General features: G+C 33.3%; 4 protein-coding genes across 19 annotated transcripts; 3 read left to right on the forward strand and 1 right to left on the reverse strand.

Annotated features, from left to right (window-relative positions):
• Positions 1-10,649: 10,649 nt before the first annotated feature.
• LOC117916966 (phosphatidylinositol 4-kinase gamma 5-like) lies at positions 10,650-14,082 on the forward strand. The gene is made up of 2 exons (XM_034833207.1): positions 10,650-10,845; positions 11,494-14,082. Exon 2 carries the CDS (start codon positions 11,774-11,776, stop codon positions 13,694-13,696), a length of 1,923 nt encoding a protein of 640 aa, XP_034689098.1. The 5' UTR covers positions 10,650-10,845; positions 11,494-11,773; the 3' UTR covers positions 13,697-14,082.
• A 14,094-nt stretch (positions 14,083-28,176) lies between these two features.
• On the reverse strand, positions 28,177-30,276 carry LOC117922346 (DNA-3-methyladenine glycosylase 1). The gene is made up of 5 exons (XM_034840472.1): positions 29,897-30,276; positions 29,338-29,395; positions 29,169-29,252; positions 28,933-29,074; positions 28,177-28,837 (listed from the first exon to the last, which is right to left on the reverse strand). Exons 1-5 carry the CDS (start codon positions 30,258-30,260, stop codon positions 28,529-28,531), a joined length of 957 nt encoding a protein of 318 aa, XP_034696363.1. The 5' UTR covers positions 30,261-30,276; the 3' UTR covers positions 28,177-28,528.
• Positions 30,277-45,961: 15,685 nt separating this feature from the next.
• On the forward strand, positions 45,962-60,834 carry LOC117916045 (putative pentatricopeptide repeat-containing protein At1g13630). 16 transcript variants are annotated; one of them, XM_034831977.1, is made up of 10 exons: positions 46,409-46,484; positions 46,583-46,674; positions 46,811-46,890; positions 47,081-49,217; positions 51,261-51,903; positions 52,301-52,426; positions 53,518-53,650; positions 55,813-55,963; positions 56,116-56,188; positions 59,855-60,834. In XM_034831977.1, exons 3-4 carry the CDS (start codon positions 46,833-46,835, stop codon positions 49,132-49,134), a joined length of 2,112 nt encoding a protein of 703 aa, XP_034687868.1. In that variant the 5' UTR covers positions 46,409-46,484; positions 46,583-46,674; positions 46,811-46,832; the 3' UTR covers positions 49,135-49,217; positions 51,261-51,903; positions 52,301-52,426; positions 53,518-53,650; positions 55,813-55,963; positions 56,116-56,188; positions 59,855-60,834. The 16 variants fall into 16 exon arrangements, with proteins under 16 accessions (XP_034687778.1, XP_034687801.1, XP_034687769.1 ...); XM_034831971.1 differs by having other exon boundaries at positions 46,826-46,890; XM_034831887.1 differs by lacking the exon at positions 46,811-46,890 and adding an exon at positions 50,153-50,363 and having other exon boundaries at positions 45,962-46,674.
• A 945-nt stretch (positions 60,835-61,779) lies between these two features.
• Positions 61,780-64,177, forward strand: LOC117924032 (GDSL esterase/lipase 7-like). Its single transcript, XM_034842584.1, has 5 exons — positions 61,780-62,208; positions 62,298-62,428; positions 62,809-63,057; positions 63,208-63,460; positions 63,546-64,177. Exons 1-5 carry the CDS (start codon positions 61,917-61,919, stop codon positions 63,761-63,763), a joined length of 1,143 nt encoding a protein of 380 aa, XP_034698475.1. The 5' UTR covers positions 61,780-61,916; the 3' UTR covers positions 63,764-64,177.
• The last annotated feature ends 7,912 nt before the right edge of the window (positions 64,178-72,089 follow it).

The following is a 72,089-nucleotide window of genomic DNA, read 5'->3' on the forward strand; positions in this document are numbered from 1 at the left end:
AGACAACAGGAAAGACGACTGGAGAGTTGCAAAGGTGCCAGCTCATCTAAGGACATCATGACCCAGGTCGCGGTTTTCTTTCTCATGCTGGGCCCTCAAGAGATTTTCTCAAGGTCAAATCATTGAAAGGCCTCCCCTTGGCCCACTGTTGGCTGGTTCATTTGATCCACTCAGTGAGTTGATAGTAAGAGCACCCTTGCATGTTTCCAATTTGTATGGTTTACATGGCCACCCTTGACCCACTCAAAGTGCCACACATTTTCACTTACTTATGTATCTATTTGTTTATTCTTATTATCTCTTCGTATTTTGATACCCAAGCTTAATTTTCCAAAATTTCGACTTCAGAATTTAATTTTCAATTTCAAAATTCCACTATTCACGTTTATTTATTTAATCATTATTTTCGTTATTATTATTAATCTAGTTATTTATTTATTTATTTCAAGAAATTCCATCCTTACACAATTTTTCAAAATTCCGATTTCCGCATTTAATTTCCAATTTCAAAAATTCTAATATTCACATTCATTTATTTAATTATTATTTTCGTTTATTATTATTATTCTATTTTTATTTTTTATTTCTATTTTTTTTTAAAAAAAATCATCCTTAAACAATTCTTTAAAATTCCAACTTCCAAATTTAATTTTCGATTTCAAAAATTCCACTATTCGCGTTCATTTATTTAATTATTATTTTCGTTATTATTATTATTATTCCATTTATTTATTTATTTTAAAATTCCATCTTTAAACAATTTTTCAAAATTCCAACTTCCGAATTTAAATTTCCAATTTCAAAAATCCCAATATTCACGTTCATTTATTTAATTATTATTTTCGTTTTATTATTATTCTTTTATTTATTTATTTTAAAATTCCATCTTTAAACAATTTTTCAAAATTCCGACTTCCGAATTTAAATTTCCAATTTCAAAAATCCCAATATTCACGTTCGTTTATTTAATTATTATTTTCGTTTTTATTATTATTCTTTTTATTTATTTATTTTAAATTCCATCTTTAGACAATTTTTCAAAATTCCGACTTCTGAATTTAAATTTCCAATTTCCAAAATTTCAATTTTTACATTTGTTTATTATTATTATTATTATTATTATTATTATTTATTCATCTATTTATTTTGAAATCTAATTTCCAAAAACTCTCATTTATAATTTAATTCTTCAAAATTCAATTCTTGAAATAATTTTATAAGACTCTAATTTTGAACTTAACTTTCCAAAAAAAAATTCCAAAATTCTGAATTTAATTTTTAAAATCCCAATTCTTAAATTTAATTTTCAGAATTCCAATTTCTTTCAAATAATTTTCTAATTTAATTTTTTTAACTTTAATTTTCAAACAATTTTCCAAAATTCCAATTTTCAAACTTATTCTTTTAGAAATTTCCATTCTCAAATAATTTTCCAAAATCCCAATTTTCGCATTTAATTTTAAAAATCTCATACCCAAATAATTTTTTTCCAAGCTCCAATTTTCATGACTCCTGGTTTCAAATTATTTTTCTAAAGTTCCAATTTTCTAATTTGGTTCTTAAAACTTCAATTTTCAATTTAGTTTCAAAACTTGATTTTCAAAAATTTGTCTTTAAGATGGTTTTAAATCTCTCAAATTCTTTATTTAATTTGTTTATTTACCTAATTTAATTATTTTATTTATTCATCTTTCACATAATTATTCATTTATTTATTTTATTATTTTACTTATTTTATTTGTTTATTTATTTATTTGTCATTATTATTATTATTGTTATTATTACTGTTATTTTCTTCTTTCTTTATTTTCCTTTTCTTCATCAGAATCCTGATTCACCAAAATCTAATTTTTTTTTTAATGGACGTGTTGCCATTTTTCATTCAGGCATGCATCTTGTGATTTTCTTCGGTTTTTAAGTATTCTCCTCGTTTTTCACTGTTTTTAATAAGCACGAAAACAATTTTCATAATTTCAAGACAATGAAATTTGTGAGATTAATTCATACAAGATCAATTGGGTTTTAGTGGGACCCGACATATGTGGTTTTCTCATTGATTGATCGATTACTATGCTTGATTGGCTTACCTCACCCTATGACATGCATAAGATTATTCTATATTTGTCCGCTAACCTTGTCTCTTATGATAGCGCTTAGCTTGTGACTAAGGTACGTTTCGCACTTGATTGTATTCATCAATTTATTTGTTATCATGCGTGTCTTACTTTCACACATTTGATCATTGTTCAGTATCTATGTTTAATCAATCAATTGTCATACTTGCTTCATTTTATTAGTAGAGACCCATCTTTTGGGACTTAGAGGAATGTTATGGTCTTTACTATACCTTCTCAATAAGTAACCTGGCTCTCGAGCCCAATTTGGTTTTTTTAGACCACTTTTTTCGAAACAAGGAGTTATACTTAGAGTTTTTTTTCTTATTTTGTTTACCCTTTAAAAATAAAACAAAATTAAGTGGTGACTTCAAGTCATTTCCTAATCAATAAGTCATTTTTTTTCCAAATAAAAAGTGAGCTCGTCATCGAGTGAAAACGCATTGAGCTAAAATATGGGGTCCACACCTAGGGTAGATTATATGTACTTATACATTTATACGATCCGGGGCTTGGGAATAAAGGATTCCAGGTTCCCAGCAAGTCTCATATTTTGCACTACAATATGGTGGGGTCCCTTAACAATGCCATGACAGTTATTGAGTGGTAGTGCATGGCTCCTATTAGCTGGACACAGGACAGGTGATCCCTGCATTCCCATACCAATAAATCTCGTAAATTTTATACTATATCTATATATAAAATTAGAATAGGTTTGGGAGTGATTTTTGTTGGGTAAAAAATATTTTTCAATGTTTGTAAGTATTCTTTTATAAATAAAAAATAGGTGGTTAGGTGAAGTTTTAAAAGCACTTCTAGAAATTAAAAATTCTAAATAGATGTTTGTTTACATAAACATTTTTTTTTTTTTTTTTTTTTGTATTTATGTCCAAGTGCACCCATCATCAGGAGAAATGCTTAAAAAAAAAGTGCTATCAAATAAAACAATTTGATATACTTATTGTTTAAAAATATAATCGAAGAGTGAAAAATAAATATTGTGGGGGAATGAAGCAGGCCGAAGCGCAAGGGCGGGCGGCGGGAGAGGGGACACCGCCTCAAGACGATAATAAAACCGTGTGCTAAACCACCGCCCATGGGAACGCCTTCACATCCGGACATTTAATACGTTCAATGTTCCTCTGGATAATCTCTCCTCGTTGTCACGTGAGCCTTTTTGTCTCCCCAAGTTGTCTATGACGTTAACTTCTCATTGAATCCTCCAGTGAATCTAATTTGTCTGTTTCCATGAAATGACCAGCTACCACCCCCGCTTCCTTCCATCTTATCTTATCTTATACTGTTTTCAACCATTTCATAATTTTCTATTTTATACTATTTATTGTAAAATTGTAAAATAGAGTCTCACTTTTAAAATAAAAATATTAAGAATTAATTTTAAATAATGTAACAATTTATATAATGAAATGTTAGTTTTGAGATCGAAATAAAATAAATTATTTAAATATTTGATAATTACATATATTTACAAAAATTTAATAAAATTTTCATTGTTATGAATCTTAAAAAGTAATGAATAATATAATTGGACCGCATGATTGAAAAGGGGATTCCAAGTTGCATTATACTAAAGAAGCAATCATAGATGATGGCTGTCAAATGATATTGTGAGTGCAATTCAACCATAAAATTAGTCAAACAATACCATCTAGATGAACGGATAAAAATGGATGAAAGTATCATAACTTTGTAAAATTAAGGGTTTGTTTGGTGATGGTTTTTTAAAATTTGTTTTTAAAATAAAAAATAAAAATTAATTTTTAAATTTTTTTTTAAAAATTAGAGTGTTTAGTAAGATGTTTTAAAAAATAGTTTATTTTGATGAAAGAATAAACTCCGTCAAATAGGCTCTAATCTTTCTTATTTTTTAACTTGCAAACTAATTAATTTTTTATATAAATATCCTTTAATATTTTTATTATTTACATGTGTATTTTAAAAGAAAATATTATTTTTGTAAGAAAAAAAAAAGAGTATTCTTGTCCAAAAAAAGTTTTTTTTTGTGAAAAAAAGAAATGAAAGGTTAGATTTATAATTTCATATTTTTTTTCTCTTTAATCTATCATCCCTACCATTTATTTATGTCTAGCTACACTTGAACAAGATTTTCCACGTGTAAAATATCTTTTTGGAATTTAATTTAAGGGAAGACCTTTTTAAAATTGGTTTTAAGAAAATTATCTTTTAAATATATTTTCAAAAAATATTAAAAGTGATTTTATAATTTTTTTTTTCCAAAATATTTGTATTTTTTAAAATTAAAATATTTTTAAAAACGTCGTAAAATAGACTTTTAAGACTCATTTGGTAACTATTTTAAAAAATAATTTTTTAATTTTTTTAAAAATATTTTATGAAATAAAATTAGGTTAGAAATTTAAAATATTTTTAACCTATTTTAAACATTTTTTTTAAATAATTAGAAAAAAAATAATTAAAACAGTTATCTAAAAAATTCTATTTTTTATTCTTAAAAATTAAAATAAAAAAAAACTATTTTTTTTAATAATATATATATATATATATATATATATATATATATATATATTGACTGTAGTCAAAAGCAGCTGCCAAACACATTCTTAATGGTTTTTGGAAAGCAGGGGCACCCAAGTACGGACTAGAGAGCCCTCGAGTTACGGCTGGGGTTGGTTACGTGGCGTTCCGTGTTTGTGAGGCAGAACGGCGGCCGAGGAATCAAAGACGTGGAGGATAATACCAAGAACCAACACATAAAATTAAAATAAATAATAAATAATAAATAATAATTCAAACGCGTCAGCGTCACGTGCGGTCTTGGGATTTAGTTGACTGAGTGATTCTGAAGGGTGTATATTATATGAGTTTTTAAATGGGTCGTGTCAGCTCCCCCATCTTTTGATTCTTTTTCTACCTCTCCCTATCTTTTTACTACATTTATTAATTTATTATACCAAAGGAATATTAGGGAATACCAAATTAAACAAGGGTAAATCTTGGCACTTATCATATGAGTGACTGTATTACCAAAATGCCCCTCCCATAGTCATATTATTTAATAAAAATAATTTAGTGAAAAATGAAACAAAAGTTTAAATTATATAATCTTTAAATTAAAGAGTTCAAATAAATTAAATCAATTTAAATTAACATAAAAAAATAATTCATTCATTTTAATTTTATTTTTTATTTTTATTTTCCTATACTTGTCTTCTTGTATTTTCCCCTCAAAATCTTTGAAATAATTATTTATATAATATTACGTAGCACCATTTTTTTTAATTATAGTAGTTAGTGTATATCCACGTGTTGCAAGAGTGTGTAATGAGAAGGTGAGTGAACGAGGTAGGTAAAATATGTACCTTTATTTTGTTTTATCATTAGTTACGTTAGTGTCTAGCACATAAAAAAGACATTTCATTGCACTAAATTAAAGAAATGATAATTTGATAAATATCTAATGAAATAAGGATAAAAAATAGGCATAATGACTTTTATCATATATAATTAGGGATACAATACGGGGTATGGCGGCGGGTTTGGAACAAATTGCCCTTATTTCAATCCGTCTCGTTTATTTAAAATAATTTTCATTCCTCCATTAAAAAAAAAAAAATTAAAGGAGATGACAGCATAAGAATTTCCCATATCAGCTCCAACATGTTCGTTTAACTTATTTTTGAAAATTTTTAAATTAAAAAAAATTATTTTAACTATTTTAATTACATTAAAATAAATATATTTTATAAATAATTAAATTATTATAATTTTATAACTTATTTTATTGAAAATTATTTTCTCATTTTATTATTATCTATATATTAAAAATAAGAAAATAAAAATAAATTAAGTTAATTTTTAAAAATAATTTTACATATAATCATGATAGGAAGGGATAAGACAATATTTGAATCTATCCCAGGTTTTAAAAAAGATCTCAAATTTATTCTTAACCTGTTTATTTAAATTTCAAATTTGTCCTATTAGAAGTGAGACAAGACATGACGGATAAAAAAAAAAAACTCGTCTCATTGTCATTCTTATACATCCTAACATGCCCCATAAGAGAAGTTTTTCAAATCATTTTGAGAGTCACAAAACTTACTAGTTAAAAAAAAAAAAAAATTGACATCACTATCATCCCTGCGTTGAATCATACTTAGCATAGCATGTATATCGTATCTTTAAAAAATACAAATTATTATATGAATAGATTCTTAAACAAATATTTGGAATGCGTTTGAGGGTGATTTTAAAAAACGTATCTAGTATTTTTAACACTTAAATGATAAAAAATTTAAAATATTAAAAAGATTAAAAATGTTTTCTAAAATTATTGTAAACCGTAGAACGGCTCCTCATAAGTGGCTCTTTAAAAAAATAAAATCTTTATATAATCACTTTTTTATAGAAGTGCTTTTGGATAAAGGGAGACAAGCTAAAAGTGTTTTCATTGAGATCACCTTTGGTGTGGCATGGTTCTCTAATGCAGACATTATTATCTTAATAAATAAATTGAAGTGAATGAACAGAATTACAATAACATTCTGCCACCTCAGGATTTGCGAATCATAAGAAGTATAGTTTGCTTGTTGCGAGGAATGGATGACAGCCGAAGTTAACCTTTTGTCTTCTTTGTTTGATACCCCCACTTGTAGTGTAAACAGATTCACTGGACAAAGGGATGACTAAAGACTCTAATCGAAAAATAAAAGTTGACATAAAGCCAAATCTATCCAGCAATTTGCATGATGTCGATGTTTATGTTAATCATTATTAAAAACAAAGTATTTTCACTTATTCTAAGAAAATATCTTAGGTAACGTTTGCTACTTGCTTTCGAAAACAGTTTCTATCATTCAGATTAAAAAAATAGAAAAACATGTTTGATAATTACAAGATAAAAAATATTTTTATTTTTAAAAATAAAAAGTAAATATATAAATATAAAGAATGATTAAAAATAAAGTATCACATATAAAAGTTATTTATTTTTAAAATATATTTAAAAATATAGATAACAGAGCACGCATCATGTGTCATGACATAAGTCATGGCAAGGTTATGACATAGTCATGATACAAATCCAATGTCATTGCATGGGCAATGACATGCATCATGTGTCTTGATACAGTATGTGACATTATGACATTGGTGATGGTATGCATTATGACATAGGTGGTGAGATGCATTACATGTCTTGACGCAAATTGTGATATCATAGCATAGGTGATTGCATGCATCATGGTAGAGGCGGTGACACATATCATGTGTTTGGACATAGGTTGTGGTACACATAGTATGTTTTGATACGAGTCATGCCACGTATCATAGCACGAGCGTTGATACGCTTCACGTGTCGAGGCACAAATCATGGCACATATTATATATCATGACATGGACGATGATATGCGTCACTTGTTTTGGTACGAGTTGCCACACCATTGGTTGTGACACTCATCATGGAACGAATGGTGGCATGCGTCATATGTCATAACACCAGTTGTAACATTATAATTTCAGGTTCATAAATAGATATTTGTTTTATAAAATACTAGAAAATAGTTTTCAATCATAATCATTTTAAAAAATAGTTATCAAATAAAGCCTTATATTCTATTTTTAAAAATATATTTTAGTTATTTTCCCTTGTGTTTGAATGATTATTTTTAAAAATAATAGAATAAATATAAAAAATAATTAAAAAATAAAGCATTACATATAAATTTTATTTAAAAAAATAAAAAACAAGTCAAATAATATTTCAAATATTTAAACAGACTTTTATTCTACAAAATATAAGAACACCATTTTTAAAATTTATAGAATATCACTTGTTTACATATCTATCAAGTTAATGATTAAGCTCCCACTCCAATGACAGTTAACTCTAGTTGTCAATTCTCTTGCCTTAAGGAAGAAGAATGGCCAAGCTTTACAACCAAAAAATCCTAGTCTATGGGATCCATCGTATCTCTTTTTAAATTTAAAGCTCAACACAATCTCATCAAAGAGGCCTATGTTTTGAGTCAAAGTTGTGTGTAATCATCTCCTGCACGTCCCTTTCCCGGCTTATTAGGTTTGAAAAAGGAAAAACACCAGCTAGGAAAAGCAGAAAGCCCAAACCAACTTTGAAATAATATTTTTTATACATAACCCACCATCATTAACCATTTCTAGTTTGACTGTTTTATCAATATTCTCAATAATTTCATTCGCCCAAAAACACTCATATATTTGTAACTAAGGCTACGTTTGCTTTTCGACAAAAATTAAAAAAAAAAAATAGAGAGAAAAAGTAGAAGGAGAAAAGAATGAGAAAATAAATAAATAAATAGATTTAAAATAAATCAATGTAAAATTTATTTAACCTTTTTTTATTTTTTATGTAAAGATTAAATAATTTAAAAACATATAAACTTTTTTATTAATTTGAATTATATTTATTATTATTATTATTATTATTATTATTATTATTATTATTTGCATTTTACATGTTAAAATAAAAAATAAGAAAATAATTTTTCTTAATATTTTTTCTTTCTTTTCTTGATACATCTCTCGAGAACCAACAATGACGTAAGCAATTATTGAAATTTTGAAAGAAAATATAAGAAAAAATATAAGGAAAAGAAATATACGATGAAAAAGTAGAAGAAAAGAAAAAAAAATGCATAAAATGAATTTATTTTTATTATTTAATATAAAATTTAAATAATTTAAAAATATGTAAGTTTTAAACTAATTTTAATATTTATTTTTTTAATATTTTTTTTCTTTATTATTTTCTAGAATCAAACATAACCTAAAAATGGATAAAAACTTTATTTTTATTTATTAAAATTTTTAAAAATATTCAAATTATTTTTCTATTTAGTTAAAATATTTTTAAAATATAGTATATATCTAAACATAAAGTAGAATTGCATAACAATAATAACCATTTCAATTCCTTTTAGCATTGGTAATTTAAAGTGTTTCCTGAAGTAGATGTTCATGGGAGTTGTTGAACCAAGGAGTGAAGTAGTGGGCCATGTGCACCCTTCTTGTGGTTTGACCTCCATTTCAATTTTCTTTATAATTTCCCTTTTAAAAAACACCTGCAGATCTACAAGTATCTTCTTAACTAATGTCTATCTTGATTTTGTTCTGAAAATGAGGGTAAACAAATTGAACATCCAAGTTTCTTGTAATACCCATTTTGCCACTCTTATACAAGAAAATTTATTTTGTATATCACTGATTTTAGGAGGTTTATGAACTGTTTGATAGTTGTTTTCTTAGAACAATTTTTTAAAATTGTTTTCTTATTTTTGTAAAATAAAAGTTGGTTTGAAAAAAAAAATGTTTTTAACTTGTTTTTAATATTTTAAAAAATAATTTTTATATCTAATATTTTATTTTTAATTATAATTATTTCTTAAAATAATTATCAAAAAACAAATAAAAATAACAAAAAACGAGTAAAAGATATTTTTTGAACACATCCTATTTTATATTTATATTTTTAAAAATAAAAAATAGAAAATAATTTCGTTTTATTTATTATAAAACGTATTTTTCATTTATTCTGAAGAAGAAAACATAGTTTTAAAAATAGTTTTCAAACATACCCTTAAAAACTTTTCTTAATGCTTCGGAACCCATTTAATAAGATTGTAAAATTCATTTAATTTTTTTTAAATATCATTAAAGTTCTATCAAAATAAACCTGGATGGGGCCTTAATGCCAAACAAGTCCTTGCCGTTAATGTTATTACCATCTTACTTTAATTTCTTATGGGCCCTTTATGTCTAAGTCTAACAACTCCTACCCCCTTAATGTTATAACCATCCTCCTTTAATTTTCTTAAAGCTCTACCATATTCACATAACTTGCATGTAATAAATATCAACAACCATAGAAAAATGAGGAAAATTAAAAAAAAAAATACAAGAAAAAAAAATCCTTTTGGGTACACTAAATAACTCTTATTTCTAAAACGAAACGCGTTTCGGTTTCACATTAATTAGACAATAATGTGCAGGAATTAAGGGGATTTTTTCTTAGGTCGGAAACGTTATCCAAAATCCAAACCCATAACTTGAGTCCTAAGCATCAATCCTACTTAGTTCAGAAGATCCAAATCGGAAGTTTCCTGCTCCGCCCTCCGAGGTCAGTTTCGGCATTCAAAAAGGTTCTGGTTTTTTGAGGGCAATTCGGGCATTTCAGTAGAATTGGTTCGGGATAGAAGTGAAGTGATGGATGGGTATGTGGTAACTGTGAAAAGGAGGGATGACATGATTTAAATAGAAAAAAACAAAAAAAGAAAAGAAAAGGAGGTAGGAAGGCCATTCGCCAGCAATACCAGTTAGACGGTGACGCCGCCACGTCAACCGGCCAGTCCCTTATCTCCACGTCAGAACATCATCAGTACCAAGGAGGCAGGTCCATCAGACGGCCCATATCGCCTCCACTGAACCCAAATCCAGCGGCTCTGCTTGACTCTTCTAGACTCTTCCATTCAATAAGAGGAAAGCCCTGAACCCAGTCTCTACTCTAACCCTGGTTAAACGAGGGGCAGAGGGAAACAACGTTGTTAAGCGCTAGTGTATTGAGATAAGCAGCAGGACCAACGACGAGAGAACAGGACCAGCTCCAGTCCCTCTCTCGATTCTATCCTAGCCGTTGAGCCTTCTCAATTTCTGGTTCAGTCAACGGCTTGACCTCTCTTGCAGATCTCGCAATCTCGTGAGTTTTTTTCTTTTTTCCTTTGATGACTGTATTGTTTTTGTAATTCATTGCAGTGTTTGATGCTCTTGTTTGGTGGTTTTTTCTTTTCAATTGGTTTGCATTTTTTTTAAAAGATTTGATTTTTCTGTCTGGACATTTGTTTTCTCTTTTTTTGTTGGGAAATTCTAGTTAAAGCTTCATGAGAAGTATGTGGAACAATTTTGGAAAATGTGGGCTGATAATTTTTAGAAATGGCGGTGAGTGAGATTTGATTTGTTAGATTTGGAGAAAGTGAATATGGGTGAATCCTAAGATTTCTGTAAAATCAGTTGTTGAAGATTTGGAACTTCACATTCCTTGATTCTAAAGGGAGGAAAAGATAAGGAAGCATGATGTTGAATTTTATATTATATTTTTCCTATGTAAGGAAACAGTGGCTAAAGATAAAACTTCAGATTCGGTTTTGCTTAATTTTCATTTTGGGGAAAAATAATACCATGAATTTAGGAAATTAGTGGAGTACTATATATATATATTTATGCATTGTCGACATGAATCCCAGTTGAAATAGATAATTATTGGTGTTTTAGGATGCTATATTGACTTTCTTTCTGTAGATTTGATATACTGTTGTTCTGCTTGTGATTCAATCTTATCTCTCTACAGATTCTGGTGTTAGGCTATATGGGACATCATGATGGCTCCTTCAACGCAGTGATGGTCTAGCTGGGTCTGTTGCTTCTGTAGCTCTTGTGTTTTGCACTGAGAATTTTGGGGAATAATTCGGCTTTGTTGATTAATGATTGTTTGGGAATCACTGGTCTTTTTCACTCAGTTACTCTCGGTGGTTGAGTTTGGCAGGCCTTTGAGGGAGGGGAAGAAGGTCTCTTCTGCCACCAGCCCCTCTTTTGCCAGCTGTGAACACATTTAGTCTTTTCTTCCTTTCATGTCTCCTAACTTGGACAGCCCAGTTCAAACCCAGATGGCAGTGTCAATCTTCAAGAGCCCGCTCAGCAGGGAGTACCATCGGAGTAAGAGAATGGAAGGGAAACAACCTGCTGGTAGGAGACGGGTGTTTGTGCAAACTGAAACCGGCTGTGTCTTGGGTATGGACTTGGATCGTGGTGACAATGCCCATACTGTGAAGAGGAGGTTACAGCTTGCTTTTAATGTCCCGACTGAGGAAAGCTCATTGACATTCGGGGATATGGTGTTGAAGAATGACCTTAGTGCTGTTCGAAATGATTCCCCCCTTCTTCTAACACGGAATTTTATGCATAGAAGCTCCTCAACCCCATGTCTCTCACCTACTGGGAAGGATATCCAACAGCGAGATCAAAGTGGCCCTATTGAAATATTGGGCCACTCTAATCAGTTTCCAAGGACTAAACAACTGGTCAAGGATATTGTTAAGGCAATTAAGATTGGGGTGGATCCAATCCCTGTTCACAGTGGGCTTGGAGGTGCCTATTATTTTAGAAACAGCAGAGGTGAGAGTGTTGCAATTGTGAAGCCAACGGATGAGGAACCTTTTGCCCCCAATAACCCAAAAGGTTTTGTTGGTAAAGCTCTTGGGCAGCCAGGTTTGAAACGTACTGTTAGGGTTGGGGAGACGGGGTTCAGAGAAGTCGCTGCTTACCTGCTTGACTATGATCATTTTGCCAATGTGCCCCTCACTGCACTGGTGAAGATCACACATTCAATCTTCAATGTCAATGATGGAGTGAATGGAAACAAGCCTCACCAGAAGGAGCAGGTTAGCAAGATTGCATCGTTCCAGCAGTTCATTCCACATGATTTTGATGCAAGTGATCATGGGACCTCAAGCTTCCCGGTTGCTGCTGTGCATCGTATAGGGATATTGGACATTAGAATTTTAAACACTGACAGGCATGCAGGAAACCTTCTAGTTAGGAAACTTGATGACAGTGCAGGGAGGTTTGCTCAGGTGGATCTCATTCCGATTGATCATGGTCTTTGCCTACCAGAGAGTTTGGAGGACCCATACTTTGAATGGATTCATTGGCCTCAGGCTTCTATTCCATTTTCAGAGGACGAGCTTGAGTACATAGAAAATCTTGATCCAATTCGGGATTCTGAGATGCTGCGAATGGAGCTCCCCATGATACGGGAGGCTTGTCTCCGTGTTTTGGTTCTCTGCACAATTTTCCTCAAGGAAGCTGCTGCTTTTGGTCTGTGTCTTGCTGAGATTGGTGAGATGATGAGTAGAGAGTTTCGTGGTGGAGAGGAGGAACCAAGTGAGCTTGAGTTTGTGTGCCTTGAGGCAAGGAGGCTGATAGCTGAGAGAGAGGTGTTATCCCCCAAGGCTGAAGGGGGAGAGGAGGAGTTTCAATTTGATATAGATTGCGAGGAAGACAGATTCTACTTTACTCCGAAGATGGGAGCTGATGCATTCATGAACAGAGGACCATTGCATTTTGGAATTGGAGGTGCAAATTGTCGATTTCAACTCTCTAAGCTGGAGGAAAGCATTGAGGAGGAAGAGGAAAGTGAAAGAGAAGGAGAGCAAGAGGATTTTGCAGGCATTCCAACTCCTGCAGAGGTCCCAACCATTTCAAAGCTTTCCATGTCACTGAAGGACACCAGTCTAGGTGAGAAAAGCCAAAAATATCTGGAAGCAAAACCAGAAAGTAGTTACTTGGCAAATACATCATCAGGGCACAGGAGTGCAAATGAGCAGCTTCCAACAAGCATGAGCTTTGTGAAGCTGGCAGACATGAATGAGGAGGAATGGGTGCTGTTTTTAGAGAAGTTTCAGGAACTGCTGTACCCAGCATTTGCCAAGCGGAAATCCGTGACCCTCGGGCAGAGGCAGAGACAGAGGCTTGGTACTTCATGCCAGTTTTGATACTGAGTTACTACTAATATGTTGGTATGAGCAAGGACTGTGGATTGTGGATGAAGTATAATCTTTGCAAGTTTGTTGGAATGAGAGAGCTTGTAGGATAGGTTTGGCTTATGTTTTTTTTTTTTCCTCCTGGGATGATGGGCTGCTGTAGTTGGCAGCAACAGTAGGTTCAAAGAGGTGTAAATATTCTTGGAGGCAGCTAAACAAAAGCTGAGTAGAATTTGTTATATTTCTTTTATAAATTTTTGCTTTGATTTTTTTTTTTTTTTTTCTTTATCTCACTTCTGATGGACTTGTTGGATAAATAATATGTAGAATGAAATCATGAGAGGAGATGGTGTAAATGTTAAAAACTTGTGTTGTTTAGACTTGTCTTCAATTGATTATTTGTCCAGTTGTATTGGGTGTGTGATTGAGATATGGGTCCAAGCATGTTCAGATACTACATTTTGTAGCAATCAAACATTACACAAATGAGAGAAATTGGGACATACCCATCAATGTTTGGCTGAATTAGTCTCAAGTATGGTTATTGTTTGATGACGGATTATTAACCTCAAGTCTTCTTGTGGTTTGCATTTTGTTCTAATGGGTGGCTTTCAGAAATATGCTCTGCATGTGTTTCACGAAATCCCCTCCACACAATGGGCAAGTTTGTATTGTGGAGGGGGATACAGCCATGTATCGTGGGTTAGAGAGGAGTGATGGTGGGGGGTTATAGTTTATAATCCCTGTAATTTTTTGGCTTATTTTTTATTTTTTAAAATAGAAAATATTTGTAATTTTTATATAAAATAGAAAAACTTTTATAAACATGATGTGATAGTAAATCTGATTTTTAAATAATTTTTAAGATGGAAAATAAGTTTATATTTTTTTAAAAAACTTTATTTGAGGTTTCAACTAAATATATTTAGTCTTTATAAGTTTAAAATTTCATCATTTTTCTTTGAGTTATGGTTTTTGTTTCCTGGACCCTAATTGGGCTTAAAGGAAGTGAGGCTTACGTTGGATTTGTTTGGATTGGGACAGGTTCATGTGAACTTTCAAATGCCTGCGAACTACCTCTTCTCTCATGCATAAAAAGAGGCTTGAGGCTTGAGGCTTGAGGCTTGAGGCTTGAATAGGCAAAAATATCTGGTCTCTGATTCAATGCTTCATATCCAGCTGTCAACCGCACATTATAATATGTTGTTGTTCTAGTTTCATCTAAGAAAGACAAAGACATGAACCACTGTGACGGTTGTGGGAGGCCATTAATTCAATTGAGTATTGAAGTGAAAGGATTGGAAGGACATTCGGTCGATGCTGACATCCTAAGCAACAAAAGGTTTTCGCTACCAACAAAATGCAACCTCTCATGATAAGGTCCCACCAACAATATCTCTCTAATCAAATTCAAGTATGCCATATCGTCTTGTTGGCCTCGATGGTTTGCTTTCATTCATTTCCCCAGGCCAAAGCTGCCAACACAGCCACGCCTTCCACAGTTTTATGCCGTTTGATTTCAGTGAAGCTCATGGTTTTCCATGCTATTTCCGGAAAATTGCAGACGTCGTGAAATCAGGCAGGCCATGGCTTTGCATGCTATTTCTGGAGAACTGAAGACTTGGTGGATTGATAAGGAAATTCAGAGAACAGGGTGGAGGTCCTACCTTTTCCTTTGTTCCTAGACATATGATATGACCAAAGATTTAACAGTCTTACACATTCCAACAGTTACATATGATGAGAATAATTAGCTAGGACTTAGCTGCTAGTTTGGTAAAAGGTCTGTTTTCCTCAGAAATGGAGACAAGTGGCTGCAGAGAAAGCGTGGAGTGAGCAGTAATGGTTGTGTGAGAGTGAACCGGTGGCATAGACTTTTCAATGTTACTAGTCTTGATTTTTACCAGCATTGATAGATGAAGCTGGGTTGGGGGACTGCGCTAATGGTCGCCATCAGTGGTGGGCGGTTTTGTCTTGTTATTAACCAAGGAAATCATATTTACGTGTACTTGACTAGTCATCTGAAAGGGGATAAACATGGAAGTTTGGTGGAGGTCATCATCAACTATAATCATTTTAAAGCCGACGAGGCTTGTTCCTCTATGATCCTTAGACAGTTCGTTTGAACTGACTGCAAATAATTAACATAATGGAACTCACAAGTTACTGCTATGTACGGCATCGAACGTTGCAGCCTGTTCTCAACTTGCCCCACCTTTGTTTTTTTTGGGTGCTTCCTAGCTACTTGCTTAGGAGTGGGTACTCATGGATGTTCCCTTTTTCCTATCTGTGGGACTAAGACTTGCATGTCCATATATTCCCCAATAATGTCTCGGAAGAATATATAGTTCAGGGTTATATTAATTTATCATCTCAGAACCGTCTCAAAAGCTAGCTTTATGAACTTATCTTATCTTATCTAGTTATTATATTGTGAGTAATGATTTTGAAATAAGCTGTTTTAGTTATCCGTGCTCCCACTAAAGAGAAACTGCAAGATCTTGAATGGAAAACAAGGAAGAAAGCAGGAAAGGGTAGATGAGAAAAGGAAAAGCAAAATTCAAGATAAAGGCGAACCTAGTAAAGAAAAGATACGTGCAGAAGAAGAATTCTGGTATGGACGGAGGTGAATAACCCAGCATGAAAGTAAGAGAAGAATTGCCCGTGAAAAAGAAAATAGAAAAGGGATAGCAACTATCATAGTAACAGTGAGTGAAGGCTTAGCTGCCGCCCAGTCCATCAGTAAGGGGCCACGTACCATGGCAGTGTTACTCAAGTATGCATCAGTTTTTGCTTCCTTACATCCCATTCTAGGTGTACAACGTTTATGTTTCTTAGTTTTAGATGGGCAGCAGCACTGGTTATGGATTGAGCAGTCATGGATATATATATATGTGTGTGTGTATAAGGTTTCATTATCTCTATCCACTATATATGCTGAATATTAACAGAAGAAACAACTGGAATAAAGCTTTATATTCCATCTCTGTCTTCTCCCGGATGATCTCCCATATATCAAAGACGTCCTTGAGACGCATAAGGTCGATTGAATAGGTTTTAATATCATGTCTCTAGGAAACGGCTAATTGGTCTAATTCTAACTTTGATCGAAGTGGGTAATATAGACTTGTTGGGAAGCTACTAACCCATGCCTGATACTGTATATCAAAAGAAGAAGCCCCTGATCTTATAAGTTATAACCAAGAGTCACCTAGGAAGCCCTTTTGTTTGGGCCTTCAAGGGCCACATAGGCCACAAGGCCCCATCTCGGCGTCTCCATTCCATGTCTTTTTACGGCCTGCACAATTGTCCACTACGGCCTTTCAAGCATTTGGAAATTGAAAGGACACGATATCTGTATCCTTCCTATAGAGGAGTAGTTTCTTTATTCCTTTCTACTAACCTGGATTCCAGTTGAAAATGGCAAGATAGGATAATATAAACTATCCCATATTTGATTCAAAATAAAGCAGGATAAATGGTTCCATTTATTTTATAATTTATTTTATTTTCAATCAAGCATAGGGATTATAACTAATAATGGGATAATTTATTCAACATTTTTCCCCTCTGCATGACATATGATAATCTTAAGTTGATAGGATTATAAATTTATTCCTCTCCTCTACTTTCTTTCTTTATTTATTTTTAATATCACTATTTGAAAATAAATAAATAATAATAATAAAAATATCATTTAATTCAAAAAACAAAAGAATTTAAAAATATTTGTGTAATACAACCTAAAATAAGACTAATATATGGTATGATTTAATATAATAATAATAATAATAATAATAATACTTTTATATATTTGACAATATGAATTATATTTTTATTTATAAATTTTAAATATTTTAAACATAAATGTTATTAATAAAGTAAAAAAATATTTATTAAATTATTAATTATAAAATAATTTTAAGACAATACTAAATATGAGAGATATCATATATATATATATATATATATATATATATAGTGTGCTAATCAATCTCTATGGCAAGCAAAAGCAAGAATGGAAGCTAGCATGAACACTCTCCTAACAAGGTGGTCAATGCAATTTATGTACAAACAAGTCAACATTTCCCAACCAACATTAATAAGGTATTTAAACTACTCAAAAACACATTTTTAAATATTTCTTAAAATCAAAACCAAATTAGAAGTTATTTCACACTATTTGACTAAGTTGCTGATATGTGACACAAGAACATGGCAGAAATTTTATGATAACAAAGGAAAAACAAAACTTTTTCAGTAAAGAAAAAAACTTGGTATCTGGAAGTATATTTTTATTCACTGCATTGCTCTTTATATAGAGCTGAAACATAACAGAAAGTCAAGAGAATTTGCTAATTTCAAGGCATGTCTAACCAATTCCTAATATTAAGCCAATATATATATATATATATATATATATATATATATATATATGTGCAGAAAATATTTCCTAAAGACTTGGTCTATTGACCAATTATTTAGCAATTTTTTGTTTGCCCAGAACTATAGCAACCTAAGGCACGTTTCCAACACTCCTCCTTGCCTTAGTAGTTGTAGAGGCCTATTTTGCTTCTTAAGGTCTCAAATCTAGCTTTTGGTAGAGCCTTGGTTAACACATCTGCAATTTGATCCTCAGTCTTGCAATAAAGCAGTTTAACTTCACCATCCTTTTGTTCTTCTCTTAAGTGATACAACTTGATCTTGAAATGCTTAGTCTTGCCATGAAAAACAATCATTTGAAATTGCAATTGCAGCTTGGTTATCTACATGAATCCGTGTTGGCTCATTTTGCTTCATGCGTAGATCTGCAAGTATCTTTCTGATCCAAATTGCTTGATTTACAGTAGCATTGGCTGCTACATATTCTGCCTCTGCTATACTTTGAGCTATCACATCTTGCTTCTTTGAGGAACATGAAAAAATTCCGGATCCAAAGCTGAAACAAAATCCTGTTGTACTTCTCATGTCATCAATAGAACTTGCCCAACCACTATCAGAATAACCATGAAGTTTAAAATTCTGACAGTAAGAATATTTAATGCCATAATTTGTTGTGCCGTTGATATATCTTACAATCCTTTTGGCAGCTTGAAAATGCACTTCACTGGCACAATGCATGAATCTTGAAAGCAAGCTTACTGAAAACATTATGTCTAGTCTGGTGGCTATAAGATTCATCAAGCAACCAATCAGGCTCTTGTATTGGCTTTCATCCACTTTTTCTACTCCATCATCTTTGCTAAATTTCTCCTTCTGATTCATTGGTGTGCTGGTCCTTTTGCAATCTTCCATGTGAAATTTGTTAAGTATTTCCTTTGCATACTTCTTTTGGCTTATGAAGACTCCATCATGATCTTGCTTCACTTCCATACCTAGAAAGTAGGACATCAAGCCAAGGTCTATCATCTCAAATACTTTGAGCATTTCACCTTTAAACTCTTTTACCAGTTTCTCATTGCTACCTGTTACAAGCAGATCATCAACATAAACAGAAACTACAATTAAGTTAGCATTTGTTCCTTTTACATATAATGTAGCTTCACTTAGACTTTTAACAAATCCAAGACTTTGAAGATGTTCATCAATCCTGCTGTACCAGGCCCTGGGAGCCTGTTTAAGACCATATAAGGCCTTCTTCAACAAGTAGACCTTCTCATCCTGTCCCTTGACTTGGAATCCCTCGGGCTGCTCTACATAAATTTCCTCTTGAAGATAACCATTTAAAAAAATAGATTTTACATCCAACTGGTAAGTCTTCCATTATTTTTGTGCTGTCAAAGCAAGCAACATTCAAATTGTATTCAAGCGTGCTATTGGAGCAAAAGTTTATGAGAAATCCACTCCAAACACTTGACTATACCCCTTCACAACTAATCTGGCTTTGTATTTATTTACAGAACCATCTGCATTAAGTTTGGTTCTATAAACCCATTTGACTCCAATGACCTTTCTGTGTTGAGGTCTATCCACTAACTCCCAGGTGTCATTCTTTTCAATCATTCTAAGCTCCTCTTTCATTGCTTCAATCCACTTGTCATCCTTCTTTGCCTCTTCAAATTCTGCAGGCTCAAAAATAGCAACATTGCTTCTTTCATAAACATCATATAAGGACCTTGTACCTCTAACTGGGACATCATCTATGTCTTCATCAAAGTATTGCGGAACCTCTAGCAGTTGCATCTTTATTGACTCCTCCCAGTTCCATTGTCTATTCTCCATGAACTTGACATCTCTACTTATAAGAATTTTTCCATTTTGTGGTTGGAAAATTCTATAAGCCTTGGAAGAGTTGCTATATCCAATGAAAACTCCTGGTTTTGCCTTCTTATCAAGTTTGTCTCCTTTCACTTGTGGCACATAAGAAAAACAGAGACAACCAAAAGTTCTTAGATTCTGCAAATCTGTTTTATAACCAAACTAGGCTTCGAATGAAGTTTTTTTTTTTTTTTTTTTTTTTTTTTTTTTTTTTTTTTTTTTTTCTGCAAAACTCTAGTTGGCAACCTATTCAGCAAAAAAACTGCAGTGTTTGCAGCCTCTGCCCACAATTTCTTTGGCAACTCCTTCTCATGTAGCATACACCTTGTCATCTCCATAATACTTCGATTTTTTCTCTCACTTACTCCATTTTGTTGTGGAGTGTAAGGTGCTATGAGTTGGTGCTCAATACCGACTTCTTCATATAACTTATCAAAAATTTCATTTGTGTATTCTTTCCCATTATCTGACCTTATCTTCTGCATCCTGCAATTGCTTTGATTTTCCACCCATGCTTTATATTTCCAAAATACATTAGCAACCTCAGATTTGGATTTGAGGAAATAAATCCAACAAAATCTGGTATAATCATCAATAAATGCAATGTAGTACTTACTACCATTTAAAGATTGTGTTTTCTGAGGTCCTCCAACATCTGTGTGTACCAGTTGCAGCTTGTGCATTGCTTTCCATGCTGTTTGAGGGAGTGTCTTCTAGTTTTCTTGCCATATTGACAAGCCACACACTCAGCTAACTTGTCTTCCAGCAATGGCACACCTTTCACCAAATTATGTTTCTGCATATATAGAAGTCCAACATGGTGGAAATGCCTGAGCCTTCTATGCCATAATTCTGCATTGCTTACAGTGCTTGAAAATGTTATTTGCTCATCCTCCATTAGATTTAGAGCAAAGCTTTTTGCTCTCATTTTCACTTTGAATACATCTCTACCTTTCGCGTCTTTGATCATGCACCATTTGTCTTCAAATATGACTTTGAAACCTTTTTCAATCAGCTATCCAACACTAAGCAGGTTTTGATCAATGTCAGGCACATATAGAACATCGGTAATATACTTCAAACCTGTTAAGCTTTCTATAGCCATAGTTCCTTTACCCTTAACTGAAATAAATTCACCATTTCCAATTTTTACTTTGGAGATGATAGTTTTATCAAGCTCCTTAAAGAGCTCTTGGTCATTGGTCATGTGGTTTGTGCAGCCACTATCAATCAACCAGGAATAGCTAGAGCTATTACTTGTTGTGAAGCATGTTGCAACAAAAAGTTGCTCTTCTTGATGTTGCTCAGTAGAAGCTTTTGCCTCTTCATGTTGTTGTGACTTACAAATCCGCTCCATGTGTCCAATCTGACCACATTTCCTGCACTTGACATCAGGCCTCCACCAACACTTCCTTTGTGGGTGATTTGTCTTTTTGCAATGTGGGCAAGGTGGATAGGTTCCATCCTTGTTTTTGTTGTTGTTGTCAGTCTTGTTATTCTTCTTCTTATTGTTGTTTTTCTTGTCTTTGACTCCTCCTGAATTTTCTGCCTTAGCTTGAAGAGCACCCTCCATCGATTCTTCTTTTCTTATCATTCTCCTTTGCTCTTGTGCCTACAATGCATTCACCAATTCTGCCAATGATATACTTGACAAATCCTTAGATTCTTCTAATGAAGAAATTTTAGACTCATACTTTTCAGGCAGAGTTACAAGAATTTTTTGCACAATTCGTTCATCAAAGAAGTCCTTACCAAGCAACCTCACATTGTTTACTATGCCCAGCAACTTGTCAGAGTAGTCTTTGATGGTTTCTGTCTCCTTCATTTTCAGCATTTCAAACTCCCTAATCAAGTTGAGTACTTGCATATTTTTGGTTCTTTCATTGCCTTAGTATTCCTTTTTGAGGTAGTCCCAAATATCTTTTGCTGACTCCAAGTTCATGATTCTTGTAAATATAGTGCTTGAAACAGTAGAGAATAAGTAGGCTTTAGCTTTGGACTTATGGTCTTCCTTTCTTTGTGGGTCTTAAGCTGAGTCATCGTAGGGTTCGCCGGCAATGGGGGAATATCATAGTCTTCCTCCATAGCTTCCCAAAGATCTAATGCTTCAAGATGGACTGTCATTCTAACAACTTAGGCTTGATAGTTATCACCATAAAAAATCGGTGGTGCAACATGGGAGAAAGTTGTTTCAGTTTCCATTTTTGGATTCACTCAACTCACATATCCCTCAAGAAGAAATGCTCTGATACCAAATTGTTGATATATGACACAAGAACAGGGCATAAATTTTATGACAGCAAAGGAAAAACAAAACTTTTTCAGTAAAGAAAAAAACTTGGTATCTATATTTTTATTCACTGCATTGCTCTTTATATAAAGCTGAAACATAACAGAAAGTCAAGAGAATTTGCTAATTTCAAGCCATGTCTAACCAATTCCTAATATCAAGCCAATATATATATATATATATATATATATATATATATGCAGAAAATATTTCCTAAAGACTTGGTCTATTGACCAATTATTCAACAATTTTTTGTTTGCCCAGAACTGTAGCAACCTAAGGCACGTTTTCAACATAAGTGATCCAATTGTAACCCATTTCTTCAATCAACCGATATGTTGAATGAATGGAAATTTCATAAGCTAAGATAGGCAAACGGAAAAATGAGATAGAAATGAAGAGATACAATAGCACCAAGATTTAGCATGGAAACATTCAAGCAGACAAAAAAACTACAAATCTATAGGCAATAAAAAACAACCACCATGAAAAAAATTAACTAATGTATAGATATCTATGAAGCCTAAGTCTTTAATTCTCTCTTGGATGACTTGCTTGGTACTTGTAAACTGCAACTACTCACTTTTTTTTCTTTTGAAACATATGTAGAGTTCATGGTAAGCTTGACTTTGGCCTCTTTTTGAATCCACATAAACAAAATTGGATTTTATCATAAATATGACAAATATAAGGGTAGGTATGAAACCTACATTCAATCAACTCATTTTGAAAGAAATTCTCACTCTTAAAATATGATTTTCAGCTTAAAACCCATAAAATTTCTTTCAAACAAAACACCTCTAAATTAAGTAAATGACTTGAATCTTTAGGGCCAAAAGCCACTTAGCTCTCTCGATCGTGAAACCTTTTTCTAGAAATAGGGCCTAAATACTAAGGTTTTAAACTTCATCAACTCTGATATGTTTGAATAAAAAAGGAAGATTTATCATATGTTATTGAATCCTTATTGATCAGACGAGATTGTAGAATTTTTAATATTATAGAAACTATTACCCTTTGGTGTGATTGATCAGCAATTGACCTAAGGATTTTAAACATAAATTTTTACACCCTTAGTGTGTAAAAATGAAAGTTTAAAACTTAGTTGATTATATTAATGTTTCATATCATCCATCATCAAAAAAACGCTTACAGTTTTGTTTAGCAATCTTTAATCAAGATCTATTTGGAATGATAAAAGTCCAAAGAATGATTTGAAGCAATTGAATTTGGAGAACACAATGAGAATTTTTATCCAAAATTGCCAATACACAAAGACATTTACAGTTTCATTAGATATAATATTAAATGAAATTAATCTCATAAAAAACAATTAGAAATAATATATTAGGATATAGATTTCTCATCATATTTAGTTCACTAATGTAGCGTTGAAGTTTCTCTTGCCAATGCTTCAAGTCCGTGTTTGATGGTGCTCAACGCCTTTATTTGTTTTAATAAAAAGACCCCACCATTAGTTTTATCTGGACTTTTGTTATGGCATCATGTTCACAATAGTCATGGGCTTAGCCTGTCAACCCATGTTGCTCATTTACTTCAGATTTCTAATGTTAATTATTGGTCTTGTTACAATATTAACACCAAGGATTACAACTCTCCTCTCTCCTCCACATATTTAAAAGCAACCATGGATGGCAATCTCAACAATTGAGAAAAAGTTAATCAACAATTTTCAATTATCAATCCTCTTAAAAAAGAAAAGAATGATTCTTATATTATGGTTCTTAAAAAGGAAAAGGATGATTCTTATATTATGGTTCACACTTGGTTTGGTTCAATCACTCAAACTCAAATCTTGGTTAGAATGTATGATGATCCACACCAATTGTGTAGATAATTTTGAACCCAAAGGGACCTTTACAGCTTTAAAATATGTCTATATGATTAAGAAGGATGTGATATATCACAATCATCCCCTCATGCAAATACAACATCTTTGTTGTGTTCTACGGGATTGCAGGACCAAATAAACAAACACTTTCATAGGGTCAAACAAACTTATATATTGGGGTCAAAGATCAACTTTAACACCATTTTTAATAATCTGAACCCAATCTTATAGATATTATTCTCTCTGAACCCAAAAACACCCTTATGGATTTAAAATGTGTCTATAAGGTTAAAAGAAATCTATACTTATATAATGCCATAGCGCTAAGAAATTTCTCCTCCATTTGAATAGATTAGAGCTCGACTTGTTAGGAAGTGTTCCAAATTCCTAATTAGTATAGATTCCTTTTTGTAAAGAATATTATATAGAGATATTTCCAACAACCTTCCTTATTCTATAAGGAAGTCTAATATTACAATAATATATCAACCTAGAAATATTCTATATAATATTCTTTACAAAAAGGAATCTATACTAATTAGGAATTTGGGACACTTCCTAACAATCTCCACCTTAGACCAAATTCCATGAAGTTAATCTTCAATCTCTCCATGACATAAACCTTTTTGTATCATATCACCACGAAAGAGCAATCGACTCCACCTTTAGTGAAAATTCCTTTTGTTTTCATCTTGTGTGCTTTGTGATCTTTTACTCTTCCAGAAATCTTCAACCCAAGCTCTGATACCAATTGTTGTGCCAGCGAAAGCTTTGATGGCAACAATGTTAGTTCAAGAACACAAAGATAAAACAATCACACATACGGTACACGAGGTTTTAACATGGTTCGACTAACCATGCCTACGTCCACGGATGAGAGAGAATGATTCCACTATGACTGAAATTTCTCTATTGTACCAAAATACTTAGCCTTTTTACGTAGTAACTTTGGTCAAGAAAAACTAGAGAAAGAGTCACTACGGCTTTTGTAGTATTCTGGGTATCGTTCTCAAGGACTGGCTTATGAAAATTGTCAACACTAGAATAAATGAATTGGGTTTGTTTAAATCCTTAAGTGAAAAACAATATGTGAATAGTGTGAACTAAGTAAAACAAATTAAATTAATAAGAGAAAATGAATATTGATTTTAAATTCAATTGATTCAAGTTTGGGGTTTTCCACAATCCAACATAGGGTATAGAAATTATAGAAAACAAGGGTATTTTAAGTAATATGATCTTAGGGTTTTGAGATCCTTGGCCACTCGCGATCAAGTTGGGTTCTATAACTCAAAATTGCATCCGAAACCTAATTTTTTTCTTTTTCAAACAGATTCCTAAAACCATCAAATGAATGAGATTGATTATCAATTTAAGATTTGACTTTTTAACCCTTCCTACTTCTTATAGCTTTGTTTAGGGGCAAATAACGGTAGGTAAGGCGAGGATAACTAATGATCAAGAATTACCAAGAATCACTAGTATCAAGTAATAACCTACTGTATCATTCCCTAAACGAACTCACAAGGATAGGATAAAAAATGATAAATTGTCACCCAACCAATAATTCATCTCATTGTTATAATAACTTACCCATTGTCCCTATAGGTTTCCTAACCCTTAGGTTTTCATGCTTCAACCCCAAGTTGACTCTTAGCCTCTCATGGGGGTGATGTCACATTCACAATCCATAATAGGGTAAAAATCCATAATATGAATCAAAAGAAACTAAAAACAATATATTCAATAGAGAAGAAAAAGAAAACAAACCAAAGTTCTCGTCTTCTTCCACCTTCAATGTCAAACTCTCCAGAAAAAAATCCAAGATTCCTAAAACCTAGAATTGAGAGAGTTTATATAATATCCTCAATTACCTAACATGTGGCACACTCTCATTGGCCACTTATTACAAAATAATTTCCTAAAAATGATTAAAAAACAATAAAATGGTGATTTCTAGTCATGTGGGGTCCACCTAGGGCGGAAGGAGTGCTTTAGATGCAATTCCCAAGGTAGAGGAGGTGGAACATCAAAGTAGCAGTGGGTGAATTCGAAATTGGTGTCATTTCGAAGTGGATTTCGAATTCATAAGTTAAATTTCGAAATCATTTCGAAATGACCCTCCAACTTGGTGCAGTTGTCTTCAAATGGCCATAACTTCTTCATTTTAGCTCCGATTTGCAAACCGTTTGAAGCGTTGGACTCCTGACTTCCCGATCTTCGAAACGATATATAGTATGTATATAATAGACTCCAGAAAGTGCTCCAAATTTGTCCTCAAAGTCAGAGTATATAATGCCATTAGATTTTTTATTTCTAAATTTCCATGCAGCTCAATCTTGCTTTATGCCTCATTTCCCATGCTTTCTTGCCTTCTTGCCTTCCTTCTTACTCCATAATGGTCATTTATCATCCTCTAACCTCATGATATCCTTGTTTTGCCTTTCCTTACATTCAATGAGTCTTGACTCACTTATTTCCTCATTTAGCCCTTTCTTGATCTTTCAAAATCTAAAGTCATTCAATTTGCACAATTTTCTTCCCTTGAACCTGAGATAAATCTCCAAAGTATAGATTAAACTCATGGCTAGGGCCTTAGCATTGATTTAGGTTAAGTTGGGTGATTTGAATGTCCTTTGGTGCACAAATCATATCGAAGATGTGCCATTAGAGCACATATTTTGGCTCCAATCACACTATACAATAGAGAATATTACAGAGGACAGAACTAGATACAACTATTGGGTTCCCGAAACATCCCATGTTTCCCCACTCCTTGTATCCATACCTTACTACGAGCCCTCTCGCTCCACCGGGTACCTCCCGTTCTTCCTCACATCTCTATCCACCTCGTATAGTCTCTACAAGCTTATCTCCATCTTATAACTTTTTCCCCTCATGACCTAGAATATTTATAGAGATATTTCCAACAACCTTCCTTATTCTATAAGGAAGTAATATTACAATAATATATCAACCTATAAATATTCTATATAATATTCTTTACAAAAAGGAATCTATACTAATTAGGAATTTGGGACACTTCCTAACAATCTTCACCTTAGACCAAATTCCATGAAGTTAATCTTCAAGCTTTCCATGACACAAACCTTTTTGTATTATATCACCACGAAAGAGCAATCGACTCCACCTTCAGTGAAAATTCCTTTTGTTTTCATCTTGTGTGTTTTGTGATCTTTTACTCTTCCAGAAATCTTCAACCCAAGCTCTGATAATAGTTGTTGCGACAACGAAAGCTTTGATGCCAACAATGTTAGTTCAAGAACACAAAGATAAAACAATCACACATACGGTACACGAGGTTTTAACGTGGTTCGGCCAACCATGCCTACATCCACGGATGAGAGAGAATAGTGGAATTATTCTCTCTCATCCGTGGATGTAGGCATGGTTGGCCGAACCACGTTAAAACCTCGTGTACCGTATGTGTGATTGTTTTATCTTTGTGTTCTTGAACTAACATTGTTGGCATCAAAGCTTTCGCTGTCGCAACACAACTTGGGTCAAAAAGTATCAATATATAGATATTATGATTGCCAATGGTTAAAAATACATATAATTATGACATCACACATCATATATGAGAAAAAGTTTTTGATATTATATTTATATAAGCTTCTTTTAATTATGTTGATACTTTTTTAAATCATAAAGACTTTTTAGGTCTAGAACAGATCATGCTTACATGGTAGGAAGTGAATTTTTTATTATTTTTAATCATATTAAATTAATGGGTTTATCAAGAGTTAACATTTATATTAAATTAATAACTAATGATATATTTTTCGAATTTGAGATATATTTAACATTTACTTTCTGACTTTTAGACTCTGCAAATATGAATTGCCTTAGCTGTGTGGATTGGGAATTTCAAATCCAAGCTCTAGTTAGGTTTGGTGCGCTCATAAGTGTTAACTTTAATTTGTGCTACATGAAATCGAGAGGAGTTTATGGGCTTGCATGGAAGCCTATTGGATACACGAGTCTGCGTCCATTGAATTGGCCCAAGAAGATATCGACCAGGATTGTAGAGTAGAGAACACTAGAATGATAAGAAAACGAGACCAGATAGAGCAACAATTAGAATCTCCAGACTCCTCTTTTGTAATCAATGAGAACATGAACAAATCAGAGTAGTGATGAGAGAAACACAAAAACAGAAACAGTACAAATTGCCAATTGCATACATGAGAAACACAAAAATTCAAAAAAAGGGGTTGAGCTCAAAACTGTAAATGATTGGGAGTTTCTTCACCATCATCACCTCCTTTATCATCCTCATCACAATAGAGTATTTGACAACACCTACCCAAATTAGTCACAATGTTTCTACTTTGATTGCAAGTAGCACACTGTATCCCCAAAACCTGATAGCTTCCCCTCTTCCTATTACCAATTCGGGAGAGGAGAGCTTCTTATAGGTTTAGTACAAGACGTTGATGTTTATGTCAGGTATTGTGTCCATGTATGGTCTGTGTGCAAGGTTTAAACATTCCCTATATCTAAAACAGTCAATAAGATGATCGTTGGTCATCCCTGCAGCTTGCATGAATGAGTAAACAATCACCGGCCCCACTAGCCTGAATCCTCGCTTGATTAAGTCTCTGCTGATGGCTTCTGATTTTGGGGTCCTTAGAGGCACACTTCTCGGGTATCGGCATCTGATGATCATCGGTTTGTGATTCACATAGCCCCATATATAGCTGCTGAATGATCCGAATTGCCTTACAATCTACATGTGCGTCAAAATGTGGTACAATAAGCAATCAAGGCCCAAAATTAATATATGGGAAGAAGACTACGTATGTGTTTCTCAAATTGACTTGCCTTTTGTATGCATTTTGCATTGTCTACTATGCACCTCACTCTGCTCTCCGCTAACATGAGTGCTTTGTTGGAGGCTGTCTCCGTGATCTCTTTCTCCCCCATTTGGGCAACGGTGTTCGGATCGAACCCGGAAAATGCATCTCTTTTAGTATTTGATCAACCAATACACACGATCAATTTCAAAAAAATGGATGATTGAATCGAAGGATTGATGAAATTAAGAAAAATTTAGTTACCTCAGTAGTTCCTTTCTTTTTAGAATTTCAGTCCAGTTGCAGTCCATCAACATACCAGACATGGCCAGCAGCTCAAACAATTGACTGTCATTCATAACTTGCAAGTTAGAATTGGAATTACATCTGGTAATCAACTGAGAGAACTGAATAAAGATCACAGGTGACTTACTTGTCTTCATAAACTGGAACCCCCCAGCACTCATCGTGGAATTGTACATAAAATTTATCTGATTGGAACCTCATGTCAGTCTTCAAATTCCGTTACCTTTTCTTTTTTTAAAATACATAAATTATACTTCTAGGCAGAAATTCCATATTGCACTACAGTATAATGATTTCCATTTCTAAGTTGGAATCAATTTAATACACTTGAGAGTTGGTATAGAGTTGCCATTACTTTCTTTGGTTCAAAGGCAGCAGAACAGTTGTAACTGCCACATAGTATCAATGATTGGTGAGGTGATTTAAGGAAGCCTGCCATTATTTAATTCATGTTTCTGGAAAGCCAACCACTACACTAAGATATTTGGCCAGTTTCTTCAAAGAAGTCTGGGTAGATATACTGTAGATGGAATCCATAATTTCAACTCCTGAACCCTTCTGACTCTAGAAAGGGAGATTATCTTGATGAGCTTGAATTCAGATTAAGTTTGTTCTTACATGCCAAGAAATGTCACACTATTCCAAATGCAGCAGCCAATTAAACTAAAACAGATGTTGGAACATACCACTATTCTTTGTAATCCAGTTGCACCTCTTCAATTCCCCATCTCCAACATCCGGACTAGGTTGTTGCGGGACGTTAGTAATAGCCACTGGGACTTCTCTTCTTTCAGGTGGTCCTATCAGGCGGAGGGATAGAGCAATCTGCCGATCCAGTGGAGTAATATAATCCTTAAGAGAAGAATCGTTGGAGTTCTGTGACAGAGACAACGATAATGATGATAAGGACAGGGATGAAGTGCTTTTCTGAAGGCTAAGAGGGTAGATTTTCTTGAGGTTTCTGGATAGGAAGCCTTGGTTTGGCTTCTCTTGTTCTTTAATGCTTCTATTCTTCTCCAGAAAAAGTCTTCTCACATTTCCTTTAGACATGGTTTGAGAGAGGAAAAGAGAGTTTGGTCTTAAATGGGGTAGATGTAAAGGTGGGTTGAGATTTATAAAGCTTGGGGATTCCCATATTGAGAGTAGATAAAAAGGAACACTAGGAACACTACCTAAGTTGGTTGGTGAAATGTGAATTTCATCATAGATCGCTGTTTGCTAGCTCCTTAGTTTTTAAGCAAGCTCATAAGAAAATGGATTTAACAATCGCTTTTTTTTCATTCTTTTTGCTTAAAAAATATGCCTATGAATGTGTAGGACATTGAATCAGACAACAAAGTGGAGGATATACTCTAGCTAAAGATGGAAAATATATTGACATATATTTAAAAACATATAGATATTAAATCAATTTATGATCAGTGTGGGAATATGGTGATGAGATGGTGGTTAGGTCCAAGTGATTTGTTGTGTATATCCTGATAGATGTAGTACAAAAAGACAAGAAAGAAACAATCTCATTATGATATGGATGGATGGAACCATTTGACTTGCCCAATTATTCTGAATAGGAAGCATATTAGGACAGATGATGAGGGTTTATATGTATATGTATATTAGGGATGCTTACAATATTCAAAATGGTTTAACCTACATATAGTTATGCTCATCTAGGTGAATGATGGAGTGGGTTGATTGGCCTGTCCCTACACTGTTAAGCCAATGATCAGAACTTGAATCAGAAAGCATCATAACGACTACCTTGTTTTCTAGTTAATGCCACTGAAATATATATATATATATATGCTTCTGCTTTCTATATATTCAAATTTGCACTGATGATTTGGTTGCAGTTTTACTTTATTGCATTTTTAGTTGGGGGGAGACCACCAAATAGCAGAAAACTCGATCAATTAGCACTTTTAGTTGCAGTGTTTGTCTCAGTGCAAGTGTAATGGGTCCGTTTTAAACTTAAGTCCTACTCATATGCCCTGAGGGATTGAGGCATACCTGTTGCCAGATTGGACAAAGATATGCCATCCATCATCCTTCCTAGTCTCTCAACAGTCTGGGGTTTGTTGAGCTCAAATGGGCCAAGAGATTGCCGACCATGCTCATTAAGCTCAGTCCTATTCCCATCTGTTCAAAAGACACTATTATTGTGAATCAATGACTAAAGGCTCATTCAGTAGCTTGGCTTCTCGATCCCCTTCATATAATTTTTGGTTTGGTAGCTTTATTTGTAAATTGAGTCCTTGACATGTCACAGATAAGGGAGGATACATGCCATTGATGTTAGTCCTAATGATTCAAATTCTTTCTGATTTGATTTTTGAGCGGCCTCCTTTGTGAATATGTTGGAATGTTCATAACTTCCATCATGGGGTTAATCACAAGTACCTTCCATTCTGTTGAAAAATATAGAATAGGATTTGGTTACTTCATAATCAAAGATAATAGACCAAATGGTGAAACATTTCAATGATTGGATTTTTAAATGGGAAAAGTGGGTTTCAACTCTGAAAAAAATATGGGAAAAGAAATCTGAATGTTTATAATTCGGTTTTCTCTTCATCAATTTAAAAATATTTTAAAATATATGCATTTTTTTTATAAGTCACATAATGATTTCTTGAATACCCTTTTACTTTATAATATTAACTAAAATTAAAAAAAAAAATCATTTTATCAGTTTGATTTGATGATAAGATCTTACAAATAAATATATTATAAATTTCTTTTATTAAATAACATGATATACAAATCATTGTGGAAAATTTCTCTAGGATCCTCAAGTGATAAATAAAATAATTTTAATTCTCTAATTAATAATAATTTTATATTCTTTATTATATAAATCCACTCATCTTCTCATCTTTTTTTTTTTATAAATAAAATTGAATAAAAATTTTGTTAGTAGACATCAACAATAAAATAAGAAATTTTAAAAATTAAAAATATAATTCAAATTAAAATGCTTAAAAAAAAAATATTGATTCTCATTATATTTCTAACTTTTTCTCGTTTTTTATATTTTCTACTAAGGAAATGAAAGTTAATATTTTATTTTTATATTTTTAGCTTTAAAGTTATTTTTTGTTTCAATGGTATCTTTAATTTTTAAAATTTCTTATGTTATTGATCTCAAATCAATTCTCATGGTAAAAAAAAATGTCAATTGGTATTATTAACTTGACAAGTAAAATAGTTATTTTAGGAAATAATTATTTGATTTATGAAAAATTACATATATTTTAAAAATACAAAGATAAATCTAATTTATAAAATTTGAGGTTTTTTTTGTTATTTCTTTTTAAATTAGAGAGTCAAAACCCACTTTTCCCTTTTTAGATGTTCAAAATTAATGAATTAAGATCCAATTTTAATAAATAGTAAACATAAGACACTTAGGTATATTTGGTAGGTCAATCTTTGTTTCCTAATTGATCATTATATATATATATATATATAGAAGCACCCATACTACAACAAAATCAACCTTCAAGATATAACCTACTTAGAAAATCTTTGAACAAAATAACAATCTATTCAAACTTTATAATTGAGCCTAATTCCCTAACTAAGAATGGTCGATCATTACTTATTCAACGAATAAATATAATGACCCAAAATATTTCTTCATCCTTTGGTCAAAATAAGCATCAATGGGAGTTTGAAAGAAGAATATGTTAGGTTTATTTTAATCTAAGAGTAAACATGTAGGGGGAGGTTGGAGGGCGATGGTGAAACCAACATTTTACTTCGGAGAGGGGGAGGGGGAACCTTTATTTGTAAATATAAATAATATTTAATAAATTATAAGTACAAAAAAGTTATATTAATTGATAACATTTCAATTGAATATATTTTACAACTGACCTCGACAAATTTTATATTTTGAAAGTGTTGAATAATAGTTTCATTGTCAATGTTATCAAATGTATCTTTCTCTATATATACAAGTAAGTGATCATTCATCCATTGATCTCCCATTCGATTTTGTAGTTGCTTCTTCAAAATATTCATAGTAAAAAATGTTCTTTCCATGGTTGTAATGGCAACAAGTAGGATTAGAGCTAATGTAACAAGTAAATAAATTAGTGGATATACAATATGCTTTTTTGTCTTACCATGACTTTGTAATATTTCGGGTTGTCCTCCCTAGGATTAGCCCTAATGTGTTTATTTGTTTTTAGATGAAAATGACTAATTATTTGCTAAATATACTAAAATCCTAAATTAAATATATATATATATATATATATATGTATAAAATATGAATAAAGATTTTATAAAATATTTAATGAAATGAATCAAATAAAGGAAAGAATGTTCTTGAGAGTTTTACAATCCAATGGCAAATCCTTAGAGAGAGAGAGAGAGCATTATAAAATCTAAGGTTTAGGATCAAAGTCAATCCACAACCAAATTCAATCTTAAGACCAATATTACATCCGAAACTTAGATTTTTCTTTTTTAAAAACAAATTCTTATATCCATATAGTGAATGAGATTAATTACCAATTTAAGGTTTGACTTTGTAACCCTTCTTAGTCTTTGTAGCTTTGTTTTGGGGGAAGATAACATAGAGAAGACCATGATAATTAATGATCAAGAGTTAATAAGAATCACTAGTATCGGGTAATAATTTACTATATTATTCCCTAATACAACTTACAAAGATAGGTAATGGTTAATTATTATTGTCAATTTTATTCAATCAAAAGCATATATCCATTTTTGTAGATTTGACATTTAGATTGTTAATAACAGGATCAAATTATAGTAACTAATAATCAAGGTCTTCCCAAGAATCATTAGTATCTTGACAAGAATTCTTTATAATTTATTTAGGGTGATCTCACATAGAAGATTTATTCCTATCAATTAAATCATGAAAACATAAAGAAAACCTTAACTTTACTATGTTATTGCTATTCTGCTTTGGATTCTTCACCTTCATGTTAGCATTTTCAAATCAATCAAGTTAGCCAAACATGGTGGAGGATTTCTCCTCACAAAAAATGTTTGTTTGCCAAGAAAATGAAATAGAAAGATTGAAAAAAAGAAAAGAAAAGAAAAGAAAACCTAAAAATTTATTAAGAATTTCAAGATGAGAGATTGATCTTCCTCTCTTTGTTCTTTTCCAAAACTCCCTAGAAAACCTAAAAATCGAGTTTTTATAGTTTCCACAAAAATCTGACACATGACATGTTCCTATTGGTCACTTATTTTACAAATAATTACCTAAAAATGACTAAACAATAATAATAAAATCATGATTTCTAGTCATGTGGGGCTCGCTTAAAGTAAATGGAGTGCCCAAGATGCAATTCCTAAGGTGAAGAAGGTGAAACATCAAAGTGGTAGTGTGTGATTTCAAAATTGGGGTTATTTCAAAATAAATTTTGAAATCATAAGTTGAATTTCAAAATGATTTGGAAATGGTCCTTCAACTTTACTCAGTTTTCTTCAAATGACCATAACTTCTTTATTTAAGCTCTGATTAGTGCACTGTTTGAAGCATTTGACTCTTGACCTCTCGAGCTTCAAAATGATATATAGCTTGTGTAAAATTAATCTCAATAATTTCTCCATATTTTACCTCAAAGTAGAAGTACGTACTGTTGCTAAATTTTGAGTTCTAAATTTCCATGTGAACTTGATTGCATTTGCTTCAAACATCCTCTATTGTGGTTGCTTGCCCTCTATCTCACTCCATAATATTAGTTGCTAGTATTTCATACCTATGAGTTACTCATCATGCCCTTGCTTGGGCTTTTTTTGGTTCATAAGGTCTGAGTCTCTCAATTATGCATGTAATCTCTTCTATTTCCTTGGTTGATAATGACTTTTGCACTTATCATCTTTTTCATTCCTTAAATCTATAATTAGGCTTAAAATAAAAGTTAGATTGATAACTAGGGTCTTAACATCAATTTGAATTAAGTTTGATGATTTAAACATTTTATATTACATAAATCATATCATATATGTGCTATTGGAGTACATATTTTAGCTCCAATCATGTATATCAATAACATAAGTCTCAAGTTGATTATTGAGTACCATAAGCCCTAATAGAGAAAAATCTTGTGGATAAGATTGAGTAAGTCGGATTAATTTTTGTTTATAAAAAATAACAAATGAATCACTAGAATTTAGACAAACCATAAAGAAGCAACTTAGGTGGTGTTTGTTTTTTGACTGAATAGAAAAAGCCAAAGTATTTGGCTTTTTCTATTCAATTAAAAGTAACCCATTGACATCAACCAACATAATTAAACTAAACTTATTGATAACAAGTTCACTTTAATTATGTTGGTTAATATCAATAAGGTACTTTTAAGTTAACAGAAAAAGCCAAATATTTTAACTTTTTCTATTCAGCCAAAAAACAAACACCACCCTAGTGTTTACCTTGGTGAAACGACTATTAAGCTTTTGAAGTTGCATATCTATAACAACATAGAATGACTCCAGTGTTTTGAAAATCGGACTGTTCCGGCTTGTCTAACCAGTCCAATTGCTGACCGAAGAACTTTCTAGTTTGGTTTGGTCTAACTATTCAATGCTACCTCCTAGTTGTCCCCTCCATTTTTATCATTAAAAAGGCAAAGACGAACTTAAACTCATTAAATGAGTTGAGACACCACTCGGCTAGATCCCACTTGTTGCTTCATATAGCAAACAAAAGAAATATATTTTTTACTAAAAAAATTATAATATTACATAAAAATAATACAACATTTTTTAAAATTATAAAATTAGTTAAAATTAAATAATTAAATTTTCTTTCATTTTCAATATATTCACATTTAAATATTGTATATATTTCATTTAATAAAATTTAAAATATGAATACATTTATAGTTATGCATAAGATAAAAATTAAATATTATTGATTTTTAATTTATTTATATATATTTTAATTTTTTTATAATTATTTTTAATTTTAATAATTAATAACAATATATTTATAACATCACCAGTTCGATCAGGGTTCAACCACAGTTCAATCATCGATCTTAAAAATGAACTATGAATAAGTAACTTTTCGGATTCAATGATTGGTCTGATTTTGAAAACATTGAATAACTCCACTTGATAATAATGTAAATTTGTAATTTCATGAGCTTTACGTCGTGGTCTCCCTTGAGTTAGAAATGCATAATCCATGTTTGGAATATCAATGTTATGTCTTTTCATAAAAATAAGAAACTCGATCAAATAAGAAACCCTAACCATTTTCTCTTATCATTTATAATTGTTGCTTACATACTTTGACCAAAGTCATGACATTAACAATGTCTTGATCCTTCCTCTATAAGGCTAATGATAATTCACTTGTGATTCCCAATATATATATTGTCAAATGTAACTTGAAAGTAAAGTTAAATGATTGCATTGACTCTTTTACTTCATATTTTTGCTTGGAATTTGAACCATCTTCCACAGTAATTGCAAGTTTATGATAAAAACCTTAGAGAAATCCAATTTCTAAAACGTCTTTGAAGAAATTTGACCATATAAAGCTTAGGTTTTTTCACAAAACTATTTTCATCCAAATTTGAAAAATTTTAAACGGAATTAGGTATTTAGATGAATTTAGGTGCTTAAATAAAAATATGAAATGCAATTCTAATTTAGTGCACTCATATTCTTACAATGAAATATCCTAATGACCAATCTTAATAAAAATTCTCTTTATATCGTAATGGAGTTATACAACTTGTAGTCGAGGGTTCTATGAGGCAAAATGATGGGTTCATATATAAGAGTAAAATTTGGGAAGTTATGAAACAATGTGAAATATTATATTGAATAATGTGACTAGCATGCGTAAAATTATTAATAAAAATAATAATTTGATGTATAATTTTTTTTTAACCTTGAGCCATTGAGGGAGAATCAAGGAAAACTAAAGAGTATGTTAATTTAGAAGTCTATTGCTCTAATAAGTTGATTCTAATATGTAGTTCATCAATACAAAATTTATCAATCTAAGATTTTGAAAACTAATTCTATGACAATTCCCTATGTGTAGAATGAGTGCAAAAAAGCCATGATAGATAGTGCTAGAATAGAGCTAGTTCCAAAGTTTTTAGGTTTAAAGTTCTTAATCAAAATTTGAAAATGAATTTAGTAGTGAAGTTTGAAAAGAGGAAATTAAACCAAATTGTTCATTGACATTTTTATTTTTTGAACCAAAAATAAAAAGATTTAATAGCCGCATAGCGGTCAAGTCATCTTCATAGGGAACTTTAGAATAATAGTTCTAAAAGTATGAGGTTTTAGCGTGTGAGTCTTGGATAGAAGCCCGAAAAATGATTTTGAAAAAATGGAAGGAGGGGAACCTAAAAACTGAAAAAGAAAAAGAAACTCCAAGAACAAAAATTTATTGAGATTCCTTATCTCAAGCTTAACTCACTGACAAGGCTCTAATCCTATGCTTGTAGCTTTTGGAACAAGCCTAGGAAAGAGGTATTAGTTGATAGGAGCACTAACCATCTTAACAAAGATCAACTCAGTCCAATTGCACTCTTTTGGATACTTACAATCAAGTGATTTACATGAGTTCCTTTTCATGTCAATAAACATGTTTTTAGTTTATAGAATTTTTGTAATGAAGTGTAGGTATGTGGTCAAGGTTGCTTGACTTACAACTCTCACAACCAACACGACATAACCTTTTCTCCTCATGGTTACTCCTTTTGGTCATTCTATCAATTGCTAAGGATTATATTCTTTTAATCTATAGAAGTAGAGAACATATCTTTGATTTGATGTTCCTAGATTGTTTCTAATCTGATGAATATGTCAAAAACCACTATAGGAGTCATCTACTTAGTGCATTTTTACCTGATCTCATCTTTAAAGGTCTAGGGATGAGAAAATGATGGGTGTTTCTCTCTAGAAGACAACTAAGGTTTCTCACTTTAGAGGTTGTTTGGAAAAATGACAAGAAGAAGTCTCAAACCCTAACCCCTTTAAGAGGCATTTATAAAGCGTCCTGTGAACTTAAGTGACTTAACCCCAAGTTGGGTTTGGTCATCTAAACTAACTCACTTGAGTCCTAATTAATTAAGTAACTAGGTTGGTATCCAATTAATTAATTAGACTTTTCTAGAAAGACAATTCATAAAGTTTAGTGTAACATTACATTTTTATGAAAACACCCTTATGCACGCTTATTTACCTAAAACCTAAAATCCTCAAAACAAACGTGCCACAAAGATTTGGGAGTTCAAGTAGGACTATTGTTGCCCATAGGAAAATATTGGCTTTCTCAAAGTCCAATTTTAAAGTTGATTCAACATTTCACTAAAGAGAATTGATTACACTATAGTATCCTATGTAATTACAATGGGGTGAAAGTCAAGTTCGTGTCTTACTATCTACTACATGAAACATTCCCTATGAATTGATGTTCATAATCTAACATGGTAGTACTATCAATCTATCAAGATTACATCTTCAATCATTAAGTTACAAATTCACTTATTATGTGATCAAATTAACATACTCTACCTCTAAGGAGCATATGTCAAAATCCTATTAAAGGAATTATTATTGTCATAGTCTTCCTAATCAAATGTCATTTGGATCACTCAAATGGATACACTATCTCAATCTTATGGGATATCATGGTGTCTCTATTAAGATTATTTTTTGTCATTAACATCCATCAATAGTGGCCAAAGTCATAAGGATATATGACTACATTAGGGTCTTACTCATAGATCAAAATGTTTTATTAATTTTGGTACAAAGTCAATATACTCCTAAGGTTAAGAGTGCATGTAGTAAAGTAGCTTGGTGAATTATGACAACCAATAATCTTAGGTTATAATTCATTGTAGGTCTTATTCAATGTGTAACTAATCGATTGATTCTTGAAATTATGATTTTCTAGAAAACAATTTCTATGGTGAATAGTTGTTAAGATCTACTTTTCATCAAATTAGATTGAAAACCTAAATTCTCATCTAAATTGATTTTAGATTTAGCTTTAAGTATAAATCTAATTTCTCTTCAAATTGAGTTATTTAATTCAAGATATCAATTTAAACTATATATTCAATTTATCTTAAATCATCTTCCAATGATTCATATAATGCAACTATTCAATCTCATTAAATCTAGCTTTAAGAATTTAATGAATCAACCTAGTTTGCAATGTAATAGTCATTCAAGATAATTTGAAGAGAAAAATCTTCAAATTTCAATTAATCAATCAATTAGATCAAATTACCTTTGCAATTAAAGCTCATTTCTCTAATCACCATAGATCTTGCCTCTAGATCCTTTTTCCTTTGAGAAAAACGAGATTTAGCCACTCATGCTTGGAAATTTGGTCTCGCAAGGCATGTTTGACTAGTGATAAAATAAGGAAAAATGAAAGAAAAAAAAGAGAATTTTATTAAGAGAGAGTATTTAGAAAATTCTACAACAAAAGTATTTAAAAGCTTTTTAATGAAAGATTCAAGTTTCTATTTATAAACCAAGGTCAAGTGGACACTTGGCATCATCTAAGAGCTCTTCCAGAAGCTTTTCCATTAAGCAATTTGGAGTTTAACAACAGAACAATCATTTCACACAAGCTCATCCAATTCACATGAAGAAAACTAATTTTGCATGGTCGTGCAAAATCAATGGAGCAGTAACAACAACCATAACTTCCTAGACCATTTTGCATGAATGTGAGATTTTCGCATGATCATGCAAAATCAACTTGCAAATTCTCCTTGGTCTACAACACAAATCCACATTCTGGTCCATTTTGCACACTCATGTGAAATTTTTGTATGATCATGCAAATCTGCAACATTTGATTTTTGAGCTTCCCTTTGTCATTTATTCCATTTCATTCTTTTGATTCCACCTTAACTACCACCAATTAGCTCAAATCCCGGTCCAAACCAATTGCATTACTTTTTTCATTATGCATTTGGATCATCATCAAAATTATTTGTTCTCTTCAATTCAATGCATCTCTTTTGTCACCAATTTATCAAAATCATACCTTGAAATGACTCCAAAACTTCATAAATTTGTTAGTAACTCTTGCAAAGGCAACACCATATTAATTGAGTATTTTAGGCATAATTACTACTCAAAAGATGTGAATCTTATGAGAATTATTACCCAAAATATGCTTTGTTTGAGTAGTAATTAGTAACTGTACACATTAGTGCACTCACCATGGGAAATCCATCCCAAATGCCAAGATAGGTCATTCCTTCAATTAGGAGGTAGTGTACTAAAATCTTCATTAGATTGCCCAAATCCATGAACCGACTATGAACAACTAATCATCTTGCAAGGAACTAAGGAATTTTGTCCTTTATGCAATTCCTAATGCACCAAAGCCATTTACAATGCAAGTGAAATGAGGGTATATGCTTAGATAACCAATGATTACTACTCAAAAACCACATATTTTAGATACTAACTTTCATGTGTTTTACACCTTTTGAGTAGTAATTATGCCTAATTTGCCCAAGTAATACATTACTACCCTTGCAAGTGATACTAATGGTTTTTGTTAAGTTTTGGAGATATTTTAAGGTGATTTTTGAAGCATGGAGTGACAAATGGAAAAATGAATGGAGGAGGGTACATAATGTGGTCATGAGGAAGAGGAAATGCACTTGAACCAAGCTTTGAAGCTTAATTGAAGGTGGTGGAGATGGATTAAACATGAAGAAATGAGAAAAGTTGTAAAGAGGAGCCGGAATAGCATAATTGTCGGTTTCGCATGACCATGCGAAATTTTCGCACAGTCATGCGAAATGAGACAGAAGGGAGGTGGCTGCAGCATAAGAGGAAATTTTGAGGAAGTAATTTCGCATGACCATGCGAAATTTTCGCACAGTCATGCGAAACGCTCCAGAAGAACGAAAAGGAAGCTGTTGCATTCTCCACTTCGCACCATCATGCGAAATTGCTAGGGCTCGTGCGAAAATTCATTTCCTCCAGCTTCCTTGGTGAAGAAGCATCCGGAAGACCTCTAGAATGTTGCCAAGTGTCATTTTTACCTTGGCCTATAAATAGAAACGGGATTAACTCATTGAAGAACTTTTTGATACATTTTCTAATTGTATAACTTTTCATACTTCTTCTCTCTATATAATTCTCCATTTTCCTTCAGTTTCTCTTATTTTCTCGGTAGCCAAACATGTCTTGTGAGATCAAATCTCCAAGCATGAGTGGCTAAATCTCGTTTTTCTCGGAGGAGGGAGAATCTAGAGGCAAGATCTATGGTGAATTAGAGAATTGAGCCTGAATTGTAAAGGTAATTAGATCCAATTGATTGATTAATTGAAATTTGGGGATTTTTCTCTTCAAATTGTCTTGAATGATTACTACAATGCAAGCTAGGTAGATTCATCAAATTCTTAATGCTAGATTTGATGAAATTGAATAGTTGCATTGTGTGAATCATTGGAAGATAGTTTAAGATGAATTGAATTTATGATTCAAATTGACCTCTTGGATTAGATTACCTAATTTTAAGAAAAATTAGATCTAGATCTAAAGCTAAAGCAAAAATCAGTTTAGATGAAAATTTAGGTTTTCAATCTAACTTGATGAGAATTAGATCTCAACACCTATTCACCATGGAAATTGCTCTCTAGAAAATCCTAACTCCGAGAATCTCACATCTTATAAATTTTCTTCTCTTTTACACTTCATTTTCAATTCAATTTGAATACATTGCTATCTTGAGATTTTATCATGCAATTTCAAGTAAATTCCATTTGATCACCATCATTTCTCATCATCTCGTTCAAGCCTTAATTACCGAGAATAATCCATCCTTGTGGACGATACCTAAATACCACTATACTACGGTAGTTTGTACTAAAACCATTTTTGATCGGGTACAAATTGCTATAGAATAGTGAATTAGGTTATAAATTTTGTTTTGATCCATTAAACGACAAAAATCTGAGCGATCAACCAATTTATACAAATAGGATATTAAAAGAAAACGAAAATATAAATAAATAAATAAATTTATTAATGAATCTAAAATCATTACATCATGTCATAATTTTTAGGGCTCTATCCTAACAAATATATCATCTAATAATATTTTTGCATCAAATGTTCACACAAAAGTGCATCAAATACACCAAACCCACCAAAACTAAAAAAAGAAGAGTACACACCAAGACATAATTTAGAAATGTTAAGTGTCTCAAGAGTGTATACTTACATTTCACATTCATAAAACTAACTATTAAATGGCATAAGAGTCACTTCAAAAACCCAAAATTTTCACTTCCAATTAAAGAAAGGCTTGTCTTTAAAAGTGTATGGCACAAGAGACACATCCAAAACCCAAAATCTTGGTTACCTCATGCCCTTCTACTTTTTTTTTTTGTTCATATAATCCTTCCAAGAGTGTATACCTATATTTCAAAGTCTAATGAACTTAAGAGATTTTATTAAAAATAAGGATTAATTAATGTTATCATAGATAAACGAATTCCCAAGTAAGTTCATTTTTTTTTTCCTTTCTTCACATTTTAATATAAAAACATACTTTGAACAATGAGTGATTTTTATGCAAAATAATGATATTTCATAAGCTCAAAAAGAATATTTTGTAAAGAAAAGACATAAAAATCAGTCAGCTTAAACCTATAGTTGAGATGGTACCCTCTTGGGAAATAATTATGGAATATGATGAGAATTGATATAGAAATAGGAGTAGAAACTCTTGAGAACAACTTAAAGGAATGAACAAGGAGAATATCAAGTAAAACTTAAAGGAAAAAGGGAAGCTATAATTTTTTTTAGAGTTGATATTGAAATGTAGAAGCCATTTCGATACTTTTTTCAATAGAGTTTGATAGGTTGCAAGGCAAAACTTTGATAGAGGGAGGAGGCATTGATTTCAATTTGATAGATATAACTTCATTGTGCTAGACCCCATTACGAGCGAGTATATATATATAGCTCATACTTGGGGACAAGAACTAGTAATGGAGAGGGCAAAGCATAATGAAATTATAGCTCGTAGCCTAAGGCTTTATGAGCCTGAGGGCTTAGAGAATGAATTCCTCGTTCCGAGGGATGGGCTATATATATATATATATAAGTGAAGTGACATATTGAACGAAGCAACTAGCGTGTACCAATATTTTTTAATACTAAACTATAGAAGGAAAATCAAGTAAAATCTAGAAAAAGAGATTATGTTGAAATTTTAATAAAATTTTAATGTATTAACCTATTATGTCGACTTTCCTTGCTTAAAGTTAAGTTTGGGATTATGAGTGTTTTTTGGAGGTGTTACAATTTTAGCATAAATATTAGATTTTTATTTGCAATTTAATACTATTTACCATATAATAACAAACTTAGGTATTTGGAAGTTTCTTTCCACTAAAATTTAATTTCGTTGACTAATTTGAAATTTCAATATTAAATTGATTACATAATTGGCATAATTTGGAAATTGTCTAAGAAATATGATATATAATACTAAAATTTTGATGAAAAATTTAATTTACGAACTTATTATATTTTGAGCATTTTTCTTTTATATTCATATGAGAAAATGCTAGACCTCCAATGGCTCCAGAGGCAGCTATGACCATGACTATGATGGCAATTTGTAAGAAAGTTTTGGAGCAAAGATTAGTGTGTGTCGATAAAGGTCCTCATTATTCCTCTTTTTGTTATGCATATGATGGATCCTCACTTTTTTTTTTTTTTTGTCTAGATGAATATACTTATTTTGTAATTGATACTTTGTTAGACTATGAGGGTGTTTGGTAAAACTTAATACTTATTATTTAATAATTTAAGTTAACTTTAAATTAAATTATACTTAAGTTTTTTGTTTAAAACTTATTACTTATTTTTTACTTTAAGTATTAAGGTTGTTTGATAAAATTAACTTTAAATTTATTTTAAATTATTATATTGACATATTTATCTTCATAAATTATAACTAAGACAAAGAAAATCGAGTAATAGTGGAGGTCATGGAATAACAAAAGAGATCGTGGAAGTAAATAGAAATAAAATGTAAAATGAGGATATTGACATAAGAATATGTTAATTTTTTTATTTATTACTTAAAGTTATTTTTGACTTTAAATCATACAATTAAGTTATTTTATTAGACATACTTAATTTATTTAATGACTTAAATTAATTTATTAAGTTATTAAGTTGGTTTACCAAACACCCACTAATACTTTATTTTGTTATGTAGTTATTAACAAATATATTTTTTTTTGTTATAACCACTTAATGGTTATATATATCATCAATAAAGTTATGAGATATATATTTTGATTTTCGTAAACATCTTTTAGAATGAAATTTCCATTATAATGTTTTCATCATGTTTGTATAGTGTCGAAAAATGTATAATTATTATATAAAAATAAAAATTGTAAAAAAGCACTCTCCTTAAAGAAACATTTATTTTAAAAGAAGTTTTAAATAATAACCAATATATATATATATATATTATAATAATAAGTATTTTATCACTAGTACTTCTTATACTTGGTGACATTATATTCAATGGCCGATAATGTTTCATTACTAAAGATATTTCCCCGTGAAACATTTTTGTTATTGAGGGTGCTCACGTAATTTCTTGTCTATCCAAATCGTAGATATTTTAATAATTATGAGAGAACAGGTTTGTTAAATCCCGAAGTGTTGTGAGTGCCACTCCTTTGGTTAGTACTCCAAATTGGATTTCTTTCTTGTTGGTTTGAAGTAATGCTACTTTCATTTAGTTATGACCTACATTTTTTGGTTAAAGTGCTCATGCAACTTCTAAGGAATGCATTCCCCTCCAAGTTGTTTCAAAGTAGCATCTGTAAATAAACAATGGTTAAGTCGCATCAGTGCAGTCGGGATTGACCGACACTTGTGAGGCAGAAGAATCCTTGAATAAGAATAATCGAGCCAATCCTTGTGGAAAGTTATTGTCAAGTGGAATACTAGGGTTAGTCCACAAGGAATTGTATCTCTTAGCAAATTTGTGAGATAAAAATATTGTAAATTCCAACCAATTGTATAAAGAGGATAAGGTAAAGTAGTCACTGATTAATAAGAAAACAATGTAATGGAAGGATTAAGTGGGGTGCTCCTTTTCCTCAACTCAATCCTTATCTTATTATAAGATCATCCCGTTAGGTCCTCTAATGTATAGAGAAACTACTGAATTAGATTGGGTTGGGATAGGTCAAATCCTTTAATGCTCAAACTCAGGTGGTGTTTGTTTTTTGATTGAATAGAAAAATCAAAATATTTGGTTTTTTCTATTCAACTAAAAATAACTCATTAACATTAATTAATATAATTAAACTAAACTTATTGATAAAAAGTTTACTTTAATTATATTGGTTTATATTAATAAGGTATTTTTAACTAAATAAAAAAAAATATTTTAACTTTTTTTATTTAGCCAAAAAACAAACACCACTTCACTATTAAGGTTGTTTAGCTCCCGAAGTTCACAACCCTACAACAAGCATTTACTATAGCGAGGACCACCCTCTTTGGCATGTTTGGTTTCATGGGAAATGAAAGCAATACTCTTAAGGTCCAAACATACTCCTCAGATTGCTTAGCTTACTGCCTTCGTAGTCTCACATGTATTCGCTACAACTCATTTATTTGATTATTTATAGTGAAGAACAAAAAAAAAAGGTTTTAAATAATATACGAAAACAAGAGCTATGGCGGGGCCGAAGAAGTAAGGTAGGGTGGCGGGGGGTTGGGGTCGGCCATGCCCCTGGTGGACCTTGAAAGCTTTAGACCTCTACGATTGGCTGCTTTCATTCTCCTCTTTCCTAATTCAGGAAAAATCTCTCTGATTCAAGCTTTCTAGTTCCCGGCACCACAACGGCTCTCTTAAACCCTAAAAACCTCCCATCAGTTCACCCTCTCATGTTGCTTCACAACTAACACCTCTCTCTCTACTCGCTACATTAAATTTCCCCTGTAAAGAAACTTCCCTCTGCAGAACCCTACTCCTGTTCCATGCTCAACCACATCTATCCATGGAGGTCTTTACTCCGAAAATCTCTCAACCTCAGCCCCATCACTTCCCTCGTCTTCACCAAACACTCAGTCTCTGCCGCCAAGCTCCATGATGAGTCCGCCGACGCCTCTATCCCTAATGACGCCGTTCGCCAAATCCTCATTGGTTTAAGAAGCTTTGGTGCTTCTAAGTTTCTCTGGGGGCATCATTTCCAAACCCTAGCTTCGGTACTGAATACCCATCAGGTTGATCAAATTCTCCTTAGTTTGAGAGTCGATAACTCCGACTCTGCGCTTTTTTTGTTTGATTTATTAAGAAATGAGTATGGATTTCGGCATTCTAGGGTTTCTTGGTTCATTATTTCGCATGTTGTGGCCCGAAAAGGACAGTCCAAGGAGTTGCGCCGCGTTTTAAACCAAATGGTGGAAGAAGAAGGTATGCTTACTTAATTTTAGTTTGGGTGGTGTGCGTTTGATTGCTGAGGAATTGTGGGAAAAAGTGTAACTAAAATTTTGAATTTTATATCTTATCTTGTTTTGAAATGGAAATTGTTGTCTATTGAGCCAATTAGTTGTCTTGAGCTCAGGTGAGGGATGCTGTTTGCTTGGTATCCGACCCAGACTGTGTTAAGGATTTCCCTACGTTTTCTTGGTAATTGAACTGTAGGAATTATTGAATGCGACAATTCATATTTATGAATCTATGTTGTTTTTAACTCAATGGTAGAAGCGTATTTCATTGCTTCAGACCACATTTCAGGGCTCGTTGATTTCTGAAATTTTCAGTTAATTGGTGCTGGTTTTTTTTTGTTTCTCATTCTATTGTTTGTGATTTTCAATAGGTTCTGGGTCTGCGCCTTCCCTTTGTGAGCTTCTGTGCAATAGCTTCAGGGACTGGGATTTGAATAATGTGGTGTGGGATATGCTGGCTTGTGCTTATTCAAGGGCTGAGATGGTTCATGATGCCCTTTTTGTTCTTGCTAAGATGAAAGTCCTGAACTTGCAAGTTTCAATAGCAACCTACAACAGTTTGTTGTACAACCTTAGGCACACTGATATTGTGTGGGACGTCTATGATGAAATCAAAGCAAGTGGGGTTCCACAGAATGAGTACACTAATCCTATCCTTATAGATGGTCTGTGCAGGCAGTCCAGGCTACAAGATGCAGTAACTTTCTTGAGGGAGACCAGGGGGGAAGAGTTTGGGCCTTCTGTTGTTTCATTCAATGCCCTCATGTCAGGGTTTTGTAAAATGGGTTCTGTGGATGTTGCAAAGTCATTTTTCTGCATGATGATTAAATATGGATTACTTCCTGATGTGTATAGCTACAATATTCTTCTTCATGGGCTATGTGTAGCAGGTTCTATGGAAGAAGCATTAGAGTTTACAAATGACATGGAGAAGCATGGAGTGGAACCTGATATAGTTACCTATAACATTCTTGCTAATGGATTTCGCATACTTGGTTTGATAAGTGGGGCTTGGAAGGTTGTTCAGAGAATGCTGCTTAATGGGTTAAATCCAGATCTCGTTACATATACAATACTGATCTGTGGGCATTGCCAGATGGGCAATATTGAAGAAAGCTTTAAGTTGAAGGAGAAAATGCTTTCACAAGGTTTAAAGTTGAGTATTGTCACATACACTGTATTGTTAAGCAGTTTGTGTAAGAGTGGACGAATTGATGAAGCAGTGATATTGCTTCATGAAATGGAAGTTATTGGCTTGGAGCCAGATCTTTTAACATATTCTGTTCTCATCCATGGCCTCTGCAAGCGAGGGGCAGTACAAGAGGCTATTCAACTATATGAGGAAATGTGCTCCAAGAGAATTTACCCAAATTATTTTGTATGCAGCGCTATTATATCAGGTCTTTTTGAAAAAGGGGCAATTTCAGAGGCACAAATGTATTTTGATTCAGTAACAAAGAGTGATGTGGCAGAGGAAATCATTTTTTATAATATTATGATTGATGGGTATGCAAAACTTGGTAATATTGGGGAAGCTGTACGGTTATACAAACAGATAATTGAAAAAGGAATTTCTCCAACTATTGTGACTTTCAATTCCCTTATTTATGGTTTCTGCAAAAAGGGAAAGCTAGCTGAGGCTGTAAAGTTATTAGATACTATCAAGGTGCATGGTTTGGTGCCAACTTCTGTAACTTACACGACTCTAATGAATGGATACTGTGAAGTGGGAGATATGCATAGCATGTTTGACATGCTTCATGAAATGGAAGCAAAAGCTATAAAACCTACTCAAATCACTTATACTGTAGTTGTGAAAGGACTCTGCAAAGAGGGGCGGCTGCATGAATCTGTTCAATTACTTGAGTATATGTATGCTAGGGGTCTATTCCCAGATCAAATCACATATAATACTGTAATTCAAAGCTTCTGCAAAGCTCATGACCTACAAAAAGCTTTTCAGTTACACAATCAAATGTTGCAGCATAGTCTTCAGCCTAGTCCTGTTACATATAATGTTCTTATTAATGGCCTTTGTGTATATGGCAACTTAAAGGATGCTGATAGACTACTGGTTACTCTTCAGGACCAAAGTATAAGATTAACAAAGGTTGCCTACACAACAATAATCAAAGCACATTGTGCTAAGGGTGATGTACATAATGCACTGGTCTTCTTCCATCAAATGGTGGAGAGGGGTTTTGAGGTTTCCGTCAGAGATTATAGTGCTGTGATCAATAGATTGTGCAAAAGGAATTTAATAACTGAAGCAAAAATTTTTTTCTGTATGATGTTAACTCATGGCATTCCTCCTGATCAAGATATTTGTTTGGTGATGCTCAATGCTTTCCATCGAAGTGGTGATCCCAATTCAGTATTTGAGATATTTGCTATGATGATAAAATGTGGCCTGCTTCCTGTTTAAATCCACCATAAAGCAATGATTCTTGTGATTCTCACTATAGAAAGAGCAGATGTATCAGTTGACATGGGAGTCTGGTGCACAAGGTATAGCATTACACTGCACTCTTTCATATTAATTTTTAATTGTAGTATTATTTAAAAAATAGAGTTTGAAAGGTATGCTATGTGATTGGTGATGTATTTTTTATCACACATGGTATAAAATTCAATTAAAATTTAAATTTATTGCCTCCAGAATTGGATTAACTCACACTTCTGATCAAAACATAGTTATGGCTACCAAGTAAAGTACTCCAGATTATTGTCCTCTAAGATTGGTAATTTGTGTAACAAGTATTTTATAAGAGAGGAAATCTTGACACACAAATCAATTGGAGATAAAAACAGTTGAAGTAAAATCCCAAACGAGGTAGTGGAATGAGTAATTCAAAAGATCAATAAAATTAAATTCAGAAAGTAAAAGCATCCAGAGGTTGATCTACTTTGGAGCTACGTCCCTCAGGAAGAAAAATCTCTGGATTGGCAATCAATGCTGAAATCATAATATATCTTAAAAGGTCACAATTTTCGCAATCTCGTTTTGTACTTTTTGTGTTCATTTGACCATGAGATCTAGCTGAAATTTTGCATATAATTGATCAAAAACTGTTGTCAATGAATCAAATACCTAGTAAGCATTCATTGAACTAATCTAAGCATCGGTTTTATCTCATTAAGGGAGATTTACTGGAGAAATCATTCATTCTATTACAAAACTCAATCTGAGAATAATATGAAGAATTTATATTATTGTGTCTTTAATTTCTTTGGATCTTCCACAGAATTAAAGGAGAATCCTTATAACCATGTGAATCTGCGCACATAGCTTGTTTGCGTCCAAGAAAAATGTGAGAACATGTAAGAATATTAGGAGAGAGAAGACAGGAAAATGAAAGATCTCTACTAAACTCTAATCTCACAAATGAATTCCAAAAGTTGTCAAGTCTCCAACTAAACTCCTGTTTAACTTTTTTTACAAGACACATGGCCACTTCTCACAATGCAACATCACAATGGAAAGTTATAGAAGACTTTCAAAATTTCAAGCATCTCAGCCCAAGCACTCAGTAGCACCAATTTATCACAAATCGTTCAAGTAGGCGATTTAACATATTCTGCAGGGGAAAATTCTGCTCATGCTTCCTTGTTCAGAACGGTAGATGTTGGAGACTTGACCCATTCTGCTCACCTGTAAGTGCTTTAAAAACCATGAGTACTTTAACCAATTTCCTTCAGTTGGATAAACTGCTCCTATTCCACTCATTTGAGTGATCTTAACATTTTCCTTTGGCAGTTTGTAGGATTACCCTTTGCCCATAATCTGCTCACTCGAGCAGTTTATGCAACCTTGAGCGGTTTAAGGTTTTAGACAATTCTTAGCCCTTGAATCCACTCCCAACTCTACTCTCCTGCACGAAATACATTTGACTGAGCTCTTTAAGGACTCCCTTGTTTGTTCTAAATCTTTCTTGAGCAGTTCTGAGCAATCTCTGTTCAGAATTCCTCCCCTGGATTTCCTTCCATTCTTCAATGCTTTTCCGTTCATGTTTCCAACCCCACTTGCTTTGTTCAACTTTCCCAACTTCCATTGAATGAATTTTTAACACTCTTTAGCTTTCAATCCTTGTTGAAATGCACTTATACACATTAGATTCCCCCATAGATCATAGGATGCACTCAGGACTTCGTGGACATAAGTGAAAATACATCTTTTAGCACAGAAATCCCTACATGTTTGATTATTAATCTTATTGGCCATGAGGGAATTAGCCATCCATAAGGTGCAATGTGATTAAGTTGGAGGTGATTCATGAATGAGTGGAAGAAGAAAAAGAATGTGGTCGAAGTTATTGGAAAAAACGGGTTGGCCTAAGATTTAGAGGAATCTTAAAGGATTCATGTAGCTAATCTAAAAAAGTTGGGATAAAGTTTTTAAGAGTTGAGTTTTATTATTTTCTACTAATTTGGTGATCACTTTTTCAATTCTATTTGTATTACCTCTCTGTAAACTGAGTATAATCAAATTCACTCTAAAAAGTTGGTTTTTGATATTTCCCCTGGTTCTGCACCTCTATTCATTTTGTGTAGGAAAAAATTGCAAAAGGTTCCACAAAGGGGCAAATGCAAGTCAATGTGTAGTATTCAGGGATCAAATGGGGAAAGGAAAAGAGGAAAAAAGTGGAGCTATCCTCTACAATATATGTCATCAATAAAGTTAATCAAACAACTCTCTCTGGATTAGTGTAGACTTGGAGGCTATTGACATCTGTTTGTGCTTCAACACTGGCAGCTTCATCCCTCGGACTTATGTTCTTTTCTTTCTGTATGCTTCACAGCAAGCACAAAGGGCTGCCCCCCCGAACACCTGTTTCACTTCCTTGCAGATGCCATGTGCCAGACCCTAAAAAAAATCTACAACAGTCATCAATAGATGCTGGGCTGTCACCTTGTCATTCCTTTACATGCAGCACCTGTGGTGAAGTACCCTCCTTTTGTACACCAGATTATCACTGGTCAAAAATCTTACCAAAGTTGCAGTCCCTATGAATGAAGACAAAATTCTCCTCCCTTTGTGCCCACTAGAGTCCCCATGAAAGGCCTACTCATGCTCTACTTTGTTTAAATCAACAAAGCATAAACCTTAACTGCTTGGGGTGGGCTTTAGGAAACTTGTCTCAACGTGCAGCTCTATCTAGTGCCATATATTCTCTATCAGAATGTAGCCTTCCAGGTAACTCACCATCTTAGATCACAAACTTGCAGGTTTATTTAAAATATGTAAAGAGTTTTGTGCTGGTTGTCTACTTGATGCACTTCTTGGGGCAGGATTATGTGTGTATAGGTAAAACACTAAATGCAGTATGAGCGGCATTCCTGACTTTTTCTTTATATATAAACAACTTTAAGATGGGCAAAGTTCCTAAATTTCACTCTAGGATGAGAAAATTGTACGAAAGACCTATGGTATTCATCACTGTTTTTGAACTCCTCATAGAAGTATAGGCTGCTTTGTGTAATTTGCTTTTATACTTTCTATAAATGTTGTTTTGACTTTTGAAATACTTCCGTTATACTTTTGTGAAACTTGTAAAATAATTTTTCATGGTAATACATAGAATATTTTGTAGACTGAAGAAGCTGCTTGAGGACTTAGTTGATGGTTATCTCTTTGACTCACTGTGCTGCTGTGAATTGCTCAAAGATTTCTGACATCCAAGACATCAGTTCTCTTGCTTCCTGCAATTGCTTTTCTGGTAAAAATACTTGTCCACACTCAGTTTCAACTATCTTTGTAACAGTTAAGATGTGGCAATCTGTTCTGGAACAACAAAGTTCTTTGAAATTTTATAATACTTGCTGAAGCTTTGCCTTCTACCATCCTGCAACTTTGCTCCAAGCTCTTTTTCTTTTTGGTGAAGGATCATCCATATAGATGCTTCAAGTATTTCTTATTTGAAATTACAGCTTGCTTTTCTTTAATCTAGCGGGAGGTAACAAGAACTGATTGACCGTTATTTCCTGTCATAGAGCTTGTAATATTTCTGATGCCAAAATTGAAATGGAGATCATTGTAAACATAAAAATTTAGAGGATTAAATTACCACTGAATTGATCATCAAAATTGTGACTCTCTAGTTCAATAAAATTTGTACTTGACAAGTGATGAGTCATACACATTGGACGCTTGACATGTATTCAAAAGGTGACATATAGCGAAATTTGGAAGGCTGCAAAATTAAGTCTTGCAAATAAAATCAAATCTTCCAATTGAAGTCGAAAGAGAATTCAAAATATATATTTTCTTGTTGGCAAATTTCTAGGGAAATAAATCTTTCAATTGAAGTCAAAAGAGAATTAAAAATAAATATTCCCTTATTGGCAAATTTTCTTAATGAAGGAGACAAGTTGCTAAAAATCAAGGAACGAAATTCTTTAAATTAAGCAACCAAATCTTAAGGATTCCAAATTTAATTCCCTAAGTTCACCTATAAATAATGGTGACTTCCTTTAATGAAAGGGATCGACAAAACAACTTAAAATGGGAAAAGAGGATTCACAAAGAGAAAAAGGCTTCATAAAATCTCCCTGCAAGTCCGAGAAACAATAGAAGTACTACACGTGTTATTCGTTATTCCACAAGTTCATTTGGGAAAAAGCCACTCGAGGCCCTTTATTGATCTTTAAAAAATCAAGAAAACACTTTCACTATCATCTTTCGAATTGTGATTAAAGCGAAAGAATCAGAGGAAAGAATATTATATCTGAGTCTGTACTCTACAAGTATTTATTTTTAATACAAATTTTTGTTTGCATATTTTTACTATTATTTTGCTTATTTTTGCAGGATTTCATGAAATTTGTGCGTACAATCACTATTGTGATGTTGTTTGACCAGGACACAAACAACAAGGCCCTGCAGTGCAATGATTCTGGTTGGTGACTTGAATCCTTTTTTCCTTCCTACATGTTTTCTGAAGGTCAGACGCCTAATGCCTTTTCTGATTGCCTCAATCTAAGTTTTTTGGTCCTCTTCTCATCATTGTAGTACCTTGAACTTGATTTCAGTCACTACTTACTAATTCACTAACAGAGATTGAATCATGTTAGACAAATTTTTATCATCTTGTCCTAAATTGTCCGGGCGCTACCTCTAACTTCTTGTAGATGCAATCATCACTTGTACTTTCTTGGTTCGCTGGCATGTTGAAAAAGAGAAAAAAATGAAGAAGATAAGAAAAAAACTGTGTAAACAAACATGAACACTGCCTAATGCAATATGGCTTTCTTTATGTAATAAAATACATTATAAAATTGCAAACTTACTCCTCAAACTGACATAAGACATAAATACTCTAATATTATACTTTAAGGAAGCATAGCCAAACTTCCTCCTCTGAACTTTTAATATAGTGTGACAGATTAGTATTCCTTCTTTTTAATATTCATATATATATATATATATATATATATGCATGCATGTATGTATATATGTATGTATAGTTTTTTTTTTCCTGATAGACCTGTATGTATGTATGTATATATAGGTATATAACTGAACCTAAGTAATGAAAACTGATGAATTAGATCATTTTCTTGGTTTCGAGCTCAATTCATATTCAATGTCTATGTATTGCTTCCCACTCTTGCAGTTCTGTCTTGATTCAACTTGTTGCAAAAGATTCCAAGGATTTCATAGTGTCCTCTTGTTCCTGTAGTTATAATTCAAACTAATAAAAATAAGTAAATAAATAAGTGGTAGTTTCTGTGCTTACCCTTTTACAGCTGGATCAACTGATACTTCGTCATTTGGGTGTGACAAACTCATGGGGAGTATTTTATTGCTTATGAACACTATGTCATCTGCAGGTCACACATGAGGCTCCAGTCCTTTTGGCTTCTTTTGATTGATGAATTGATGTTGTGATTTCACTTAGAAGTGTTCTTGAACATCCCTTGGAAAGTGTTGCGAATAGGATTAAGGGAAGGATGTTGCCTACCTTTGAAATCTCATCAATTCTTAAATTGCAAAAAAACAGCTACATGGATTTAGAAGTTTACTCAATAAACTTGCCTTAGTCAGGACACTTGACTTTCTTAATTTTTATTTTTATTTTTTATTGGAAACAACACAAAGATATATTAATAAATAAAAAGAAGTACAAAAAGAAGGATGAGAAATCCTCTTGCCAAAGAAAACTAAACTACAGGAAATTACACTGTAAAACAAGCGAACTCTCTATGAAGGACCATTCTTTATGGAGTACACACCGCTAACCAATCAAGTTGTAACACATTAAGGGGAGTCCCCTTAAAAACCTTGGAACATAAAGCCCAAAGAGAAGCAAGGAAAACAATAGAGTCCCAAAAATACTCTGAATTCCTTGCTTTATCCTTAAAAATCCTCGCGTTTCTTTCCCACCACATAACCCGAATTAGAGCAATGCTCGCAGCTTGCCACAAAACTATCCCCCTCTTAAATGAACCAAAACCATTAAATTTGATGGACATCATGTCAAAGATGTTCCTCGGGGGGACCCAATCCATCTTAGCTAATTGAAATAATTTGTGCCACAACCTAATTGTCAAGGGACAATGAAGAAAAAGATGATCTGCTGATTCCCCATGCTTTATGCACATAATACAAATATCAGGACTAAGGGCTTTGTAGGGTCTTCTCACTTGTAACATGTCGTTAGTATTCACCTTTTTGTGTGCCACTAACCAGACAAAGGACTTCACTTTGAAAGGGACTTGAGAATTCCAAACGAACTTAGAAGGGAAAACCTGAGGAGATCCAGAAAATTGAGATAATGCTAGAAAGAAGGATTTGACTGAGAAAAGCCCTGAAGAAGATAATGGCCAAAATCTAGCATCTGGAACCGAAGGAGAGAGATGCAATCCATCAAGTGACCGCATGAGGCCTTCTAAGTCCTCTATCTCAGAATCTAAAAGGTTATGGCGGAAATTTAAATTCCAAGAGAAAGGACCCTTTAATATTGAAGGGTAACAATATTATTTTTGTGCACTTTTTGTCTCTGGCAATATTGCAACTAAGTTTTCAATATTTTGTGAAGCATGGAAATGTTGAGAATTCCTTTGTTGTGCTAGATCTTATCAATTGTGCTTGTTCCTTCTAAAGTTTATTGGCATTTGGACCCAAACCTATGGCTACATTGTGATACAAAGGATACTTCTCAGATTCGAATAACAGCTGATGGTTCTATTATTACATGACTCTGATGGTTTGCCTTGTGAACCTGTAAATGGATCAACAAGATAGCCAGTATCAGGTATTCCGTATGGTTTTATTTGATCTTACCTATAGCAAATTTAATTTAGTTGTCAAATGGTTTCATTTTTTGAATTATTCGACTTTTACCCTACTCCCAAAATCAACTTGTAACCAGCTGGTTTTAATTGTTTAATCAATGGTGATGTTCAGGCCATAATTTATCCATGATGTGGACAAAAAGTAGATTCCTTTCACTTCTAGAAATGGTGCAAGAAGTCTGAAGGTACGTTTAACTATTTTAACTTGATGTCATGACTGTTGTATCTCTCTGTGGGACTATTGGAGCTTTAGAAGATTTAAAATGGATATAATTTATGGTATGTCTGTGGAATCCCAAGGGCATTAAAAAGAAATATTTGTTTTGGCCTGCTAATATGTTTTATACTTTTTGTTTTGTTTTTCTTAGTGCAATTTGAGCCAGCCTGAATTTTTAACTTGATTTATCTGTGTAACTCGACCACCTTGAGCCTATCCAATACATTTTTCTCTAACTATAGCCTAAACTGATTTCAGCCCCAGCTTGGGAAAATATGTTTGAGTTGAGCTTGGAGTGTTCAACTCTGGTTACACATTGGGTAGGGTCAAGCTTTGGTCAAATGTGATATATTCTTGGGTTGAGTTTGGGTTGACCATCAATCCGGCTTAACCCGCCCAAGTTTCACTCCTTGTCAAAGGATGGTGTTCTAGAAATAAAATTAGGTGAGGTTTGGTTGGTTGTGTAACAGTTTGCACAGCAGGAAAGAGAGGTAAACAAAAAGAAAAAAAAAAGAAGAATAAGAAGCAAAAGGGGAGATGGATAAATCTTAGTCTCATAGAGCCTTTTAGGAACTATCTTACCTAAAAAAGAAATAATTGGTGCCTCACCATTCAAGAGTGCAAAGTCTGCCAAAAATTTGCACTTGTTGAGTTGTAAATTGTCTTTGTAATTCTTGCTTAAGTAGAAGAATGGTTACTAAAATCCTTTTGCTTGAATTGCCGAATAGAACTTCCCAAAATCTAAATAAGAATTGTCTAAAACCCATGTGAATGACTACCGACCTTCACAACAAACCCCCTTAATCTATTAAATACCAAAAATCCCGCTAACAAGAGAATTTTGAATTTCTTCACATTCAGGGTGCTAGAGCCTAGTGGGTTTGACAATATTTTGCCCAAAGTACTCTATTATGTAGCGTCTATGGTAGGAATGGTGGTCATTACTGGAGCCCACTCAAGTATTGCAGATTTTTGTATAACCACCTCTTCATCAGTTGATGGTTACTGGTACTGAAGAAGATTGTTTAAGTGGAGCTCAAATAAGGACCATTGGGTTGGAAGTTTCATGTTGGCATTGCACAAGGTGAAGGATTTCTGATGGGGGAAAGCCTTTTAAAGTTTATTCAAGGAAGAAAGTGAAGACCTAAGTAAACTTTAAGTAGGAATAATATTAATTAGAATTGAATTGGGATTGGTATTTGTTGGAGTCTAATTAGGATTAGCTAGTTGAGTTATAATATAATTAGAATTTGAGTCATGATAGGTTATTAGAGTCCTAGTAGACTTTGAATTTCTTAGAAAAGCCTATCAATAGGCTAATCAATGTAAATCAAAGGAATGAATTGATGAATAATATTATATTTTCTTTCATTGCAAGGTTGCAACCCTCAATGGTGAGACTCCATTGATTTTCTTCTAGGTGAGACTTTTAGAAGACCTTAGTGAGACTCTAAGGTTTTCTATCTTTTCTTTATTGTTTCTTCTTTCTCTCTATTTCTTATCTTATAATTTTCTCTACCATCAAATTTATTCTTTGTTCCTCTCCTTACACCCTAAAAGTAAAACCCTAGCCCATCTACCCTTGAGTGTAGGCAACCATCCTAGGGTTGTCCTACATCAATTTCACCCCACAGATTTTGCACAGGACCTTGTGGAATCAGTCGATATTTTTAAGTAGAAGTTTCTAGTAATGATTCTGACTAGGAAACTGATACACAAATTGATATTGAGATTTATTTGTTACTTGCCAAAGAATCTTGTATTCTATTGGCTTGGGGTTCTGATCCCAGATCCAATTTACAAGAAAAAGCTTCCAGCTAATGATTTCAATGGAAATGTGGACTGCAATCTCAGATGAACATGATAGCTCTGGAACATTTGATTTTAGATAATTTGATGCCATTCTGTGGCCAATCTTCTTTTCCTATTAGCATATTGCTATTTGTAAGCATAATATTTTTTATGACATTGCTATTTGCGAGCATAATATTTTTTTACATCCCATAAAAAAAAATAGTTTTTGTGACATGTCTTGCATGTTTTATGGTGTAGTGTCTCAGTTTTTTATGCATATGGGTGATCTTCAGGTTGTGAAATGTTGTTATTACAGTATTTGATTGATGCTTCAGTTGTTTATGCCTGTGGTATCGTCTGTTGGAAGAAATTTGGAGCAAAGGAGTGAGTCTGATCTTGTAGTCTCTAAATTTTTAATTTGGATTGTTTTAATCAAGAATCATTTTACTGCCTGAAACCGTAAAATGGTTCTGAATCTTCTGATTATAGTGAGATTAATTTTTGGGCTATGGCAAAAGTAGAAGGCCCAAACACTAAGATGCCTTGCAATTCCTTCCCAAGGATGCAAAAAATGTTGAAAGTATGCCTAGGATTTTATGTAAGGATATGGATGGACTTTATGGAGCCTTAAAACCGATGTAACTATAGAGTATATTTGTGTGGATATTAGTAGCTTATGAAACTAACCTTTGAAGGCTGGGAAAAAGGTTGTTATTCAGGTTGGGTGAAACCGTTAGCCTGGGACCTAATTGCAGAAGAGTTTGGCCAGTCTGCATTCTAAGTTCTAATCATTTTCTCCTGAACCTTAATATTAAGAGAGGTAATCATGTACACAAGATTTGGGTCAGTTTATTCTTGGTTACATGGAAAATAATATACAGGTATATGAGGTATTTTCAATTTGGAGGCCAGCAGTTACTCTTTGCAAGTTGATACAGTACTATTGAAATATTAAGCAATTTTAGTGGTTATTCTCCTTTTAATCACACGATGTTTCATCTTCTTTAGAAGGGTCTCTCTACAATGAAGCAATATTCTGAAAGAAAATTGCTGGAAAATGAACAAAATTTAATCATGAAGTGTCAAGAATTGTGCCAAATAAAGTTAAGGGTAAAGTTAGGAGACCATAACCTTGTGGTCACATTTCCTGATGCCGATTATTTATGCCTAGCTAACCCTTGTAATTTTACTGCCTGAGGTCATATTAAATGGTGGAATGCCAAGTAAAAATGACAAGGTATAAAAAAAAATTAAAAAAAAAAGGAGAGATAGAGATAGCCCTTGTAATTTTTTGTATGTTATATGAGAGAAAGAGAGGCCTACCTAACCTTTGTAATTTTTTGTATATTAAATGTGTGTTTGTGTGTGTGAGAGAGAGAGGAATAGTTGATTTTTAAAACAACATTTCTTGTTGACAGTCTATGCCTAGGAGGCTAGAACAACCATTTTCTCCTCTGTTTATGTTTCATCACTATGATACTTCTGATGCAGTTAATTTCAACAATATCTTTTAAAACATTGTCATTCACAATGTTTCCTCAGTAAGCCTTTTGTTTGTATTTCTTATCAAAAAAAGCCTTTTGTTTGTATTGAGATCAATTTGGAGCAAAAGTGATTTCCTAACCGTAGATTTTGCTTCAAGCAGAGGAAACATTTCTTGTTGAATGCGTAGGACAACCTTTTTCTCCTCTGTTTCATCTGTATGGTACTTCTAATGTCATTATTTCAACACCATCTACTAAAATGTTGCCATTTACAATGTTTCCTCACAAAACCTTTCTTTTTTCCTTGAGATCAAGTTGTAGAAACAGTGATTTTCTAACCTTAGATTTTGTTTCAGGCAGAGGAGAGAGCAAGGAGTAATGGCAGAGTGCTGTCAACTTCCTACTCTTTTAAGTGAGGTTTCATTCTTACTGTTGAAGCCAAATTGTTGGGGTGTGCAGAGAAGTTAATGAAATTAAAGATGATTTGAGAGCATAAGATCTTTTTTGAGGAATGCAGATGTCAGAGAAGAAGATGAGTTATGACACACATGATGTTCTTGACAAGTTGATCCATCACCTTGTGCAGTGCCCTCAAGGGCATGGATTCATTTGTTCTCTCTGCAGCAGTCTTCCACTTATGAGAACATTTGAAGCACACCATGGCATCGCAAGGACAGAGAGGATAAAACAACTTGACTTGGTTCCATCTCAGGTAGGAGAAATACTTGATGCTTTGGTTATGATGAAGAGGGGTTGGTTCCAGTGCTAGGGTTGATAGACTGCACCAGCCTAGAGTTGCTTCATTTTTTGCCAAGGAAGCAGATAATCATATTTTGGGCATTGATCAGCCCAGAAAAGAGTTGACCGTGGATGGTGCAAGGAGAGACAACTCACCGTGATTACTTTTGATGGGATGTGTGGTAATGGGCAGGACCACCCTTGTTAAGAATAACTGTGATGACCGGCAGGTCAAGAGCTCCGAGTCCCTTGCTTGGATTACTGTGTCGCATAAACCTAATGTCGTTGGACTTAAAGAGCCTTACAGAGCAAATATACAAGGATGGAAATGTGGCTGCTCATTCAGGAACATATTGCCATGGATAACGTTCAACTAAGGACTTGAAGGAAAGGAGGTATTTGTTATTCTTGATACATGGGGAATAGTTGAGTGGAACAAAGCTTATCCAGTATCATCGATGCCATGGTTCTATTTCAACAAAGCTTTCCTCACTCTACACATTTAGAATTTGCGAAGATTTTTTGGTTTAATCATTGTAAAAACAAAGAGATAACTTGCTAAGAGTGTGATAATGAGCATCTTTCCATTGTTGGTCTATCCCCCATCGATTCATCCTCCCAACTCATTAGCCTCAATCTGCCAACAACCTATCTTATTATAAAAAAATTTCACCTAACTTTAGGTACCATTCGTTGCACATCTCTCTTTTCCTATTGAAAACACTTATTTGATTTTGTTTTTCACATTTTCATAGCAAAATTAAAGATGAGAAAATAGAGGTTAGGGTTCAATGTTTATGAAAAATTGGATTTGGAATGATACAAATTATGGCTCTAAGATATATAGTGGTTAGGGTTCAATGCTCATGAAAAATTGGATTTGGAATTATTCAAACTATGGCCCTAACATAAGCTTTTTCACAGGCGTTTCTCACTCCATGATAGATATGATAAAGACCACCTCCATGTTGAGGGAGCATCCACCTTGTCATACTTCAAATTTTGGGATTAGAGTTTTTTAATTGAGCCATGGATTATGTATATAAAACTTGAACATCTGCTGCCACAGCTCGTGTGTCCAATTTAACATCAATATTAATATTTCAAATTGGATTCTATAATATCCTAGTTTAATAATTTGGAACATAAATTAACAGATAGTCCAGTTGGTCAGTACAAACACTAAGAAGTATGGTCCTAGTAAGTAATATATAGTCTTGGTTTCAAATTCTACCATTAATGATACTTTGAATTTACCCGATGCTGATTATTATGGGACGGTGACAATTTATAAATGGAACCGAAGTTTGTAAAAGCAGTACTCTTTCTGATATAGATATTTTCTGGCTAGTTTACGTTTTTCCATTTTTACTTCATAGAGAACCAAGAGCTTTCAGTTCAGCAAAGGCCGTTTTTTTTAAAAGCTTTTAATAACAGCTTTAAACGTAAATAAAAAAAAAACATAAAATACAGAGACTCATCTCTTTCATAGACGAATATGATTGTCTGAGTTGAAATCAATAATAGTAGTCAGCATCATCACCATCATTCTCAGGTAGGATATATCTTCTCTCCAGTTTCTTTCAATTGTTATAAATACATACTAGTAGCAGTCACCTTTGAATAAAAAATAATTGATAAGAAATTTGAATTTGGAATGAACCCTCATGTGAGGATCAAATGCCTGAGACGATTTTCTCTTTTGGTGTCAGGGGCAGGACATATGACATGGGATTTTCGTTCATGTATTTTCTCCTTGTCTGTATATTTCAATGTTTCTTCGTACCCTTGGTGGCATCTCAAGGCCAGCTTGCACCAGCTTTATTCATATTTGGTGACTCCTTCTTTGATAGTGGCAACAATAACAACCGCAAAACACTTGCGAAAGCAAATTATCCGCCTTATGGCATAGATTTCCCAAGTGGAGTCACGGGCAGATTCTCAAACGGCCTTATAATTACCGATTACTTCGGTGAGTTTGGAGACATGGGTTGGTTTAATCAGAGGGATAACCTTGCAGCTTCTGTCATGAAGATACTAATTGTTTTTCTTTATATTCAGCTCTCTCTCTTGGGTTGCAAATATCTCCTCCATTCTTGGAAACCGGAGAGAGTGTGATGAAAAACTTCTTAGAGGGTTTTAATTATGCATCCGCTTCAGCTGGAATCCTCCCTGAAACTGGAAGTGCTTTGGTAATACATGCATCCCCTTTTCTACAACAAATTTTCTCAGCATTTTTTTTGATTCCTAGAACATAGAATGAATCCTGAATCTAGATTTTGTAAACAATTTCCAAAGACATGTTGTTATGCAGAAATTTATAAGGGACATATATAGCTTGTAGGAATCTAGTCATATTCAACATCAATTATGAATTTCTTAAAACAGTCTGGGGAAGTCTGAATTCTCCATGTGGGGTTTGACTTAAATATCATTAAGCGCATACTAATGTGATTGGAAATTGAGCAAAGATGAGAATGAGTCAACTGAATATTCATGGTAAAATCACTTCATGATTCTGTTCAAGTAGATGGAGAAATGGATCCTTGTTCTTGACGGGTTTATCATGCAGGGAGGGAACTTATGCATGAAGAAACAGGTCAAGTTGTTCAGAAAGACAGTTCGAGATTATATACCTCTACACTTTACAAGTTCAAATGAGCTATCAAACCACTTGTCAAAGTCCATCTTTGCAATTCTTATAGGAGGCAATGACTATGCCAATAATTACCTCCAGCCTCAACAATACAACAGTAGCAGCCTGTACAACCCCAAACAATTTGGAGAGCTCCTTGTAAAGGAGCTGGGAAACCATTTGAAGGTAATTTTCCATGGCCTCAGACCTTTATGAAGATTATTCCATTCACATTTTGCATAATAATTAACATTTTTTTGTTTTGTTATATTGATGTTTAAAAATGAATATTCATACTGTTTGTCTTATGACATTGTGCTGATATCATACTTGCAGGAACTATACTATTTGGGTGCCAGGAAATTTGTAGTGTTTGAGATCGCCGCAATTGGTTGTTTTCCAGCTATACTGAACAAAGTTAAACCAAAAACTCGATGCGTGGAGGATACAAATAAGTTGGTGTCCATTTTCAACAAGAAGCTAGCAAATGAGCTTAATCTCCTAAGCACCATACTTGAAGGTTCAACATTCACAAAGGCAGAATCATATAGATTAACCTACGACATGTTGAAGCATCCTGCTCGTTATGGTGAGGGATTTGTTTCTTCTCCTTTACTACATATATTTTGATCCAAAATTGATCATTGGATTAATTTTATTGTCATTGTTTCCAGGACTGAATGAAACAAGAAATCCATGTTGCATGGTTGGAGACAATGGAACTGGACCATGCATCCCAAATAAAAGGCCTTGCCAAGACAGGGACTCCCATCTCTTTTGGGACTCATTTCACCCCACCCAAGCGGTACACAAGGCTATTGGAAGCCAATGTTTCAATGCTACTGGCCTTTGCACTCCCTTCAATATTCTCCAACTCACTCAAAAGTCCTGACCAAGCTTTAGATGCCCCACTTAAATTAAGCCTAACTGAATAACCAATTACCTAGTGTTTTCTTTTTTCTTTTTTTTTTTTTTCATACATCATATGCCGGTTATGCCAAACATTCTATGAGAAGTTCCCACTTGGGTTTCCAGAAATTAAGCTTCTAATGAAATCCAAATGATCCCATATCCGGAAACAGAACAACTGACATGAATTCTTGACCAAATTACCAGTTGAGCGATAAAAAAGACTGTTACGAGCAGAAGTCCAGGACCTCTTTCTGTGAAAGTCGAGTTCCTAGAGCGAGTGGCAAATATTAAGGCCCGAGTTGAAGATAAGCAGCAGATGCCAACTTTTCTTTAAGATCATTTGCGATGGTTTCGTTTTTCATGTCAGTTGATTACATTGACACGTTTCTGCAAATAAAAGGAAATTATTAGAAATTAAGTAAAGAAAAATCATTTAACAATTCACATAACCATTTTTTCTTTTTCCATCTGTGCAGTAGATCATCTTTATTAGCTAATATATACATACACTACAGGCAAAAAAGTCTATAGCCATGGCCAGATCGGGCAGCTAAAACTAGTACCGCTACTAAATGTGTTGTATAGCTGCGGCTCTCTTTTGGTCATGACTATAAGGGAATTATAGACGGAAAATTTTGAAAGTAGGTTGTTTAGACATGAGGCATTGGTTTCTGCCATTGCAAGGGTTTAGATGGATACAAAATTCTTGAGACCGCGATGAAAAGATTTGATGTGGCGTAGGTTGTGGTTGGCTGCAATCGCCAATGCAAATTTGATTGATTGACAAACAAAAAACTTATAAGAATGGGGGTTCCAAGAAAGGTGGATCTCTCATCTATATTTCTGTTATGCACAACTCGTCTACATTTCTGTTCTACACAACCCAATAATCCAGTGTCCGGTGTGCCCTACAATGGACTACTAGGAGAATGTTTAGGTGATAGTCATGGTTGCACTTGAACTGCCTTGGATGTATCCAAATGATTTAGGCAACGTGTTTCAAGGACTTTGGGGAGATTTGGGATGTTTATACATGTTCAAAAAACATGTCATCCAGTATATATACATAGTAAATGACAATGATGCTGGCGGTAACATGTATTTCCCCTTGTTTACATCATACAGATATTAAAGAAACAGTATTCCTAGGTTGAAGTGGACAAGATTGCATCACTCCTAGTTCAAAGGACTTCTCATTCAGTTGCCCCACTAGCTCAGAAATAGACTACAACATGCAACAAACATTTTAGAGATGCACTTATAAAGAAAAGTGAACTTAAATTGTGAAAAGTGAACTTGTGATTTTTCCAATTTTTCCATCTTATTGTGAGAAGCAGCAGCAAAGTGAGCAATTTCTTTTCCAGTACAACTATTTGTTCATTCCTCCTTTGATTTCATCATTTAACTTTCTCATTTCCACCTTAAATACAAAAGGCCCATTAAGATAGGATATACAAACATTCCAACAATAGTTCACAACATAGAAAATAAGAAATCAAGATATTACATGAATTGTTCCTTCCTAGGGTTCTTTGCAGCCCCTTTAGATAATAGCTTTAGAGCATCTGATTGGAGTGCCGCTTCTCTACACAAAATCTTTTTCTGTTCCCTTAATAGATCAATTTGGTCCATTGTTTTTATGTTAGTCTAGCTGAGATAAAAGAAGGCTTTGAAATCTATGACTTAAATGGAATAGTTGCATCAGAAAAATTTACATCCCCACAAGCATACTTAAGCACTTAATTTAATTCTAAGTGCACAACAAAGAAATTGCATGTAAATTGTCAAAATGAAGCAAAACAAGAGCTTTATTTGGAAGAGTAATTTAAATCTTTACAACCTTCAAATTAAATGCTTGATTTAGATGCGTCAAGAGAAGTCCTTAAAAATGATGATAGAGTGAAAAAAAAAAAAACATCATGAGGTTAGATATAAGTAAACAATTAAATCCCAATTATCAATCAATGACTAGTAAGGAAAAATCATCACATTTTCTTATTGTGTTCAATATCATATTTCGTTGAAACTCCACTAATTGGCATAGTCTCGTATTGGGCACAAAAATTTAGTATAAAAACTTGAGGCTTCTCTATTGAGATAAAGATTTGTTTGCTAGCATGCATTGAAGTGTGTTAGACATAGGAAGGAACAAATTGTATAGAAAGCATGTTTTACTAGTTTATTTGATATCACACACTTCCGATTATATATAGATGCAAATGGATGTGAGGTAAAAATCAAAGTGTCCTCAATTGATTTGAAGGTTTGGAAACATAGTTTTTGTTAAAAATTAAAATGGAAGTGGTTTCTCATAGGAAACCTGGAAATTGAAGAGGAAAATAATGTTATATGGGGTCTCTAGTTGAATCTCTCTATACTTACAAACTCAAAATCAAAAGTCCAGGTCAAGCCCCTTCATTTTCTCATCATCTCCCACAACTTTCTTACACACTTTCACTCAATTTCCAAGAAGGTAACACTTACCTAAAACTAAAAGGATCCCAAAATCAACCCAACAGACTTCGAACAAGCAATAATCAGCAACATAAACTAAACCCCATTTCAAGTTTCAACTGGTACTGCACTTACAATTAACAAAAGAGACCCATAAGAAAACAAAAGAGCAGGAAAATCTAACCAGGAGCAGAAAGACTAAAATGAGATTTTGGTTTCATTTGCTTGAAACATCAAACCATTTTTTGAGCTTCAATAATTGGCCTACACTTGTCTAAAAAGAAGACAAGAATAAGAATTTGTGGATTCGGAATTTGTCTAGGATGACTAGGTATGGAATAAATATGAGTCAAAATACTGTCAGTTCTCAGTCATAATATTCAAATAATGTCTATACTAGACCCTCTTTGTACTTTAAAGATTTAAAAATCAAAAGACTTACATGCCCAAAACCCTTTACCTCATCCCTATGATGCATAACTTTCTCACTCTCAACCAAATTTACAGGGAAAAAATTTTTATTTAGGGACCATACTAACATTCATCTAAAAATGCTACAAAAAAACATAATAGAGTCATCTTGTCCTTAAGAAAGAAAACATAAAACATATACAGAACAACCAAAAAGGTCTTCATTCATGCTTCTCATCCCACCTTCTCTTACTGTGTGTATCCGTCCCATGTATCAGCTATTCCAATTGCATCACTGTAGTTGGTTTGAGTTGCTTGGTACAAAAATCAATAGGCCCACTATCACTGATCCACCCACAGGAACGTGTGTGCCTTTGCATTAGAGGCTATCTATTGGTGTCGAGGAGCTGATCAAGTGTGGAGGAGGGTGAAGAGGGTTTTGGTCCAAACTAATGTCTCTCTCATTGGTTCTTTCTTCTTCAGTTGGTAGATTACAGTCTCCACTTCCTACAAAACAAGTGCTCATATTGAAGTAAAAAATGACGGTCATGAGGGTGTTTGAGCTTTGGATGCACTCTTTTTAGTTTTTTTTTTTTTTTTTCAAGGAAATGCATTCTTGTCAAAGATGTTAACTTTTGTTGTTTGGTTGAGTACAAGAGAATTGAAAACAAGGATGTTAACATTCTTGTCAAAGATCCAAACCAATAAAGATTACAAGGGTTGCATAGCAGCATATGACATGTCATTATCATCTCTTTCATTGGCTTTTGATTAATCACCCTTCAAAAGTGAATCATTCAAACAAAAAGTAAATGTTAGCTAGGTTTGAAGTAGCTTCTACTTATGCTAACTATGTAGAATATTGGATTCAACATAAAGACTTTAAGGCCCTCTCTTTCTCTTATCATTATAATAAATCCTCTCTCAGAAAATTTCTAAAATATTCTCATAACTTGAGAAAGTTTCCCTATGGATTTCCAAAAGTGCTTTTCTTTGATTGAGAGAAGCTTATTTGCATACAAGTTGACAGGTGCCATTTAAAACTTCTTATGTCAACTTTATGACCAATATTCACTATGAAGATTCCTATTAAGAGATAATAAATACCCTACACATGTCCAAGGAAAAATACAACAAAATTGTGTAAGTGTCACAACTTTGCCCTTGTTCCCTTAAGAGGATTGAGGCAAGAAAATGATCCATTTTGACTATGGGATAGAACATGCAACTAGCTTGGTTAGTCTTGCTCCAGCCACCAAGCCACAACCCCTAAGCTATCCCACTTCAGCCACAAGTGGCAAAATTCTACCACGTCAACTAAGAAAATTGACACCTAGTCCAAAATATATATGGATCCTCCAAATCCTACCACAAATCCAGAAATGCATGAAGTATTGAGGTGCAAAGGAGAAGAAGATTATTTCCCTATGATTGCATTGCATTTATGTGTGTTGTTATGGTCATTGATCTCACTACTCCTTCAATAAGGCTTAAATCCTTTTGTTTCTCTTTCATATTCATGTGTCCTATTGTGTAGGTTCTAGGAAGCAACCATGGTCGTTATTGATGGTTTGTGAATCGTTAGTTTAAATTTGTTATCAATTCAGTTTGATCTTTTTCACATATCAACAATCCTTTCTATAGACTAAAATAGATTCAACCCTTATCATTTTCAATTGCTACTTGCATGCTTTTGTCTTCCATAATGTCTATTTGACTTGAATCTAAAACGTTTGAAGGACATGAGGATTCATTTCATATCTTAAAGTCTAACAAAAAAGACAATGATGGAAATTAAGATGTCGTTGTTTGAATGTATTTTCTACAAAAGAAACATTTAGAAACTAAAATTTCAAATGATCATATAATTGAGTAAAACCTATAGACCTGAAACATTTGAGAGCTCTTCTAGGTCAAGGTTTAACTAGCCTGCACCAGTTTTAGTACTAATTGAAAAAATTGCTCTTCAAATAGTGAAAAAGAATCATTAAATTGAGCACTCTCCAAGAGTGACATCAATATGTCCATCTTGAATAATTCTCTACTTATAAAGCTTTGATTTTCTTCATTTAAAATTAAGATATAAATAAGAAACCTTAAAACAAGGGGTTACTATCTCCCTTGTTTACATTTTCTTCTGATGATAACTCTGTCTAGTTGATTTAATGAGTAAGTCGTCTACAAAACATGCCACAAGGTTCTCACCAGTGACTCACAAATCAAGTAAAAAGAGAAAGGATCAATTGAGGCCCAACCTGAGACTGTGTCAAGATTTCACTTTAACAGTGATCATTCAAACAACACACAAACAAGGGGAGAACATGACTTACTGCCATAAATCACTTGTGCTTTATCACTGAAATCTATCAAACCCATCCCTCACATTGGACATGCTTGCATGACCTTGTGTCTATCATTGTTGCCTCGTTCATTAGCAAGTTCACTACAAGCCTCAATTTATATAGTTGCATCTTGTCATGTACACCACACTCAAAAATCATAGCCTGGTATGGAATAACTTCCACTAAACAAATGAATAAAGTGTTGGTTGTGCTTACCTCCGCGAGTGAATGTGCTAGTGTGACCCAATTCCAATATTGCATGTAATAAATAGCAAACATCCCACAATCATATCTACACCACCAATTGCATTTCACCAATCAAATACATACATTAAGTGGAAATACAACTATATTACTATCACAGAGGTCATGATGCGAAAATTATCACGATGAAAGTACTCCACCCATTTCATTGCTGTATAATCTGGGGTTGCACATGCACAAATTTAGACACCTCCAATTGCCTATGCATGCCATGTGCATGGAAGGCTTTATCAATCGCCTTAGACAATCTTCTTGTTACGACACTTGTGTCGTTACCTCTTCGTAAAGGCATAGAAGATAATATTTCCACTTGCGCTGCTAGAATGTTGATAACATGGATGTGCCAATGGTTGTTGTCACACACTGGGAAAAAAAACTGCATAAGGATTGAAGAAATTTCCATTAATAGGTCAGTAGGGAAAAATCATATTTTTAATAAATGAAACGGATATTTGGCTATGATTCCATTTTAACATGTTTTTAATACTAGCTCACAAGTTGAGAAATCGTGTCCCACGATTTCAACATCAAGAAACATTTGACACTTATCCCTGATTTCATGTTTTTTAGCCTTGTTAGTAAGGCTTCCAAGCACCACTTGCACATGTTTTTTAAGGCTTAACACATAGTATCCAATTAAAAATAATTAAGAAACGCATTAAAGAAGTCTAATTCAGGCTTCACTGAGAATGATGGGTCAAAGTAGTGTCATCACGGTGGTAGTGCGATCACGGTGGTAGTGCTTGTTCTGCATTCAACATGCGACATACCACTCCTGTAATCTGAATATGTACACATGTTAATAAGCATAAAACAAAATGTATTGAATTCTTGTTTAACCTCCATGGATCAAGTAGAAACATTTAACACATACCACACTTTTAACTTAACGACCTCCATTCAACGAAGAAAGCTCATCCCTTGTGATGTATGCTCCATGCATATTGCATAATATCTCATTGCAATGTACAAAATGCCTTAAGTCAATAGCCGAAAGCTAAAAAAATTATGCTCGCATGAACAATATATGGTGAACTAATGTGAAGTACCTTAGGTCACTGTCTTCCGCTAATGTAAAATTAGTAACCAACTTTTCTTGATGAGTATTTTAGGAAATTGTGTAAGACATTGAGACACAAAAGGGGATTTGTAAATGGCTGTAGGCTTGACAAACCTTTTCGCTGTTCATTTATATCTCCGCCTAGAGGTAGGGATAACTAGTTTGCTGCCAGTGCCTTCTTCAACATCAATTTCCACCGCTTTAGGTGAATTAAATGCAACACCATAATTGGAAGGTGCACATGAGTGTTAGCTAATCAATTGGGAAGCATCTAGTGATGTGGTAGTGTAATTTTCCATCGAAAAATGTGTCATTGGTGAACCAGTATAGTTTCCCATAAATTGATCATTACAAGGATGAACATCGGTGTTTGCCTCCTCTTTGTTTGCTTCAACATTTACTGCTGCTTGTGGTGGGGGAACTACATAACTAGTTTGTCCTCCGCTGGACTGGGAACGTAGTGTGGCAATGTCTTGTGCTAATGATGAAGCGAGGCTCAGAAGCTGTTATGATTTTCAAATCACTCGTGCGTCAATGGTCTAATAGTTAGGGACATGGTGTATCAATTAACAAGGTCGCCTATAATAATCATGGTGCTCATGTTTGTGTATGCACTTCTAAAGTTATAGAGCCATGGAGTACCTCGGTGGGGTCATCGGAATGTAAGCATGTTGCTTTGTGTGGAGGTGCATCCATATGTGCAATTGGTTGTTTTGGCTATAGAACTTGCCCATACATCAAACAAACATTAATGATTATGTTCGAAACAAAAATTAATGATTTCACCAATCTACATTTATGGAGTTGTTGAATTTGAGCATACTTGGACATGACCATACTTTCCATAAGTATGAATTTTTGCTGCTAAACGTCGCTTAATTTGGTCATTTGGCCATGCAACACATGGCAGGATTCGCACTTCAACTTGAATGGACGACATATAGAACTTGGTGATATAAAAAAGTTGTGCGATGGGAAGCAAATATAAGTAAGTTAGAAGAGTCTTTTAAAGATTAACAACTTCACAAATTAATATGAACGACGCATATGACATTCATGTGAAGAGGGTGATAATGCACTACCTGAAGGAACAACATACAACCTCTAATGTATGTCGGGTGATTATTACGATAGTCCCTTATTCCATCATTTACAAATTGTAGCACAAACTTTGCCCAATTTTTTTGGACAACCATATCACTATCCCAAATCGTGTCCCACAAATTGCGTATCACTTCAAGTTTTGAGTTAGGGGCAAGGATAGTGGCACATGCAAATATGAGGAAGGATTTCTTGAATTTGTCGCCAAGCGGTAGATTATGCAAATTATATTCTAATAATTGAATATTGTATGTGCGGTTGGGTGTGCCTCACCTATTATAAATGATAATGTCCACACCATTGTCTGGGATGCCTATCACCTCACTAACATCTTTGGGAGTAATTGGGACAACAACATTTGTCCGCATATATAAAAATGGGTTAAACTTTGCTTCTACATGCAGTAAGTATGAAATTTTCTATTACATCTAACAACTATAAAATATAAAGGCCTATGGTGTATGAACAGTCAATGATTGCCTAGCTTTCAATGAGTTAGAAACCAAGCAGTTGATTTTATAGTGTTGAGGATCTACTCAATTTTCTAAATCAAAAAAAAAAAAAAAAAAAACAAAAATGTCATCTAAGTGTGACATTTTTTAAATTTAAAAGCCTCAAGCACTAAGTAATTTCTGAAATCAGTGTTCCATTGAGTCAACCCTTTTCCTGTTGAA

Source organism: Vitis riparia, chromosome 1, assembly GCF_004353265.1.
Source record: "Vitis riparia cultivar Riparia Gloire de Montpellier isolate 1030 chromosome 1, EGFV_Vit.rip_1.0, whole genome shotgun sequence".
NCBI classification, from domain to species: Eukaryota; Viridiplantae; Streptophyta; class Magnoliopsida; order Vitales; family Vitaceae; genus Vitis; species Vitis riparia.

What these genes read in the sequence shown, in the direction of transcription:
- LOC117916966 (XM_034833207.1), top strand. Translation starts at nt 11,774, where the DNA reads ATGTCTCCTAACTTGGACAGCCCAGTTCAAACCCAGATGGCAGTGTCA.
- LOC117922346 (XM_034840472.1), bottom strand. Translation starts at nt 30,260, where the DNA reads ATGTCTAAAGGAAATGTGAGAAGACTTTTTCTGGAGAAGAATAGAAGC. An exon ending in GTTCCAGTTTATGAAGACAA is followed by an intron (nt 29,253 to 29,337) that starts GTAAGTCACCTG and finishes TATGAATGACAG; the next exon opens with TCAATTGTTTGAGCTGCTGG. An exon ending in AAAAGAAAGGAACTACTGAG is followed by an intron (nt 29,075 to 29,168) that starts GTAACTAAATTT and finishes AAATACTAAAAG; the next exon opens with AGATGCATTTTCCGGGTTCG.
- LOC117916045 (XM_034831887.1), top strand. Translation starts at nt 46,239, where the DNA reads ATGCTCAACCACATCTATCCATGGAGGTCTTTACTCCGAAAATCTCTC. An exon ending in CCAAATGGTGGAAGAAGAAG is followed by an intron (nt 46,675 to 47,080) that starts GTATGCTTACTT and finishes GATTTTCAATAG; the next exon opens with GTTCTGGGTCTGCGCCTTCC.
- LOC117924032 (XM_034842584.1), top strand. Translation starts at nt 61,917, where the DNA reads ATGCCTGAGACGATTTTCTCTTTTGGTGTCAGGGGCAGGACATATGAC. An exon ending in TATAATTACCGATTACTTCG is followed by an intron (nt 62,209 to 62,297) that starts GTGAGTTTGGAG and finishes CTTTATATTCAG; the next exon opens with CTCTCTCTCTTGGGTTGCAA. An exon ending in CTGAAACTGGAAGTGCTTTG is followed by an intron (nt 62,429 to 62,808) that starts GTAATACATGCA and finishes TTTATCATGCAG; the next exon opens with GGAGGGAACTTATGCATGAA.